This window comes from Catharus ustulatus, chromosome 4 (assembly GCF_009819885.2).
Source record: "Catharus ustulatus isolate bCatUst1 chromosome 4, bCatUst1.pri.v2, whole genome shotgun sequence".
NCBI classification, from domain to species: domain Eukaryota; kingdom Metazoa; phylum Chordata; class Aves; order Passeriformes; family Turdidae; genus Catharus; species Catharus ustulatus.
The window spans coordinates 61,669,295-61,739,907 of NC_046224.1; the positions used below are offsets into that span (position 1 = coordinate 61,669,295).

General features: G+C 46.0%; 2 protein-coding genes and 1 long non-coding RNA gene across 3 annotated transcripts in view; all 3 read left to right on the plus strand.

The window, feature by feature from the left end:
• The window catches only part of LOC116995370 (NADH dehydrogenase [ubiquinone] 1 alpha subcomplex subunit 9, mitochondrial-like), an 11,897-nt gene extending 7,996 nt beyond the window's left edge, over positions 1 to 3,901 (plus strand). Inside the window, exons 9-11 of the mRNA XM_033058050.2 lie at positions 404 to 499; positions 2,264 to 2,330; positions 3,630 to 3,901. Coding sequence (XP_032913941.1) covers positions 404 to 499; positions 2,264 to 2,330; positions 3,630 to 3,797 — 331 coding nt within the window. The 3' untranslated portion in view covers positions 3,798 to 3,901. The remainder of the gene's footprint in view (positions 1 to 403; positions 500 to 2,263; positions 2,331 to 3,629) is intronic.
• A 32,505-nt stretch (positions 3,902 to 36,406) lies between these two features.
• Positions 36,407 to 41,974, plus strand: LOC116995368 (potassium voltage-gated channel subfamily A member 6-like). Its single transcript, XM_033058048.1, has one exon. It carries the CDS (start codon positions 36,407 to 36,409, stop codon positions 37,961 to 37,963), a length of 1,557 nt encoding a protein of 518 aa, XP_032913939.1. The 3' UTR covers positions 37,964 to 41,974.
• Positions 41,975 to 42,060: 86 nt separating this feature from the next.
• LOC116995374 lies at positions 42,061 to 60,100 on the plus strand. Its single transcript, XR_004417708.1, has 3 exons — positions 42,061 to 42,467; positions 42,773 to 42,859; positions 57,703 to 60,100. It is a non-coding gene; the product is annotated as an uncharacterized LOC116995374 (long non-coding RNA).
• The last annotated feature ends 10,513 nt before the right edge of the window (positions 60,101 to 70,613 follow it).

Consider the following 70,613-nt stretch of genomic DNA (forward strand, 5'->3'; position numbering starts at 1 on the left):
GCTTCCAAGTGGGCTTGAACAAACTCCTGTCACAGTGCAGAAAGTCTTGAGTTCAGAATTGGAGTCAGCATGGAAGGAGGCACACTCAGGTGTGTTTTCAAAGCACACAGAATACACTTCTTTGGCCAGCAGCCAAATGCTCCCTGTTCCTTTCTGCCGTTTCTTTTCCGTGCTTTTCCCTAGTTCCAGGATGGGCCCTTCCGCAGGCTGCAGTCCTCCAGGATAAACCTCCTCCCTGTGAGCCACAGGGGAATCTTTGCTGACAAATTAGTTGGGTTGAAGAAACAGGCTTTTTGTAGCCTTGGGGGTGAAGGGTTTAAAATTGTTGGGTTTTTTTTTTCTCTTGATGCAAATATTGAAGTGTAGCTGTCTGAGGTGTGATGTTTGGTGCTTTCCCTTCCAGCCCTCACCGGTACCTCCTGTATGACATGGTCGAGTACATCTACGCCGTTTCCCACCGCCCCTTCCTTCCCTACCTGCTGCCCCGGCCTCTCTACCAGTAAGTGGGACCCTAATTCAGTGAGTTCTTGGCAGCACAGAAAGATAAGTACCGGTTGCATGGGTTATTTACTCTGCCCAGTTGTTATTTAATGTGGTGGGGTTGCAGAAGTTGCCTTTCCTGAGGTACTTGTTAGGCAGTTTTGAGCCTTCAGCTCAGGGACAGGCTGGCATCTGCTGAGCTGGTACATGAAATGGATGCTTGTAGTGAGCTTCACATAGCTGCTCATTCCAGAGTCATTTCTCCCTGACATTTGGGGGCAGGGTGAGAGGACATAGTCTCAAGCTGCACCAGGGGATGCTCAGGTTAGACATTAGGAAGAATTTCTTCACAGAAGGGGTGGTTGAACCACCCTTTAGAATGGGCTGCCTAGGGAGGTGTTGAGAAACTACTGGACATGGCACTCAGTGCTTTGGTCTGATTGGCAAGATTGTGATCAGCAAAGGTTGGACTTGATCATTCTGGAGGTCTTCTCCAGCCTAAGTGATTCCATGATTGAATGGCTGAGCCAAGAAGTAGCAAAAGGTCCTAATTCAATAACATTAGTAGCAAACCAAATGATTTTTAATAATAGCACAGGGAAGATCCGTGTGTATGTTGCTGAGTGCAGGCCCTGACAGATTTTTGTGCACGATCTCAAGGATGTGCTACTGAGCCTGGGCCTGATCTTTAGGGAATAATCACATGTTTTTGAAGTGCTACCCCAAACAGTAAATGCCATTTCAGAAGTTGGCCTCTGCATGATGGGGCTGTGTTAATTTTTGGTCCTCCTCATTTTTAGTACAATGAAAATTGAGTTTAATCACTCATCAGAGTTAGAACCCTCCTGCCAGTAGGACTCAGCACTGGATCCATGGAAGTGCTGATGGATAACATTTAGAACATCCTAAACTGCTGTGGCTGTTCTGTATTGGCTGCAAGAGGCACCAGGATATAGCATGGCCCAGGTGACACAGCAGCTTGTTAAAAAGGTGCTATGTGAGTGCTTCTTGGCTTTATTCACATTTGCTGCAGTCTATGTTATGCTTGTTTGTTTATGGGCCAAACTAAATGATAGTTCATATTTTTGAGGAAGAATGTACCTAAAAGGCAGATGAGTTATGTTTATGTGCAGTAACTCAGTAACACCCTAATCTGCCAGGTGAGCACTTCAGCAGGAGGTCCTACCTGTTCACTAAGAGATTCTGTTCTTGGTCCTGAGACACTGAGCAAGAGCTGTAGCATTATTTTCTTTTCTCTGTCAGATTTCCTTCTTTCAAGGGAGTCTTCATTTCTGAAAACTGCAGATACCCCAATCCTCACCCTTTTTATAGATTGCTGCAGATTCCACCAGCTTGTTTGTGTTGCTGATAACTCATTTAGTTGTCAGCAAGTGTGTTTTCTCCTGGGGGCATTGAATCCAGCTTCGTGACTAATTGGATTGCTGCCTACATTGGCAGAGAACAGAGTTTGGATGAAAGGCAGGGATAAGACTGAGCCCTCTGGTGTGTGGGGAATTGGATGTGGGGTTTACTTTCCCCTCCCACTAATTCTGGAGATCTGCTTGTCCATCGCATCCAAAGCAAAATAATACAAGATCCAGTAATTCAGGAGCAGTTAATTAAATACAGCTAAGAACTTGGTGCTTTAATGAACTCAGAGCTTGCAAGATCAGCTTCAGAACAAGCTCTTGCTCACCATCTAATGAGTCTGAAATAATTTTTACCAGATTTCTGTGTATCTGGATAAATGAACTGCACTTTTGCAATATTTCTTCTGTTGCAGTTTGGTTGCAAGATTCTTTGAGATGAATCCATTTGAGCCGTGGTTGACGCGGGACAAGGTGGATCGGGTAAGTGTGGAGCAGCCCAAAATGCCTCTTGGGAAATGGTTCATTGTGCATCTGTAACTCCCACTTGTAGTTTTGCATTCCTCAAAACCACATGGAACTGAAAACAGCCAAAAGTGGAGGCTGGATGAGCAAAGTGAGGGGGGCAGTGCTCCTCACTCTTCGTTTATGTACCTCTAGGTGCACTAAAATCATTTCCATCATCCAGGGAAAGGGGTTTTTAACAACTGAAGTTGAACTGACACTCTGCACACATTGCAAAATCTCACTTAACATTCAAGCGCGTTTCCTGGGAGAATGTTGCCACTTCATGTTTATTCCTGACTTCTCAGAGTGTTTCACTGGGGGTGGAGAAATAAGTTGCAAAAAACCAGCTGCAAGCAAGGAAAAAGTAGCAATTGGCAAGTGTTAGTGTCAAAATTTGGCATATGTGTAGGCTAGCAAAGATAGTCACGTACGTTCCCTAAACTTTCTGCTTTCTGAATTATGGAGTGACTCTCCCAACTGTTTTGCAGCAGTAGAATTTCAATATGTTTTCTTATCACACAGTATCAATTATGTCCCCCAGGATATAATTGTAACATCTCCACAAACCTTTATTCCAGTTGCCTTTGTAGTTTCTTGAGTTGCATTTCATAAAATAAACCTGCACCAAATAATTTAAAACTGCTGCAAGTCAGCTGTAGCATAGGTAGTGTAAGAGGGAATTTCTCCATGCTGCTTCTGGGTCTGGTTGTTCTCTTTTCTTCCTTAAATAATCTGTGCAATATTAGATGTGTTTGACTTAGAACATCTTTCAAGGAATACCAGTGTAAGAGAAATCTGTTTTCTAGGATAGAAGTTGTATGGGTTGCATATATGCTAATAGAATTAACTATTTGTCCTGTACAGAACCATGTTCTAAACCACAAACAGAGTAAAACAAGCTATCAGAGGTGATAATTCAACACAACATTTTCTTGGCAAGTCAAAATATCTGTCATTGGAGTTCATGTATAGCCTTGGAGTTCTGCTTAATTTTGTGGTTGCGATGCAGTAACCTCCCTGATAATGTATGGAGAGGAAAGGAAGGCACTTCCTGCATGGTATTTATTCCTAAATTAAAGCCTAAAAGACTTTTTGCTGGATGCAGAATACCTGTACCTCTTGTTGAAGGTCTTAGTACTCAGGACCTCGTGTGATTATGCCACAGTTCTGTTTGAGTCTTTCCTCTTCTTCTTTCGGTAGAATGATTGCATTGGGTGTAAAGCTGTTCAAGTAAATTATCTTTTTGTTTCCTTACCCTCCCTATTCTTGCTGAAGTTTCACACAACAGACATGACATTTCCTGACCTTCCTGGTTTTGAAGAGCTGGGGATTGAACCAACCCCCCTGGAGCAAAAGGCCATCGAAGTCCTGCGTCGTCACCGCAGGTTCCGCTGGTTGGATGCTGAGCTGGAGGAAGTAAAGCCAAAAACACAGCCCCTGTAACAGCTGACAAGGGGAATACTTAAAACTTCTTAAACTGCCTTTGGATGACCCAACTTCTTTGGAGGACTGTGTACATACTGAGTAAAATGTATGAATCATGTAAACTCATGTATTTCACCAGTGTTGTCTTTTCAGTTAAGGGGGGAATGTTACTGCAACGCAGATTTTCTCTCTGCCACAAAAGCAAATACCATTGGTTGCTCAGCTGGTGAGCATTGTAATGTTTTGAAGGTTGGGACTAGAGGGAATGTGCCATAGTACTTGTCCCTTTTTCCTTTGGCTCTCAAAGCAAATGTATCACTGAGCTTTAGCTGCTCAAATGGTTTCAAGAATGTTGCAGTTTGGGACTGGGTTGCCTTGAACGTGCCCTTTCCAGTGGGGACTGCTGGAAATGCCACCTATTCAGACTATGAGATCTCGGACAAAGCCCTGGTTTTAACTTTTTGACTCTTCTGAACTTGGCCTTCTGTGCTGAACACATCCCCTAAAGAAAGTGCCAACCTCCTTTCAGTGATTTGCAGGGAGCCACAAGGTCACTGAGCCTCTTTTCTCCAGGTTAAACACCCCCAGCTTCCTGAGCTGGTTGCTGTAGCCAGAGAACCATCTCTCACTCTGTCTGTATTGCCAAACTACTGTTAAACTCCTGGGCAAAGTGTTTCTCAAATTTCAAGAGCTTCACATTTTGTTGTTCCACATCAAAACTGCTGCTGCTAATGTTTACTCTTTGAGAAGGAGGGCTCTTGTGATAGTGTGAGTTTTTTGATCCTGCTGTCGAAGGAAGTATTAAATTTGGCTCTCATGGATTGCGTATTTTTCTTTTGATAACATAAGTTCAGTGCTTTTAAAATAAATCTGTCAGTTTAAAAGCTAGGGCACACTGGAAGTGCATATTGTTAGTAATTTCAGCCTCAACTTTTTATTATTTTTGACTGCCAGCTTTTCTCTATCAGACCCTCTGTAGTCTCATTAACACTCATTTGCTAAGTGTGGACCTGATCTTCATGTATTGCATGTGAAATCACTCTTGTTCCTGAGCTGCTTCACAAGAGTACAGAGAGATGCAATTATCACATAGCCCTGCATGGCTAACGAGCAGTTTCCATTTTCAGATGGCAAAGTGCTGCAGGAAGAGCTGGCAAAGGCAGTGTTGGAATGTGAGGTGCCAGTTCTGGAAATGCTTACCATGGTTCAGTGATTTGTTTCTCCCCACCCCCCCCCCATTCAAAGCACAGCTTTTCCAGTTGCACCCCTGAGCTCTCCTACATGCTTAATTCAGACAGCCGTTAGAGAGGGGTGAATATCCATGAGACATTTACTTGAAGCAGCTGTTCCACATCAGGAATATGGGTAAAGGGGAGCATCACACCACACTACTTTGCCTTACACAGCACTTCCCCTTTCCCACCCTGCAGAACCTATGCTGTGATTTATCCTTTGTTACCTTTCTGAAGCAGTTCCTTTATTTTATAATACAGCCCTGAGTACAAAATTGCTGTAATCCATAGAATTACTAAGGTTGGAAAAGACCTCCAAGATTGTTGAGTCCAATCTTTGGTTCCCACCTTGACAATTAAACCAGAGCACGAGTGCCACATCCAGTGGTTTCTTAAACACCTCCAGGCATGGGGGTTCCACAGTGTCCTGGGGCAGTCCCTTCCAGTGCCTGACCACTCATTCCATGAAGAAATTCTTCCTGATGTCCAACCTGAACCTCCTTTGGCACAGCTTGAAGCTGTTTCCTATTGTCCTGTCTCTTCTTACCTGGGAGCAGAGCCCAACATCCCCCCAGCTGTCCCTTCCCGTCAGGGAGTTGTGCAGAGCCAGAAGGCTCCCCCTGAGCCTCCTTTTCTCCAGGCTGAGAAAAGCTTAAAGGTTTCTCTAGTTGCTTAGAGGGTAGATTTTACTGACTGAGGAGCATTTGTGCTGGCAGTAATTATTCTGTCGTTGCCTCTCTCTCTCTCCCTGCTGTTATTTCTTCTTTTCCCTCTGCCCTAAGAAATGCACATGGATACGATTCTATGAAATGAGATCAGGGGACTGTTACATTTAAAGTAATCCCAATTCTGAGTAATTAACGAGAATATTATTGCAACTTCTTTGAGGTAGGTGAGCAGAAGGTGAAGGGCGCTGACAAAAGAGCAAAGGGAAGCTGGTGGCAGAACTGAGAGCAGTGATGGTGTGCTGCTGTGGGGCTTCTTTCCTGGAATTTACTCCCCAAACACCATTCCTTCTTGGAAAAGCTTAACATCAGTTGGGCATGTTGCAAGCTACAGAATGGAAATTGCTTTTCTCATTGTCACTGGGGAATGTCAGGGATTTTGTTGTCGAGATTCTGGTTTGGAGCAGGATATGGAATCCACAGCTGGAGAAACATCTATAGCAACGTGTATGTTGCTTCACCCTTATCGCCACGGACCTGGCTTGCACTGAATCGCCAGTAGTCGGAGCTGCTGCTTAGCAAATCCTGATCCCGGTTTTCCCTCCACCTCTTCCGGAACCTCCTTGCCCATCATTCATCACCTGGGCTGATGCAACTAATTAAAAAGCCATTTAATCCCTCCCGTCAAAGTTTTTTGTATATACACACGCAAAGGATAGAGGACAACAGCTCACTGTCCTGGTGGACATCGGGGACGTGGTGTCCCTCAGGAGTTCATATGGGACCTGTGTTATTTACTAACTTTTAAAATGATGCAGTCAAAGGGATTGAGTGCGCCCTCAGGAAGTTTACAGACCACGCTAAAGCAGAGTTGTCACACCTGAAGGACAGGATGCCATCCAGAGGGACCTGGCACAGGTTATCCAAAGAAGTGTGGCTGGTCCTGGCAGTGTCCAAGGCCAGGCTGGATGGGGCTCTGAGCAACCTGGAAGGTTGCTCCCCTCCATGGCAGGGGGATGGAACTGGATGATCTTTACTCTTCCTGCCCCAACCACTCTGTAATTCTGTGATTTTGGCAACAGAGGTGCCTGTTCCTTGCTTTAAAACCATTGAGGTCACATGTCTCAGGATTATTCCTGAACCTTACTATTGCAAATCTGGAGGAGATGCCTCTCAGCTTGTGGTCCCTGGTTGAAGCAGTCTGTACCAAGAAACAGAAACCTGGTTCTGCCAGGGGAGCGCCCCAGGTGCTGTAAGGGATTTGTCCAACTGCCTGCACCTGAGGAGCCTTTCAAGTGTGCTCAGGTGTGGCTGGAGGGAAGACTGGGGGCAAAGGTGACAACAAACTGGTTAAAGCAGCCTTAGGTGGGGGTGAGGGAGGTAGGGGTATGGCAAGGAGTTAGTTTGGCTCTGGTAATTGTGACTCTGGGAGTTCTGTGTGAGCTGCTCCTGCCCTTCAGCCAGCAGTGCCTCTGGTAAGTCACTCTTTTGCCTTTCTGCTGTCTGAAATATTTGTTGTGGGCTTTACAGATTCAAGAATGGATGGTTTTGCAAGCTGGGGCTTCAGTGGGCAGCTGAAAAATGCTCACCTGGAGACATCTGATTTCTTCTGGGTTTGTGTCTTGTGGTTGATTTCTCAGGGCTGTATCAGTGCCTCATTTTGTCCCTGCCAAGGTGTTGGTGTTGTCTCTCTGATATGGCACTAACTAGTGTGGAAGGTTTAAATTTATGTTCTAGTCTTTCTACAAGTAGGTGAAGTGCAGGTTTTGTTCTCTGTGAATTTGTCCCCTGTCTTTGGCCAACAGGACTTACTGAGGGAAGGGTGGAAAACAGGAGCAGGTGCACATTCTGTAGGTACAGCTTCCTTAGGAAGTTCACCTCTAGCTAGTGTTGCTATCAATTAAAATAAAGCTGGTGCTGCCACTGCATTTTTTTGAGCTTCTGAGGGCAGCCTGGGAAAAGCAGAGGTTGTATCCCAAGAATGTGTCAGAGCAGTAATTTAGCAACATAAGTGAGTGAAAATGAAAACAAAATATGTTCACCTGTTTCCAGTTTTGCCAGCATTTTTTCTTATCTATTTCTCCCACATACACCCTGTGCTTTATACCCTTAACTTGGGCTTGGGTAGGAAAGAAAGAGCTGCTCATTTTTCCATGTCTGTTGCTCCCCAGGTCACCTTATTCCTTTCTTTTTGCTGCCTTTAGCATTTTCCCAGCCTGCAGTTCAGTGCATTTATGAAACAATAGAAGAATAGCTTCTCATATCCTTGTGTTTTCTTGAAACGAGAAATCTAGTGATACAGTATAAAGAACCATCCCTTTCCCCATTAATTAATTTTTACTGTAAATATTTAAAATTTTTCATGCTACTTTTCAAAAACTGGCTTAAGTCTATTTCTAATGTGCTTTACCTATGCAACTGACTTCATTTTAGAATCATGGACTCATAATCCCTGGGCAGCTTATCCCAATGCTTGATAACCCTTTCTGTGAAGAAATTCTTGCTGAAAAGGAGAAAATATTCAGAAGTGCAGAGGAAATGCTTCCCTCCTTAGCTATGTGCTCAAGCCTGCTTAGCTTTACTGCATGTGCAGCAAGAACCCACCTTGGGAGGAAGAATTTGAAAAGGAATAAAAGGTTTTATTCTTTAGTGTCTGGTGGAATGGAAAGAACACTGTCTGAAGACATGAGCTATTTAAGGGACAATTAACTGGCAGTTTCTTTCAGGAGAAACTAAATCAGAGAACAGACAGAATCATTTAATCTGTTGCTGGGGGATTAGATTAGCTCTGATCAAACCTTGTGTGGTAAAATTGTGATAATCAATAATATAATTTTAAAAAAACCCAAACTGCTTTTATTCCCATCTTTTTTTTTTTGCTTCACTCCTCTAGACTCAGGAGATAAATTTAGATTTATCTTTTCATTTCCCTCTCTCTTGGTGAAACTGCAGCCCTGTTGAAACATCAAGTGTGCTCATTATCAACAGGGTATAGAGCCCTGCTTGCCTCAAGTGTGCTCCAGTCAGGATCAGTGGGCAACATTGAGCCAAATTATTATTTGAATTTCATCTGTCTCATGTCAAAAGCAAGAGAAGAAAAATGGGAGTTTTCAGAAAGTTAGATGATTTACTATTGGTTTCACCTGTTTGTCACTGTTCCTATCCATATCACAGCACAAGTTTTCCATTCCCATACAAAGTACAGGTAGATCCCTTTCTTGTTTTGTTTTTTTGTTTTTTCTTATGTTTTGTTTGTCTTGTTTTTGATGTTCTGGGCTTTGTTGATGCTATTTAGCTGTATATCTCTCTTCCTGTACCCATTTTCCAGTGCAGTGCATTCTGCATTAATTTTCTGGCACATAACCTGAGGGTTTTTTTTAAATATTCAGCAGAGTTGGGAGCCTTTTTCCCTTGTGCTGAGATCCAGGTGAGGTGAGGACATCCACCAGCTTGGCAATTAATTACCAGCTCTGAGAGGGCTAAAGGGCAGAGCTGCTCATGGTCAGCCACCCAAAAGCCCTCAGTAAACTGTGCAAGACCAAAGGCTGCCAGTGGCAGGGGTCAGTCCCACAGATCAGGGTCATATCCCATCCTCTGTGCCTGCAGTGCATGGAGCTCCCTGCTGGAAACCAAGCACTGACAGTACCTGGCTGTTCAGCTCAACTTTGTGTAGCAAATGTGATTTTAGCAGTTGTTTTATACTTCCCTGACAGTAGCAGATTCTGCCTGCAGTTATCAGTCACGGCTGTAATCCCAGATTAGATTTCAAACCACGTTTTTCCTGATTTTCGGGATGCTCGGCGTTACTTCGGAGTGTGTTGTGTCCATCTGTTCCCTGTGAATCTGCTTGGAGTCCCTAGTTCTCCCAGACAAGGCAAAATGGTACCTGGCAGTGTGTTTGCCTGCAGAATTCCCCAGAAATGTGCCATCTGTTTCCAAGTCCCTAAAGCAACAACGGGAATGGCAGCAGCTTTGGAGCCCAAGCCACACCTCACTTGTGCCCTGCTGTGGTGGGCACACAGAGCTCTGAAGTCAGTGCTGGCTTCTAATTCCATTTGTATTCCTGTTGCAGTGGTTCAAAAGAGATTTGCAAATGTAGGTCAGTTCTGTGTGGATTATTTAACAGGAATTCTCGCTGGAAGTGTTATTTATGCAAGTTTCAGGACTCAAATGTGGGAGCTCCATGGTGCAATGGCACACATCTTCCAGCTACTGCTTCTGTGGGAAGGGGAGTTTGATAAAGGGGAAGCTCTTGTTGTACACAGGCAATTTGAGAATGTGTTATTAATTTGCCAAAATTCAAGGAGTAGTGGTGCTATGCTAGAGCTCTATGCTGACAGCCTCATCCAAAAAAAGGCTGAGACAAATATTTGCAAAGCTTTATGAACAGCTCCATAGCATTGCCAAGTTTGTTTTTGCACTCCCTCTAGACTTTGTGTGTCTTCTGGGTTTATTTGTTGTTGTTGAAGGGGTGTGGGTGCTGTTAGTGTGGATGAACTGAGCCTGGCTCCCTCTTCACCCTGCCCTAGAAATGCTCCCTAAAGTGTTCAGCTCAGTCTGCACCGAGGTCCGTGTCTCTGGGACTGCCATGCAAGTCAGTTGGTTTAAGTAACAGCACACTGTGCTGCAATCTGCTGCATAATTATACACTTAATTAGATTCACAGTTTGCTACCTATGTCACACTGTGACAGGGCTTGCTGCTCTTCAGGGAGGGCAAAAAAACCTCGTCTGCTTATAGCTCAGAAAAGCATCACAACAGTTGATTTTCTCCCTAAAGGTTTGAGTTCCTCTTAGAAGAACCTGCAGAACAGATTAAAGCTCAAGTACTTACTGTTTATTAAATGCTGGTGGTGAACACCCCCCAATTAAAACAGGCCTTTGGGCTTGCAGGGGAAAAGCCCTGAGAACAGGATGATGATGGCAAACACAGAGCTATGGGATAAGCAGAGAGGAAATTTCGGTGGGTGAGTTCTGAGGGATCTGTGTTTGTGAGATCGTACATCACCATCACAGAATGGCCTGGGATGGGAGGATCCTTAAAGATCATCTTGTTCCACCCCCTGCCGTGGGCAGGGACACCTTCCACTAGCCCAGGTTGCTCAGAGCCCCATCCAACCTGGCCTTGGACACTGCCAGGGATGGGGCAGCCACAGCTTCTCTGGGCAACCTTGGACACTGCCAGGGCCTCCCCACCCTCACAGGGAACAATTCCTTCCCAATATCCAATCTAACCCTACCCTCTGTCAGTGTGAAGCCATTGCCCCTTGTCCTGTCACTCCAGGTCCTTGTCAAGAGTCTCTCTCCATCTTTCCTGTGGCTCCCTGCAGGCTCTGCAAGGCCACAGTGAGGTCGATATCTCATGAGGTGAATCACCTTCACACAGGGCAAACATACTTGTTATTCTACACAATATCTCTCTTCAAAGAATCTTCCTTACACAAGTTAAATCTGCCTTAAAACTCTCTGTGATGGGCACTGCTTGTGTGAGTCAGCAAGCACAAAATAGCCTTAATTTACCATTATTCATTTGAAGCAATAGAATGTTTTGGAATGGAGGTACCCCTGGGACTCTGAGCAACCTGGTCTAGTGGAAAGTGTCCCTACCCATGGCAGGAGAGTTGGAATTGGATGATCTTTGAGCCCTTCCAACCCAAGAAATCCTATGATTCTGTAATTATGCCATTTGATCCTTCACAGAAAAATCCTTCCGTCTTCCTCTGTGAAATGAGATGAAAACATGGGCATAAAATTTTTTCTCATCCTGTTCATCCTCTTCCTTTCAAGACAGAAGCCTTAGAATTGTCTGACGGCTTGTAGCCTCCACAGATGGGCTGTTTCCCTAAGCAAGCCGCTGCAACAGTGCAGCATTTCAGGGGCTGTGTCAAACTGTCCACTTTTAAATGTTCACAAATATAAGCCAGCCTCTCCCTCCGGAAGGGAGGAGTCCTTCACAGCATCTTGCTGGTGCAATTATGGCAGATTGTGCTTGTAGAGACCCTGCTAAGCTACTGTGAAGTTGATTATTGTGGTTTTCCCTGAGAAATGCCAGGGTTTGGGAGCCATGTTGTTAATTTGGGAATTGGTTGTCCCTCTGTGTCCTTCAGTACTGGTGAGGCCACACCTCACTTCAAGTAAGGTCCCTTCTGTTCACACCATCCCAGCCTCCTTGTTTGATAATCCCATCCATCATTTCTTCACCAAGCTGCAGATCACTCTCTCCTTTCTTCACCATTCTTAGTTTAAAACTCTCCTCATCAGGTTGGACTGTTATCTGTCCCAGGTTTTTTAACTCTGGTGATTTCATCACCCCAAAAAGATTACTAGGAACAGAAATTCAGCCAACTTTGACCAGAAAATAGAATACAAATAATAATAATAAGGCCTGTGCAAGTGTTTCATGCCTTTGATCTGTAGCAGCTTCCCATAATGCTGTTTAGGGTAATTTCACAGTGCACACAGCCCATCAATCCTGAAGGGAAGAACCACTCAAGCTCTGTGTCAAAAAAAGTCCCTGCTCATGGAAGGCTGTTCCAGAACTTCATAGTTCTGATCCTTAGAAATTTCTCCCCAGTTTTCAACCCACATCTTTCCTTGGGGAGTGTAGATAAACAAGTCTATATGGTTTTTCTTAAGCCAGGATTTTCTTTTAGCTTAGAAATTTCTCTCCTTTGTTATTTTTCCCTCCTGGGAAACAAAAGAAGCAGTCATGTTCTTATGCAATTTAATTTTCAGCTTCATTTTCTTAGGCAAGAAAAAGTAAGTGGTTTTTTTTCTTAGTTTTTTTTCATTCAAAGGATTTTCTTAACTGCCTTCATAGTCTTGTCCTATTGATCTCTTGTAATCATCCTGTAATCAAGCAGCAAATGGAGCCTTTGTTCTTGTTCAGTCTGAACACATAACAGAGGAGAAATGCTGATCGATTTCTGAATAGACACTGTTTATTTGGTTTATTTCATGGGATTTCTACAATTATAACCCTTTAGTTCACCCAAATATTTTATTGATTTCCCAGCCTTCCTGAAAAAGCCTGATTTAACAAACTAATGATATGGCTCTTCATTGTCATGGCTATATAAGCAGCATTTTAGAAGTGATATCTGAAGTAGAAACTATCAACTATTTTTGGTAATGAGAATGGAAAACCAAGCAAACCACAAAGCAACAGATCTCTGTGTCCTCTCCACTTAAATAATAGATGTTTCATGCAAAACACTGCCTGTGGGGGAAGAAAAAACAAACAAAAAAAACCCCCCTGAAACCATGTAACTGCCTAAAAATAAAAAGAGTAGGAAAAAATTTGTCTCCATTTGAGATGGGAATATTGGATGGTCCTCAGATTTGAAAATAAGGTTATGGGGGCAGGGAGGCTGAGGGAATGTACAAATTTATATCTACCTCAACCAGTTTTGGTGTTAGGGAGAGTGTGTTTCAAGGTTGAATGAAGTCCCTCTGGAGTCCACAGGCAAGGACATTTCATTTTATTGTCAATAGGACTGAGAATTTTTAGAAGGAATTATTGATTTTTGCAAAATTTGCTTCCACCCAGTCCTAAGGCTTGAATCCTCAGGCTCCTGCATGGCTCTAGAGCAAACTTTGTGGCTTATGTATAGAGGGAAGGCAGGGGTTTTCCTGATTCCTTTCTCCACAGCAGGAGCCCTGGGAGGTTTAGGATGAGGAAAACCTGTGGTGCTCTTGGACATGAGGCACTCCAGAGCTGGGTAAGGCTCAGCAGTGTGTGAGAAGCTGCTGCTCTCAGCTGGATGCTGCAGAGCTGAATGAGCAGCCTCCAGCCAGCACTCAGGGGTGGAACATGGGGAAAGATGATAAATGCATTCCTTACTATGGAGCTACCAGAACAGGGACTTTACCAGCCAAGTGGGGGCCTCCCCCAGTTGCCAGAAGGGACACAGGAGTTTGGAGGTCAGAGCAAGTTTAGGAGAATGCAAGGCAGTGGTTCAGCCAGGTTAGTCCAGGGTAAGTGCAGTAAACACAGAGCCAAACACTGAAATATTTGCCAGACTTTGCTTTGTGTCTCTGGCGGTTTTGCATTACCTAAATTCCTTCCTGACCTAGAGATTTGTCTTTTTTCTTCCTTGAATGGTTCTCTGACACCTTTGAAATTGATTTTATCATCCCTATGAAACAATAGAAATGAAACTCCCTTCAAAAGGCTGTAGTCAGGTTGCACATTTTCCAATGGCCCACACTATCTTTAGCTGAAGATTTGCTAGCAGAACGATTCTTATTGCCTTTTACAGCAGCCAGATCAAGTTCTTGCTGGGCTTTGACCCATCTAATTTTCTCCCTGCAGATCCCCAGCACATCCCTGTAGTCCTCTGGCACAGCAGTCCCTTCTTCCAAAGGTGATGAACAACCTTTTTTTTCCTGAGTTCTAGCTAAATTTCCCTGTTCATCCAGGCTGGTCTCCTTCCCCAGCAGCTCATCTTTTGGACCATGGGGATGTTCCTGCACCTGTAGGATTTTGTTAATGGAGAATTTTTATCCTTCCTGTTCTCCTTTGCCCTTCAGCACTGCCTCCCCAGGGACTCTGTCATCCCAAAGAGGCTGGAGTTTGACCTCAGGAAATCCAGGGTGGACGTTCTGCTGGCACTCCTCCTTATTCTCAGAGAATCAAAACTTCATCACTCTGTCCAAGACATCCTCCAGCCCTCACACCTCCCACCAGTCCTTCTCTGGGTGCCTTCCCTTGTCAGCTCCCTCCCAGCTGTGCCAGGAAATTCTCTTCCAGGACCCTCCTGTCCCATTTTCCTTCTGCAGTGTTGTATTTCCAGCAGGAACCTGGTGAATTAAAGACCCCCACCAGAAGATGATGTTAAGGGGTAGTCAGAAAATGAAATTACATGTGGATATTCACTTTTTCTCTTATGGATTGTGATCAGAGAGTTTTGATTACTTTGGGATCTAAAACGTTTTTAATGTGCAAACCCCTGCTGTCTTCAGGCAGAAACTCATTTTGGACACCTGGAGCAGGAGAGGGTCTCAAGGTAGGTTTGACATTAGAGAAGATATTACTCATTTCAGGCTTCTGCCCAGGCTTGCAGCTGTGCAGAGCTCTAGACTAAATATAATTGTGTGGGAAGTAAGAAGTTCTGAGCCTGCAATTTCAGGTCTGTGATGAGGAGTCCTGTATCTTCTCTGATGTCGTGCAAGGAAAAAGGTTTTCATTGTGAGACTTGTTCACTGTTGGTAAAGCTCCAAGAGACAGTGAAATCTTCATCCCTGGAGAGCCTCAGAAGTAGGTAATTTCTCATGGAATCATCTCAAGAATGGCATGGCGTGACAGGGACCTTGCAGATCATCTGGCCCAAGCTGTGGTTACTGTGCTGGATCACTGGGAACCACAGTGGCCTCTCCATCTCTGTGTGTGGGGTGCACCCAATGCTGTTACCAGTCCAAACAGAATCTGGAGATGTCTCTGGATCACAATTTGGACAGATTTGGGATACAGGGAGCTGGATTTCCCCCAGGAGATGGAGTTCCTGTGCCTGCTGTGCCATCCCAAACTTAGGACAAGCGCTGCACTTTGAAAGGGTTCTCCAGCACTCTCCAAGGAAAAACAGGTTTGATGGAGAGGAGGAGCTGATCAGCCATCCTCTTGAATTTAAGAAATTTTCTTTTCTCTGTGGCTGTTTGTGTTTCTTTTTAATCACTTTAAACCACCCTGGGACTGCCTTGCCTCAGCTGCTGCTTGAGATTTGTGAGGGCTGAGCTGTGAATTAGGAGTGCTCAGTGTTGAAGTGCTTTTCCATCCAGGAGGTTTGGGGCACCTGGCTGAAATTCCAGACAAATCTCCTTAGTTCCAGCATGATGGCTTACTGTAGATCCTGAAGAGAGATGCTTAATCAGGAAATTTGACATGAGCTTCAGAATTCATTGATGGCAGGGCTGATTTCTTTGTTTTCTTTTTCCATGCAATAGTGCCCTTTTCTCTCCAATTTTCTGTTATGTTTTGTAGTTAGTTTTTTCCCTTGTTAAACTTTTCCTCATCTCATTTGAACCATTTTAAAATAAAGTGGGGTTCCCCCTCTCTCCCCTCCTAAGCAGCTCTGCAGATGAGATCTAAGCCTGTTACTACAGAAAAATTAAATTTCAAAGTGATATCTTGCATTTTAGGAGTAATTCCCACAGCTTTTGAAATCAATATGTGGGGGGGATTTCACCTTGTCTTTCCTCTGTGGGACAAGGTCTTCCCAAAGCCTTAAGTCTTTGCAGTTGGAGAAATGCAACTCCACTTATTCCTTGTAAATACTCTCTGAAAATGATGGTGGAAAGCTGCATAACTCATCAGAGAAGAGTTCTGTTTTCTAAATAGTTGAGCTGCATCTCTTCCCACTTCCTACTTCTGTCTATATTCACCCCCTGATTAAAGCCAGGAACATGCAGTGAGATAGGCAGGCAGGGATTTAGCCCCAAATGTGTCTCCCTCGCTTTCCAAAATGTTGACAGAGCACTTAACACGAGTCTTAGCAGGTTTAAAGTGTGGCCACCCTGTAGGAAGAGCCTTTGCTGAGGCCATGGATCAAGATGCAGGCTCTGTGCTGCTCCCCCTCTCAGCAGCCCTTGTGTAACCACTGCAAACCTGACATTATCCTGAGGAATGAGTGTGCAAACACCCAGGGCAGGCACCAGAACACACCTGAGCACTGGAGCTGATCACATCATTCAAGGATGGATGGCATAAGGATTCTTCTCTGTTAACAACTGTTGAGGCTTTTATTTTTTCCTCTGGAAGCAGAATTTCTAAGCTTTCTCTCCTCTGTGGCAATATGTTATAGCAGAGATTTATGTCTTTCTGTTGCATTTAGTTGAAATCAGGCAGTGGTGGCACTGCTGGAGAGACAAGGGCAGCTGCTTGGGCAGAGAGAAATCAGGTGGCACTTGAGTAAAGAGCATTTCTTGGACACTTTTAGTGCAGGTCCTGCTCTGAGGCAATGTTTCATGGTTTAGAAGATGTGCTGGCATGTGAGCTGCCAGGGAATGAGCTAGTGAGGCTTTCTACGGCTGATTTGTTCAGGTGCTGCTGATGGTGGCTTAGAGGACCCTTGTGTCCTCTGGGGGAGCATCAGTGCTCCTGGGGAGTCATTTTCATCTCTCAGACAGGAAAAGTTGTGGGAGCTGTCTGTGGTGGGTGCCTCAAGATTCTTTGACAAGGGGTAACTTCACACACACTCCTATTGAGTTTGGGAAATGGGTATAAAATTGTTACTATAAACAGTCTCAATTATTGTAAAATACAACTTATACTGAAATAAGCCAAGCCTGCCATGGGCAGGGACACCTTCCACTGTCCCAGGTTGCTCAGATCCCCATCCAGCCTGGCCTTGGACACTGCCAGGGATGGGGCAGCCACAGCTTCTCTGGGAAACCTGTGCCAGGGCCTCCACAATTTCTTCCTGATGTCCCATCTAAATTTCCTTTCAGTGTGAAGCCACACCCTTTTATCCTGTCACTGCATGCTCTTGTAAATAGTCTCTCCTCATCAGATTATTATCAAAATAGTGGAAAGTTGAGGAATAGGTACTTGGATAAGAGATAATATATCTGAAGTGAATTATTATTCCCCCACTCCCAGTAATAAATCCATCTCCCTGGATTTAGCTCTTGATGAGGGTATGAGGCTACAACATTCACTTGTATAGATTTTCCAGATGAGAAGAGCTGCAGGTCTTGGTGGACAGTAACATTTCATAATGAAGCTCTTATTATAGAATTTTGGTCTTAAAGTTCATTTAAGGTTGGCAACTGGTACAAAAATGCTGGCCTGGCCTCAGGATCAATTTTTTTTTTTTTTTTTTTATACAAATGATGGGAGCAAAACTGGTTGTGCACTTCTCATCAGCAAACAAGTTTCAAAGTAAGTGTATGACAGAGCTCAGCTGCATAGGATTTGAATGTGAATGGCTGGGGCAGGAAAAGTCTCTGGCAGAGTTTGTACAGCATAACACAGCTTGGATGCTGCCTTTGGGAAATGTTGTAATGGGGACTTGAGGTATATCTACTCATTTTATTTTTGTATAGAATACTCCATCTAATATGTCCAATGATGATGGGTGACAGACTTTATCTGATTTTTCCTGTATTGAACTCAGCAAATAATTCATGTGCTCTCTCTAGTTAGATATAATCATCATATTTAAGAAAAAATACTGAGGAAAAGTAAAGTCCTCCATATGAAGATCAGGGCATAAATGCAGATTTTTCTTTTGCAGTAAAGCTACTAAATCATGTCTTCCCAGCCTAAAAACTTGGTATTTGCACATGAAATTGCAGAGGAGAGGATATTTACTTTACCTGATCCCTTTGGTTCCCTACTTAAAGAGTGAAGGGCTTTGATCTGAAGTTAATAAAAGCGAAGCATAATCTGTATAAAACAGATGCACCCAAGAGACTTTTCAAATAGCTTTTCAAAAAGTTTTTTGGTTTTCATTGAAGTTGGGCCCAAAAGCTGAGATGCACAGCCATTTTTCTGACTCTGACAGAGACTACATGAGGAGGTATCAGTCCTTTGACTCCTGAGCTGATCCTTGGCCATGCAGATTTTATTCTCCACCTTCCTGCTGGAAAATTCACGTGGTAGAGAATAAGGTTTTTATTAGGAGGATCAGTGGAGTGGCTGCAGAGTTTTAAGAGGTCTATTCAGTATTGCTTTTGTATGCACTTCTGTATAACCAGTGAGTTGCTAGAGTTCTGCTGAGGAGCTCCTGAAAAATCATGGAGGTGTTGGTTGGAGGGCACCTCTGGGAATCCTGCAAGGACAAATTGCCACCAGGTCACATCAGCCATGGCTTTGTCTGTCTGGGTCTTGAAGGCTTTTAGCTGTAGAGTCTGTGACACAGGAGCCCTTGAAAATGATACCTTGTCTTTTGTGTTAACTCATCCCCTCCACAAAAGATTTACAGGAATCTGTGGCTAAAGGGGAAAAAAATGTGCCTACAGCTGCAGAAATAAAGATTAATTGGTTTGTTGCTTTTCAATTGCATTGAATTGCAATTTGAATTGGCGTATTATATTTAATAGCTTAAGCTGGTTCTATATTTAGCACCTATACTTCTAGAAAAGATTACAGTAATTTCACGAATACAAGCCGCACCAATTTGACCAAAATTTTGGTGGAAACCCGGAAGTGCGGCTAATATTCCGGGGCGGCTAATACATTAACAAAATTCTAAAAGCTGCCAACACGGAAGTGAGAGCCCGCGGCAGCCCCAAGCCAAGCTGGAGCCCGGCCGGCCCCGGCAGAGGTGGGAAAGCCTGGCAGAGGCGGGGCCAGCAGTGTGGGGGGCGGGCGGCAGAGCCTGAGCCAGCAGGGCGGGGCAGGGGGGCGGCAGAGCCCGGGCCAGCAGGGCGGGGGAGCCCGGGAGAACTGGGGCTAGCAGTGCAGGGGAGCATGGCAGAAGCAGGAAGGCCGGCGGGTGGGGCTGCCTGGCAGCGGGGGAAGCCCAGCATAATCGGGGCCAGCAGCGTGGGGGAGCCCGGCGGTGCGGGGGCCTGCAGTGCCGGCCAGGGCGAGGAAACGCGGCGGCGGTGCAGACGGGAGGGGGCGGCCGGCGAGCGTGGTGGCGGCGGCGGCAGCCCTGCCGGCGGGGCGAGCGAAAGCGGCGCTCGCGAAAGCGCCGCTCGGCGAGCGAAAGCGCCGCCGCTCGCGAAAGCGCCGCCGCGAACCGCGAGCCGCGAGCCGCGAACCGCGAGCCGCGAGCCGCGAACCGCGAGCCGCGAAAGCGCCACCGCGAGCCGCGAGCCGCGAACCGCGAGCCGCGAACCGCGAGCCGCGAAAGCGCCGCCGCGAGCCGCGAGCCGCGAAAGCGCCGCCGCGAGCCGCGAACCGCGAGCCGCGAAAGCGCCGCGGGGCGGGCGCGGCGCTCGCGAGGCGCGCGCGGCGCTCGCGAGGCGCGGCGCGGGGCGAGCGAAAGCGGCAGCGGGGCGGACGGCGAGCCCGGCGGCGGCAGCCCTGCCAGCCGGGCGAGCGAACGCGGCAGCGGGGCGGTGCTGACGGGAGAGGGGGGCCAGCGAGCCCGGCGGCGGCGGCAGCAGCACCACCCGGCCAGCCCCGCCGAGCCGTGGCGCTGAGCTGGGCCACCCGGCCCCGTCGGCAACCATGAGCGGGCCGAGCCTGCCTGGCCCCGCCCCGAGCCAGTAAAGCCCGCTATGCCGCGATCCTCTTACTAATTGGCCAATTTGTGAAAGCTGCGCACGGATTCTCGCGACGAACGAAAGTGCGGCTAATATTCGGGGTGCGGCTTATCTATTGACAAAGACAGCAACATTGTCGAGGCACCGGGGGTGCGGCTTATAATCCGTGCGGCTTGTATTCGTGAAACTACTGTAAAAGGCTTTTGTTCCACTGATCCTTAGGACAATCAGGCTTCAAGTTGGAGATCAGGACATGCAGAATGGGTATGGGGAGTTAATTATTCAGAAACTGAGTGGCTCTGATTTTTTCCCTGGTTTTCAAAAGCTCTAAAGCATAACTTTTTCCCAAAATAGGGGATTTTCATAGAATCAGAGAGTCATGGAATACTTTGGGAAGTGGCCCTGAGGATCATGGCAGGGACACCTTCCACTATCCCAGGTTGCTCAGAGCCCCATCCAACCTGGCCTTGGACACTGCCAGGGGATGGGGCAGCCACAGCTTCTCTGGGAAACCTGTGCCAGGGCCTCAGCACCCTCACAGGGAACAATTCCTTCCCAATATCCAATCTAACCCCGCTCTCTGTCAGTGTGAAGCCATTGCCCCTTGTCCTGTCACTTCAGGCCCTTGTCAAGAGCCTTTCTTCCACTGTGGATGCATAGCTTCAAGGAACACCCTCATGGCTTTGGTCTCCATCTTCTGTCTTTCCAGGGGATGGTTTGGGGAAGCCTTGGAACACAGGGAGTCACATCCTGTTCTTTATCACTTTCCATGTGTTTGCACAAAACATAAAACAAGCCAGAGCTGCACAGACCTCTGCTACCATTTCATGGCACAACTCAGGGCAGAATGACAGAATTGCTCTAATTAATCAAATACTTCTGGATGTCCATGGTCCAGCCTGCTGCTCAAAGCAGCATTCCAGCTGAAGTGAGGTTAGGTTGTGCAGAAATGTGTCAGCTTGGGTCTTGAAAACCTTTAATGCCATAGACTGCCCATCACCCCAACATCTCTAGGCAATCTGATCCTGTGCTTTGATATTCTGCTGTGCCTTTTTTCCCCACCCTTATGTCCAGTAAGAACCCCTCTTCCTTCAATTCAGGACCATTTTCTATTGTTCTGTAGCTGGGCACATGAGATCCCAGCTCTTTGGCCATGGCAAAAGCCTGTACAGGGATTGGAAAGTGGCTTTAACATGTCCCCAAAGTTTTATTCTCAGTCTAATCAAGCTCCACTGCCTCAGCTTCTCCTTACAGGAGCAACTCTCCAGGCTGGACAACTTTGGTGCCACTCCACTGAAGTCCTTCCAGTTTACTTTTAAAAGATTCCCTGAAATAGCTGTTCATGCTTTGGGGGAGTGTTTCATGATTCATCCAAAAGGAGGGATAATTCTGACTAAAACATTTTGTCTGGCTTTCCTATAGGCCTGTGCTCAAATATATGAGCACAGCATCTGTTTTGTGCTCCCTTAACTTCCTGACTGGGTCATCTCTCTAATTTTGTGTCTCCCCCATGATACCCAGGAAGTCCTATACGCTTACCACAGAGAAAATACAGGCATTTTGCCTTGGAGTTGGATGAAGCAAAAGAAAACAAAAGGGTTCTTTAAGCTTTTGTCTTACTCCTACTGCTTGTGTCATTAATTAGGCAAAACAGCAAGGAAACGCTTCTTAGAAATGTGCATCAGTGGTTTTTCAGTAGTAAAAACCCTGGATATCACTGCATGTGTCTTATTATCATGGTAAATGTTTGAAAGTGCAAGCAATATATGTTAACATTGAGTTTTCCTGGCAATTCAGATGAGCACACTATGGATAAAGCCCAGATTCCCAACCCATCATGCCACTACAAAAGAATGTTCCTTCCCTCCTCAGATTTGGTCAAGAAAATGATTTCAGGAATAGAAATGAATTATATAAGGCTGCACCCTGGCTATCTGACAAGCTCACATCTCCCCAGTAGGCACAGTCCTAACTTTATCCCAGCACGGCGCTCGGGATCGTATGAGTCATCTGATAACCTCCTCATTGTGCACTGACCTCAACCTTGGACCAAAATAAACAGAAATTCAATTACCACCCTCTCCTTGGTGCTCTCACCCTCCCTCCAGTGTGTCTGAGGAGTGTGGCAGCCTCGGAGGCTTCGCTTTCCTTCCCATCCGGCCGTGCTGAAACGGGACCCGAGCGTGGGGATGGGTTTGCTTGTCCTCTGCAGAGCTCTCACCCTGTGCTCAGTGGGTCCAGCCCCTGCTCTGCTCACTGCAGGTGAGCTGCTCCTGCCTGGTGCTCAACAGGAATGCTCTGTGATGTGGTAAAAGCCTTGCATCTTCCCCCAAAGGGAGCACCTCGTGTCTAACATCTCGTTTCTTCACTTTCCCTGCTTGCGTTAACAGATGGGAAAGATTTTTGGGTAGGTTTATAATTTTATACTCTTCTCCCTTCTTGACAGCTGTTGATGTTCAGGAAGAGAATAGGGCACTTGGGGTGGAGAAAGGCATTTTTAGGATAAATTTTCCTCTGAAACAAGCCCACTTTGAAGACACAAATCTCTGTGTCCAGGAATGACCAGCTGAGATGAGGTGTGTGACAAGAGAGGGATGGCACATTGCCACACAGGGATATGGTCCTGTTAAAGTACTGGACTGAGCAGAGAAAACTCCAAGATCATCTCAGCCCTGCCACTGGGGGGTTTTGTGTCCTTGGGCACCCAGCTTGTGCCTTTTCCCCATCTACAAAACAGGTTCCATCAGTAAGGTTGGCCTGTTCCAAAGCCACACCCTTTTTAGGGAAAGATTTAAGGTTTGTAGTTTGTCTGGAGAAGATTCCATGGGGCTAATTAATGGACGGTGCTGAGCATCCCTGCACCAAAAATAAAGCTGCTCATTTTCTAAAGCCCTGATTTAAATCTGAGCTGTTCTCAGCTGTGAGTAAATTATAGAACAAGTTTACCTTGGTCTCTGGAGTGATCCAGTCCTGATTTCTCTTGAAATAAATATTTGAAACTTCACAGTGAAAAGCAGCTGTTAAATTCGCGTTACTCTGTGGTGCCTCTGAGCTGTTTGCTTGAAGGCAATCCCCCTTTCCTGTCCTTGCTGTGCAATGGTCGTCTTTTCTCTAATATCTGAAACCAGTAAAGCAGGAAAGTTATCCACAGGGAAAAAAAAATTAAAAAGGTAATGCAACAGTTTTTAAGGTGCATTTTCAGATGCATCATGCAAAAACTCCCAAAAAGATTGAATAACATTGTTATGTATGAATTTACAAGGGCACATGTATTTCTACAGCCAGGGGATAGTTCTCTAATTAAGCATAACCCTGCAACCAAACATGCATGCAAACATTCCCAAATATACCTAAAGATTTGTACAAATTATTTGGCCTTAATAACTACCCATGTATCTGAGCAGAGTAAAGGTGAATCTGGCAAAAATTCTAAAGGTGAGTCAAGAAGTTTGGGTGGAAGGTGCTACTGAAACATGGGATCATTCTGTTTAAGAAGATCCTTAAAAAGTTGGAAATGCAGACACCAAACTTTTCAGCACTGGATGTGACAGGGAAAGAAAGGTGGTTCTGTTCTGAGAAAGAACCTACTCACTTAATTTGTACCCAAACTACCCTGGAATGAAAGGATTCTTTCATCTGAACCGTTCAGGCTCAATGCACCTTTTGTTTTACATGAAGCCTGAGGCATTCACCTCCTGTCACTTTGCTGGTGAAGTGTTTTACCTCCTTCATGATGCAATCAGAAAATCTTTGTATTCCGCAGAATGTTTCCTTTCCGTGTCAGTTAATCGGGGAAGATCTGTGCACCTCGTTCCTTTGAAAAATGGATTAATGATTCAGAAGTGCATTAACTCTGAATGTCCACACTCAGGCACCTGAGAGAGTGTGGTCTTGACTACTTTGGAAAATTAACTTCCTCTTTCCAACGTGTACCAAACCACAAAATGTAGCAATTTCTCATGGAAATGGAATAACGAGCTCACCCATAAGCTGAAGTTTCTCTGGAAGGGTTATTCTTTGAGTCTGGGGTAAGATTGTTGAACTTAAGATCGAGTGTAGTGCCTCTGTAATAAGCACAGAAGGAATAAAAGGAGATGGAGATACTGGCTTGCTTCCTAAGAAATCGATAGGAGATGATTTGGCATCGTGTAATGCTTGGCACTCATGATGGAATTCCTTGGTGCAAGTAATGGCAATCACTTGGGAAATGCAGAGAGAAATCCATTTTGTGATGATCCCTAATTTTTTGTTCCTCACCCAATTATTGGAATTGCAATGTCAGTCTGTGCCTCTGACTTCATGTGCAGTCCACCCACTGAGAAGATTCTGGAGCACACAAATTCTGTCCCTCAGAAGTATTTAGGTTTTTTTTTTTTTCCTTATCACAAATTCTACCTGTTTTAATGCCTTTCAAAGGAGCAGCTCTGTAGCTTAGATAGCAGTCAAGTTTATATTTTAAATTTAAACCTGTGTCTGTTAGAAACATCCTAGTCCTTTCATTTTCTCTTCTGATCCAGGACATGCAAAGTTCTGCATGCATTTGCCATCCTGGAAGTGAGGAGCCATCCCCAGTGTCCTGTGGGTCCCTTGGACCTCAGTTAGCCTGATTGAATCCCGATGGCTGCCAGCAAAGCCTGCATGTTTACCCAGGGATAATCAATAACACTTTGGGCTCAGAAGCAGTGATTGTTTACTAGAAGCTCTTTCAATTGTCTTCCTGTGAATTAAAAATTGGGGATCAGACAAAAACCTCCTTTCCCACAATGAGGGTGGTATTCCTTTTTCACTTGCAAAGATTTGGGAATTACATTTTAACCAAGGCTGTCTGAGAATCTTCTGTGAGGACAGTTCTCTGATGGAAAATGCATATTATTAGGCAGCAGCAGCTGAGATTTAATGCCAAGAAAGCTTTTTATTTCTCCCTCTCTAGGATGAATAGAGGGAGTGATCCTTGTTTCTCTGCTCAGAGGAAACTCAGGAGCAGCTGCCAGGTGGGGATGAACAGCAGCCTGTTCCTGTGCCTGTTCCACTCAGCAGCATCCTTGGAAGCCAGGCTCTGGGAAAGGGCAAAGCAGAAAAACACAGGAGCTGTTGCTCAGCGTTATGGTTCTTATAAACAACCACTGTTGAATCCTTTCTCCTTAGGAGCAGGCAGGGGAAATGGGAAAAGAAAGAAATGCATAGATAAGGCACCAAACCCCTTACTGACAAGCACTTAGAATTGCCACAGGTGTATTTCTGGTGCAGTGAGCCGATTAAAAGTGGAGGGCAAGCACATGGTGTTCCTTTAGGTTATCATTTCCTTGGCTGTCAGAGGTCAGGTGAATTCATCTGACATGAGGCAGGAGTGGACATAGAATCATGGAATGGTTTGGGTTGGAAGGGACCTTAAAGATCATCCAGTTCCCCCCCTGCCATGGGCAGGGACACCTTCTCCACTATCCCAGGCTCCTCAGAACCCCATCCAACCTGGCCTTGGACACTGCCAGGGATGGGGCAGCCACAGCTTCTCTGGACAACATGTGCCAGGGCCTCACACCCTCACAGGGAACAATTCCTCCCCAATATCCCATCTAACCCTGCTCTCTGTTTAAATCCATTCCCCTTTGTCCTGTCACTGCATCTCCTTGTGAAAAGTCTCTGCACACCTTTTTTGTAGGCTCCCTGCAGGTGCTGGAGGGCTGAGCAGTTTGATGTTGCCCTGTTGCTACAGTGCTCTGCTCAGCTGCTGGATCCAGCTGCAATCTCCCATTAAGTCAGAGATAAAGAGCAGATAGACATCTCCTCAGAGCAGGAACAGCACAGCCACAGAAACCTCTGACTCTGTAACTGCAAGCTGGGCAGGATTACATATAATTGAAGGAATGCTGGAAGCAAATCCATTAAGTGGGTTTTCAGTAGCACTGATGTCCTTCTAATATAGGCAGAGGAATGACTCTCAGTCAGTGTTGCCTCTACAAGGAGGCTGGAGTTCCTTTTTCAGAGCATGTTCTTGCATTGCCTTGGCAGAAAGATCTGCCCAAGGGGCCCTCTGGAGTGGAAAGCAGCCTGGTCCTTCCAGAGTTCCTGGGGGATGTGCTTGGGACTGAGCACTTGTTGGCTGCAGAGAAGGAAATCTGTGCAAGAGCCTTCCTCTGGAGGCTTGGCAAATGTTTTTCTTGTGCAACCTCCCTCGTGCATTGTTTGGGAGCACACAGGGAGTGTTTTACTGAGCTGCAATGATCTCCACAGCCTGGGCATCAGGTGCTGCAGAGCGCTCAGCGCTTGCAGAATTATCCCAGCATTTGCAGAATTATTGGTCATTTTGGGCTTACAAAAATAGATGTGATCTTTAAGGCTCCATTCCAATAGCTAGCTCTGATGACAGCTGAAAATGTCTCACAAAATGAAGTGCAGTTAATGCTATTTCTGTCCTGAGCTGATCTATGGGGTTTTTAAATTATTATTCTTAAATATTAATAGCAATGTCTCCACAAATGATCCAAAGCTCAGAATTCCACATTTCCTGATCATGTAGTCAATACATCCTCGAGCTAGGTGCTAGTTTTGCTAAAATGGCTGAAAGAGTACTTCTTAGCAGGGTAAAAAACTGCAGGATTGGGATCACTGTCCTTAGGTGAAATGGTTCCCTGGGGAAAAATCCTAGAGAAGCTGCTCCCGAGAACCTACTGGAAAATAAGAGGGGGTTTGTTTGCTTTTTAAGCATCCAGAATACTTTATTTATTTTTAGATGTCTGGCAGTGAATCTGACTGCTTTAGGGATGCTTAAGCTCTTCTTAAATTCAAGTGAAGTTTCTTGTTTTTCCTCCAACACCCAGATGCCAGCAATAATTTTGATTCCACAGACCTGTCAGTTTGGTTATGATTGCTTAATGGACAGTTTGACAAAGCCTTGTTTGCAAATATTTTAGTTCCAGGGGTTTGACTGGCCCATCCCACACAGGCAGGGATCCATAACAGGAAAAGGTTAGGAGATGACATATGTAATAAAGAAAGCTTTTCCTAAAAATCAGGGGCTGCTGAAAGCAGAGTTCTAGAAAGGGTTAGTGTGTGTGATGATGTGTACAAACAGGAACTGAAATTTCTGGGTTTTCAGGGCTGTGGATCTAAGTCATGCTAGTAGCTTTATGGCTCAAATTCAAAAACAGCTTTCACGATAAATTTAAGGCTCCTTTTCATCTTTTAACAAATAATCTAGGTACTTTGCCACAGAGGATTATTGACTTTCAGTGAGAGAGCGATGTCAGAAAAAAATTCCAGTCTGAACTGAAGCAACTGTAGTTTCAAATCTTGCTATGGGGAAGGCATGATGCATTTTTCATAGAAAGCAATAAAATATTAATTCCTTTTAGTGATTTAGATGAGCACTATAAAAAAAGTGTTAGAACTGGGGAAAAAGATTTGCATTATTCAGCCACATCCTCTTCATTACATGTTATTAAAGAGATGTTCGATATTTTGAGAGGAAAAAACCTTTTATAGTTCTGGTTATTAGAGTAAAAAGTTAAAATTTTGTCCATCTTGGGAGAGAGAACTGAGGCTGAGGGAGATGTTCCCACTCCTTTCTTTCTGAAGAAGTGAGCATCAACATTATAATTAAGGAGTTTTGTTTGACTCTTGTGCCAGAACAGCATTTTACAAAAGTGTTCATCAGGAAATCCCTCAGCAGTGCTGGAGCCTGGCTCCTCTGACATTCCAGGCTCCCTCCCAGTGATCCCAGAAGAGATCAGAGGGATTCCACCAGCTGAGGAAAACTGCTCCCATGCCTGTCCCTCCAACAGTACCTAAATTACTATAAAAGGCCTCTCCTGAGTCCAGGATTGTGTAGTATTTGTTCCTTACAGTCATGGTCCATTGGGTGCTGACATCTTCACAGCAAGCCTTGACTTGGTAATGCTATAAAAAGTTAATTTTATGGATTTCTCATTAAACTCCAAAGAGTGGTTCAGGAAGGTTTGTTTTACAGGCAGCCTGTGCCTGTTCAGGGTGGGTTTAAAAATAAAAATAAAAATGAAAGTGGTGCTGCACTTGTTCCTGCTCCCAAGAGCTGAGGGCTGGCTTGGCAGCCATTGGCAAACTGGTGGATATAAGTGGATAAGACAGAGCTATTAGAAGAAATGTCATGGAAAGAGTGTGATTCACTGCTCTGGGTTGTGCACAGAGCTCAAATCCTTGGTTTAATCTGGTGTTAGGTGCCAGCTACATGTCTATGGTTTGACACCAGCACTAGGACAGAGTGCTTTTTTCCTTGGCTCTTGGTGATCCTGAAACTCTTCTTCCCCTTCTGAGGAGCCTTTCCACGTGCCTCAGGCTGGTCACATCCCAGTGGGATAATCTTATATTGGTGCTGTAGGTATGCTCTGCAAGCAGCAGCTGGAGCTTGGAGAAAGCCTTTCCTTGGAAACCCTTGCTCTCAAAGAGGTTTTACAGCAGAGTTCTCCCAGATCTGCTTTCAAGACTAACACAAGGCTTTAAACTGCATCCAGTGCTTAAAACTGTGACTGCCAAACCCCAAATCTTGAAAAAAACCTAAAATTGGAGGTCTCATATCAGACAAATGTGCAGTATAGCTCTCTTCCATTGCAGTTTAACACATTGTTCGGATTCCATTAAGTTGCAGCACAGGGCATAGCCAGGGAAGTCCAATGGCTTTTGTTTCCTAGATAATGGACATTTAAGGATGAGGCAACACTGTATTCCTCATAAAACAAGGGAGGCAGCATTACTGGGAAAACTAGAAGAAAAAAAGAAAAAAAACCCCACAGTAGTGAGCACCTTGTCCTTTTTCTCTACCTTCCCTACCTCACTGAGCAATGGGGTCATTTATGTATTAGCCTTCCTTTTTTTTTTTTTTTTTGCCTGTTCACTTTATGGAGCTAGTTCTTCTTTCTCTGAAATCTGATTCAGACTGAAAGAATCAGAACTTGTGGCTCTCCAGTGGTTTCCAGAAAGTCCAGGAGCAGACACAAATGATCTTTGCATGGGCAATTTCTGTCAGATATTTTTCATCCTCACCTTGTCTGTGACTCTTACATTTTTTTTTATTCAGCTTCTCTGCAATGCTCTGATGCTTTCCAGCAATTTTCATGCAGGGGAGGAGATGGCTTTTGTTACAGGGCTGATCTTACATCTGTTTTTTGTTGCTGTGTATTTGAAGATTGACTTCAGGTTCCAATGGTCAAGAAGAGGGGAAGTTATTTCTGCCCTTTATAGCCAAGAAGGTGGGAATGCTGTGTGAATGGATTTAGTCTGGTCCAGGGTTTTGTTCGTCAGGTTGAGCTTTAATTTGGTGTTTATTTGCTTTATATTCAGTAATAATAATCCCAAAATACTGAGTTCAATGATCATACTACTCTTTTACTTGAGGAGTCTGGTAAAACCCTCTCTGCCCCAGCTGGAAGATTTCTTGTTGGTCTTAAGACTGCTCAAGTAAGATTTTTTTTTTCATGTTGCCTGTCCTACATCTGAGCTAATTTGCTTGTTTGTTTTTATTTGGAAAGCTTCTGCTAAAACAAACCAGGGGGGAAAAAATATTTGGCTGTCTCTGAAACAAAGTTGGTGGAAAGTGTTTTGCTCTGCCTGTCAGAAGTCATTATACTCATTTTGCTACAAAGCTCTCCTACTTTTTGAGCAGAGCCAGAAAATTTGGCAGGGAGGCTATTCTGACGTACTGGTGCTTTCTGCCATCCTTGAAGAAAATTTGCTCAATGCATTTCTGTTTTGGTTTGTTTTTTTTTTTTAACATGCATTTCTTTAGAGGCTTGTCAAAGCTTTACTATGGAGATCCCTGAGGATTTCTTTGCTCTGGAAAGAGCTAAGATGGGATGGAAGGAGAGGCAGCTTGAGGTGAGAGATGGAACACAGGTGGGGACATGGCCCTTTTTAGCCAGCTGACCTCTGGAAGTCTCATCACTTGCAAGGGTGAACAGAAATCCCTGTGAAGGGCCATTTGGGGTTACAGGAAGGCCAAATCCTCTTTGTGGCTGAGACTGTGGGCAGGCAGAGGGGGCAGGATGGATGCATGACACACAAGGGCTGGGGGCTTCCCTTGCAACAGAGAGTTCACATCAGAGCAGTACAAATCTCATAGGATCTTTCTTTATTGTTTCCTCTCAATAATATACAGGGTAGCATAAAATAAAGTGAGTTTTGTTGCAATACAGGCAACATCTAACAGCCTGTTAGAACTTGTGATGACTAACAAATTTAATGTAACAAATTTTCACAGCTGAGGTGTTCTTTTGCTGCTGTTGCTTGGTTTTCCCCTGGGTTTTGTCAGTTTTGGTTTTGTTTATCTTTTTAATGAAGTTTAAACAGGCTGCAAGTGCATGTGCCTGTAGAGATGCCCTCAGTGGAAGTTTCCTGGGTGACCCTAAGCTCTCAGGGGTGGTTGTTAAGGGATGCTCTAAGTGGCCAGCAGCTCCTAAACTCTCCCCAGGTCTTCCACAGTTTCACAGACCCCCCCACTCAATTGTCACAACTCCTCCTGTTCGTCATTGCCCTCATCTTACCCGCTGAAATTAGTGACTGAAAAATTTTTATGTTTGTCATTTCTGTCTCTGTGTGCTTTTCTATTTTTCCCTTTATTATCACATTTCATAGAACCACAGATTCACAGAATGGGTTGGGTTGGAAGGGACCTTTAAAGATGATTCAGTGTCAACCCCTGCCATGGGCAGGACACCTTCCACTATCCCAGGTTGCTCAGAGCCCCATCCAGCCTGGCCTTGGACACTGCCAGGGATGGGGCAGCCACAGCTTCTCTGGGAAACCTGTGCCAGGGCCTCAGCACCCTCACAGGGAACAATTCCTTCCCAATATCCAATCTAACCATCTCTGTCAGTGTGAAGCCATTGCCCCTTGTCCTGTCACTCCAGGCCCTTGTCAAGAATCTCTCTTTGCATTTGGTTGCTTGAAAGAAGCAGAAGCTTTCCCCTTCCACATCCCCTCACACAGAGTAGAAGGCACTGATCATTTCCTGGGCCACTTAGCCAACATTGCACCATCAGCTAAAAACATCAGAGGTGCCACTGGCACCACGTACAACCTGCTCTTAACCAGGACTCCTTGCAAGGGCATTCTGGACTTGGGCTAAAATAATTTTCCTCACTGTGCATTTGGAAGCACTGGATGGGCACCCAGATGTAGAGGGACCAAATGGTACAGCAGAATTCTCAAGCATCTCTTGTCATTTTGGAAATCATGCCTTTGTCTTACGTGGAAGTAGGGCTTCATTGAAATAGGGGGGTTTTGGTGTGAGTCAAAGTTAAATTAAAGGATTAGGAGCAGAAGGAACTGGGAAAGAGAAAGGATAGATCCGCAAACTGAAAGGCTGGGAGAAGATAGAAGATGGGAAGGAGGATGGGACATGGACAGGAGCTGAGGCACAGGTTGGAGGGATAAACACTTGGGACCACCTCAGAGCCTCTAGGATGGAAATAAATTAATGGAAATTGAATGTTGGAGTGAAGGAGCAAAAGGGGTTGAATAGACCCACAAGAGGACAAAGTCCAGCTTAATAATGAACAGAGCTGTCAAAGCAGTTGCATCTGATGCTGCAAAACCTGACACAGTGTTTGTACACCTCATTCCTTTTAAGCTGCCTGGCAAAGAGTTGTGAAACCCTCCATGCTTCCCTGGTGAGGGGTCTGCACAATGCTGTCACTGTCTGTCACACTCATTCATTTGCTCACACACCACAGGGCAGTGTTGTGAACCTAAAAACTCTGACAGGCCAGAATATTTTTCTTCCTGTGATAAACAGAAGCATGAAGCCCCTGAAGTACATCCACAGCATCTCTCTGGGAAAGGCATCTGAAAAAATCCAACATCTTACATGGGAAATACTTAAGGGATTTAAAAAGGAATGTTTAAAAGTTACTCATCTGTAGATAGAATTTTGGGGAAAAACTCAAGACAAAACAGTATTGAAAGGTATTTTAGGTTAGTAGAAGTACTTGAAAGCTAGGAAATATTTGTGTGAAAGTTTTTGGTACAACCTGTTCCGTCTTCCCCTCCTCCATTTATTTCAGTATTGTAGACAAAATCTTTAGTTATACCTTTTTATATTTTTGCCAGTAGGAGAACCTGTCCTCATTCAACACACAGAAAGGACAGCGGTTCCAGGGATAGTTCGGGTTGATCCAGGAAATGTGACTGTCACCTTCCCTTCATGGAAGTGCAATTATTCCTCCATCAGTCAGCAGTGGCACCAGCACTCTTTTCAAAGGGCAGGATAGAAACTGCTCAAGGCCTGGCTGCATGGGGCTCTGAGCAGCCTGGGCTAGGGGAGGATGTCCCCCCTGCCCATGGCAGGGGTTTGGAATAGGATTGTCTTCAAGATCCCTTCCAACCCCCTGGCCATTCTATGATTCTAGGACTGGGATGGATGGTTTCCCATCAGAGAATAAACAGGGTTATTTCTATTTTGAGAATACTGAGATTTTTATCCCTGCTCATTGTGATGATGCATGAAATTATGATGGATACGTGAATATTGTTAGATGCCCCAACCCTCCTTGTTGCTGTCTGGTGCTTTGAGATCTGCACGTTACACAAATTGAGAATTCTTTGTGTATTTTCTTCCCTCTTGGAGTGTAAAACACATAGGAAAGCCAAGGTTTCCTTGCCCTATATGCAGTGAAATCACTGCTTTTTCCTATCCTAAGTGAGTCTGGCATTCTGTGAGATGCAGAGCAATGTTTCAAACCCAGGCCTTCACTTGGACTCGAATAAAGAGGCTGAAAGCACTCAGGGATCTGACCATGAACATTTGATGCCGCAGCAGCTGATTCTCTAATGCCTGGAAAGATGTTTATAAACATCCTTCAGGTTTCTCCTGCTTTCTGGTGAGAGAACAAACAAGGAGAACTCCTGTTTCCGAGTGGTATGCCTAAAAGCTCCAGGGCTCAAGCTAATTCTGCTTCCCTCCCCTGTTCAGCACTCTCATTTATAGATTTATGGCTCTGAGTAAGAAGGGAAGTATGAAGCTGGCTGTAATTGGTACTGTGCATAAGTGTAAATTACCATTTCAAATAGGGATGCTCTGCCAGCTATTGCATTTTTAAATTTTTTTTCCCCTGTCTATTGCTCTTTTTAGACTGTGGGGATTTTTTTGATGTGTGGAATATTTTGGCTCCTGGGAAATGAATCCTACCCCAGGGTCTCCAGCCTGTGGGAGGTTCTGTTGTGCCTCCCAGGCTGTGCATTAAGGTGTTGATGGATGATTTTAGAGGCGCATTGATCACCAAAATATACTGCATGTGTGGAAGGTCGGTGTTCTTGTTTCTTCATTGGATGGGGGTCAGTGTTACAAGATGTCACATGAGCAAAGCATGTCAAGCTGAAGGCCCAGTGGTCAGCCAGCATCTCCAGCACTGACTGGGCAGCCTTTCAGCCCCAAAAGGAGTTTGGGAAAAGGGATATGAAAAGTATTTTGCTACTGGGCTGCAGTAGCAAGTGAAGAAACTGTAGTAGGGTTATAGGGATGAGAAGCTCCATAACTGGGAAAAGTACCTGAATGTGGGGAGCAGAAGATGGGGTAGCACAGGAGCATTGGAAAGTTCCAGGAGATGGGAAATTCAGGAAGACAAGGAAGTGGCTAAGAAGTTTTGCATGCCCTAGCCTCAAACCTGGATTCCACTTGGGATACCTTAGTTTTGGAGTGAGGGTCTCTGGTTTTGGCTTTCCTAAGAAAATGCTACACAGACACAACTTCTTGGCAGCTGCAGTGCTGATCAGATCAAATCCTGCGAAAGGGAGCTAAAGGAAATCCAAAGGGTGGCAGTGTTACCCAAAATGCTGAGCCATGTTTGGGGGTGCATCCAAGGGAATGGTTGAAACTGAACTCTGTAGTGCAGACTGACAGTGCCTGTAGAGACCAGGCCTGCAAGGACAACGTCCCTCCAGTTTTTGGAGTAGGATGAGAGCCCAGAATTGGGTGTCCTGTGCTAGTCAGAACGATTTTCCCCATGAGTCTTGAAGGGATTTTTGTGCACCTTGGCATTAATGACCAGCACAGCCTGTGGGAGGATGCGGTCATCATAAACTCTTGAACCACAGCAAGGTGCCAGACCTGAGCTTGGAGATGTGAGCACAGCCACTCAAAGAGGAGCTTAGAGGCACCTTGAGGTGGCTTCAGAGCCAGCACCCAAACCTCTCCAGGGAGCGTTATGGTGCAGCAGTGTGGCTTTTGGGAATGCTGTTCTTATCCCTCCCGACATCTCCAGCTCTTCCTTGCCTCCAGCTCTGCAAACTGCGTGCCATGGGAGCTGCTGGCCCAGCAGGATCCGCACGGAGGCTGAATTGTGGCAGCTGGCATCGCCTCTTAATATAGAAGTGAGGGGTGTGGCTGCACAGGCACGGCGGTGAGAGCGGCTCGGGAGCAGCCAGGAGCTGTGCTGCACCACCAGGGCTCCTGGCTTTAGTAATACCGAGCTTAGGGGCACTGTGAGCGCTCCCAAAGCAGGGACAGCAGCTCCTGGAGGGCTGGCAGGAGCAAGGCCAGGTGGTGCAGAGCAGCCCGGATGCCTGCTTGGGGATGGGGATGGATGGATGGGATGGGGAGGGATGCGAGGAGTGCTTCAGCTGCCTGGAGCTGTGGCAGCTTGGAATGTCAGTGTGGGCTGGAAAATGGTCCTGCAAAACGTGCTGGAGCTCCACGCTGCCTCTGCTCTGCTGACTGAAGCTCGCTCCTTCAGAGCCAGCACAGGGTGAGCTCGGTCATGTAGACATGCCCTGTGTGTCCTCTCAGAAACCTCGGGAGCTTTCCCATCCCTCCCGAAAGCTGTTTTGAAAAGACTTCTCAATAGTTATCCCTGCGAATGAATAAATCATAATTATGATTCAAATAATCCCAGGAATGAATAATTCATTGTAATAATTGAAAAGAAATTTCAGCAAGAAGCATTTTACTATTACAAAGGACAAACATAGATTTTTTCTTATTTTTTTTAAGAATAGGTATATTCTCCAGGAAAGTCTTTTTCGTCTGGCTGTCATACCCCAATTATGTATAATCCAAAACAAAAATATGCTTCCTCTTGTGACAGCCATCTCCCCATAAATGAAAATATATGCTTTCTTTTGCAACAGCTGTCTTCAGTGCTAATGAGTAAGAAGGGAAAGGGGATTAAGTGACATTGAAATCATGCTCACCTTCTTCCTGAGAACAGAGCCAGAGAGAGCAGCCACAGTCAGCTGGTCAAAACGTTCAGAGCCTGAACCAGGAATTGCCAGCTAGTTAGGAGGAGGGAGGGGTAAAAAGGGGAATGTTTTCCTCTAGATCCGCGCTGCTAAGAGATGGTGTAGGCTAAGCACATGGCTTGCAGCCAGCAAAGGCATCAGATGCTGCGATGATAAAAGCCTGGTTAATAACATTTAGCACCGACAAAGGGCTTTCAAGGGAAAGGCAGACTTTTGTCCTGGGAAGGATGGATGCAGAGTCACCTGTTAGCCCCATTTTCGCGTGGTTTCAGGAGAAAGTACACGGTCGTGAGCTTTCTCTCCGCTTTCAAATGCCGAGCGTGACAGGAACGGGGCAAGCCACAGGTTTCTAAAGCCAAAAGAGCTGGTGGTCTGATTGCTTGTAAAATGGAGATACTGATTTTGGGGAGACTTAGTGCTGACTGTGTGGTGGTGGACTAAAAGAAAAGGAAAAAAGGAGCAAGCTCACGAGTTTGATATGTGGGAGAAGAGGCAAATTTGATCCACCCCAATTGAGAGAGAAACTGCATTTACCTGTGTCTTTCCCCGATTGCACTGTTTACCGTGACAGGTTGTCTCCATCTGTGCATGGTCCGGTGCCACCGCCGCGCTTGCATCACGGCAATGACATTTATAAATGGAGGTCCGCGAGCCACAGGCACGGAGTGACTGCCTCAAGGTCAACTCCAGCCTGCGGCGGGGACGGGAACAGCACCGAGGTCAGCCCGGTCCCACGGCTGGGCTCCGAGCCCTGCCCGGAGCCGGCGGGGTGGGACAGCCCCGGCAGGGCTGTGCCTGAAGGGACAAGGGCAGCATTCCAGGGGGAGGAGAGGTGGGCGAAAGAAGGGCGGCGGCGGTGCCGCCCTTTGGACCAGCTGTTGCGAATCTCCTGCCGGAGAGCCGCTCGGGGGTCTCACCCCAAACCCAGGCGGGCTGGGGCTGCTGCGTGCTGCGGGCGGGGGGAGAGGTGGGGCGAGCATCCCCCGTCGGCGGGTGCGCGCATCCGTCTGTAGCCGAGCGTGTCGGCGCTGGCGCGGCGTGCGTGTCTGTGTGTCTGTGTCTCCGTGCGGGTGCCTGCGCGTGTCCGTGTGTGACACCGAGCGTGTGTGCTCCCGCACCTCCCTCCCGCCTGTCTGTGTGTGTGTGTGTGAGCGCAGCGCGGAGCCGGGCGCGGCAGCAGCAGCAGGAGCAGCGCGGTGCCCCGAGCCCCGCGGCCGGAGGAGGAGCCGCGCCGGGAGCCCCGCGGAGCCGCCGGGCGAGCGCGGCCGCAGCGAGGCGCAACAGGCGGATGGCGGCGGGCGAAGGGCGCTGAAGGCGAGCGGGGCGAGGCGGTGGGGCAGGAGGGGCAGCAGGGCACGGGCACAGCGGGCAGGATGCGGGCGGAGGAGCCGCTGGCGCTGGCGGCCCCGCGGGCGGGCGGCGAGGCGGAGGCGGAGGCGCCGGGCGAGGAGCGGAGCGGCGGCAGCTGCTGCAGCAGCGAGCGCCTGGTGATCAACATCTCGGGGCTGCGCTTCGAGACGCAGCTGCGGACCCTCTCCATCTTCCCCGACACGCTGCTGGGCGACCCCAGCCGCCGGGTGCGCTACTTCGACCCGCTCCGCAACGAGTACTTCTTCGACCGCAACCGGCCCAGCTTCGACGCCATCCTCTACTACTACCAGTCCGGGGGGCGGCTGCGCCGGCCCGTCCATGTGCCCCTCGACATCTTCCTGGAGGAGATCCGCTTCTATCAGCTGGGCCAGGAGGCTATCGAGACCTTCCGGGAGGACGAGGGCTTCATCCCAGAGGAGGAGAAGCCCCTGCCCCAGCATCACTTCCAGCGCCAGGTCTGGCTGCTCTTTGAGTACCCCGAGAGCTCCGGGCCGGCCCGGGCCATCGCCATCGTCTCCGTGCTGGTCATCCTCATCTCCATCGTTATCTTCTGCCTGGAGACCCTGCCCGAGTTCCGGCAGGAACCCAAGGGCCCCCAGCCCGGCTTCGGGGAGGCTGCGCCGCTCGGGGACGAGGCGCTGCTGCTGCCGCCGCTGCCGCCGCCGAGCGGGACCCCCCCGCCCCTGCGTCCCGCCGCCGGCTCCGGCCCCTTCTTCACAGACCCCTTCTTCCTCATCGAGACCCTGTGCATCATCTGGTTCTCCTTCGAGCTCCTCGTGCGCTTCTTCGCCTGCCCCAGCAAGCCCGAGTTCTCCCGCAACATCATGAACATCATCGACATCGTGGCCATCATCCCCTACTTCATCACCCTGGGCACCGAGCTGGCCCAGCAGCAGCAGCAGAAGCAGCAGCCCGGGAGCAGCAGCAACAATGGGGGCCAGCAACAAGCCATGTCCCTGGCCATCCTCAGAGTCATCCGCCTGGTCAGAGTCTTCAGGATCTTCAAGCTCTCCAGGCACTCCAAGGGGCTGCAGATCTTAGGGAAGACTCTCCAGGCCAGCATGAGGGAGCTGGGCCTCCTCATCTTCTTCCTCTTCATCGGGGTGATCCTCTTCTCCAGCGCTGTCTACTTTGCAGAGACTGATGACCCTGACTCGCTGTTCACCAGCATCCCCGATGCTTTCTGGTGGGCAGTGGTGTCCATGACCACCGTGGGCTATGGGGACATGTATCCCATGACCATTGGTGGCAAGATTGTGGGCTCCTTGTGTGCCATCGCTGGTGTGCTCACCATTGCCCTGCCTGTCCCTGTCATCGTGTCCAACTTCAACTACTTCTACCACCGAGAGACTGACCACGAAGAGCAGTGCCAGTACACCCACGTCACCTGTGGCCAGCAACAGTCACCCTTCTCTGAGCCCAAGAAGGGGGACAGCAATCAGTCCCTCAGCAAATCTGAATTCCTGGAAGCAGAAGACCTGGAGTCCATGAAATATTCCAACTTCATTCCTCCCAATAACCAGGGATATAAAGAGAAGAAAATGCTGACAGAGGTGTGATGGGTGTTGTTGTCCTGGGTCCAGACACGGAGCTGCAAGCTGCTGTTACAGTTGTCTTCCTATGAGCAGCTGGATCTATTCAGCATTTACATGCCAGACTGTGAATTGTGATACCGTAAACAGAATGATTGTGATAATGGGCTCTTCTGGCCTGATTTGCTGTTTCTCATTACTGTGTGCAGCCAGAAATGTTCTTGCTTTATTCCGTGGAGTGCTAGCTGTCATCCCCACTCTCTTGTGCATTTCTTTCTCTGCTTTTGGTGACTGCTTTAATCCAACATTTGCTCCAAAACCAAGTCTTGTTACTCCACCAGCAGAGAAGTCCTTGCCACTACTTCAGCAGAAGCGTTCAGCAGAGTAAACAGTTAAAGGGGCTACAAACATCTGGCTGGAGCCGTGCTCTCAGTCCCCGTGCCAGCGCAGTGCCCTTGGCTGGGATCAGTCACGCCTGCCATGCCATTGCCTTTGAATAATGGAAACGCTGCAGCCAGGATCACAGGGAGCTCTGCAGCTGTAGGGGAAAGCCAGCAAGCAGATGCCTGCCTTCTTTGCAACCCTTGGCATGCCAAAAGATCCTCCTGGTTTGTGTTTCAAAAAATAAAAGGTGCATAGATCTACTAAAAGCTCTTTGCTACTTGTGACCATACATCATGTATCAAAAACAGGCTTTAAGCAGTCAACAGGCTTGGTGAAGATTCTCTGTGTTTTGAGCTTGTCTCAGCCTTATTTATGCCAGTGCCCTGATGTTAATTGGCTTTTATAGTACCAACTTAATCTCCATAGTGGTAAGTGCCTTCTGATGCAAGGCGTGTTTGAGTAAATACATTTGTTATCAGCAGAGTTCATCTTCACACAATAGCGTTTAATGAGATGTACTTTGTGCTTCAGATACCCAGCTCTGTATTGGGGCATGTGAGAGCAGTTGACTCCGCTGCTTTTTTTAATTGGGCTGTGATTGTGTAGCTGAGGGAAGTTTGCATGTTGGCTTTTTCTTGACGTGGCAGAAGAATCCTGACCACAGACAGCTTTGCACCTGTGCTGTGCGAGGATCGTGCTGGTTTAGCAAGTCACAGGCATAAAGTGCCCCAGGGCAAGCGTGTCAACGTTTGAAACTGAGACTGGCACAGATACAAACTTCCCAAAGCTGTCTGCACAAAGCCAGCAGCATCCTCCAGACCCTTTGAATGAGGGGAGAAACAGCGAGCCCTGAAGAGATGCTTTTGTTCTTCCTGGTATTTCACGGATAGGAGGGACAGCAGTGTTTTTGCACTTGGTTTTATGGGAGCAATTTGTGCCAACCATGCAAAATATGCATAGCTTGGCCTGCAGCATCGGGTTTGCCAAGGGACCAGAGATTTCTATCTTCAAATGCACGTTTTGCTTCCCAGATCATTTCATTAGTTTCAGTCAGCTCTGCCTTACACCTAACTTTAAAAATGTTTCTGCCAGCAGGAGAGAAAGGGAAATGGATGCTTCAGATTTCCACTGGCAGATTTTCCTGCAAGGAAAAGTCCTTCTTGTTTTAATTCTAAGTGTTTATTCTGCATTCACACGTCTGCATGTGTATGAAAGCAAAGGCAGCCATTAATGCCTTGCACCATACTGTATGAGATGCATATTGGAATGTACTACATATTGCATGGGACATGTGTAATACATAAACCAGACACAATGCCAAGGTGCAAAAATACAGAGAATAGATTTTGTATATATATATATATAGTGCTTTTCAGCCATAAGACTCGGAATGCTAGAGGCATGTCATAGAATCATAGAATGACCTGGGTTGGAAGGGACCTTAAAGATCATCTCTTTCCTCCACTGGACCAGGTTGCTCAGAGCCCCATCTGTTAATATAGTCAAAATTGGCTGTAGAAATGATTGTGAGGTGGGATCTGTTTGTGTCTTCATTACCCTGCCTGCTTTCAATTGTCTTGAGATACGGTTCCGTACCTAGAGTGCTTTTATTGTGGCCTCTCTCCATCCTGGCCCTGCTCATGTGGTAGAATTTGTTTGTGCAAATCCTGACTACTCCATTTCTCTGGAGTCCTGTTGCCTTCTCAGATGTTTTCAGTGTGCAGGGATCTCCCTTGGGGTCAGCACACAATCATTATATTCAAACCTCTGCTCTCTTTCTCTTGCTGAAATCAGTAGGAAAATGCCACTTGTCTCAGACTGGGAGACACAAGTTTGATGTGGTGAGGGCTCATTACTCAGAGGGGTTTGCCTGAATAAAGCCCTAATTTCTCTTTGCTTCATGGGACTGAGGCAAAGGTTTGTGAAGGTCTGAGCCTTGGGAGCCATTCTGAATCCCTTGACGTATGTAATCAGCTGTAAATTGTCCTGGTGAATAAGTGGGACTGAGGGGCATGGTGGCATCTCTGTTGATTTTGTGTAAAAGCTGTCCAGTTCTTGGTGTGTCTTAGTTTTGGTGGCGTTCTTAGTTGTGTTTTGGAGTCACCTTAATGAAATCTTTACTGTGAGGCCAAGAGAAGGACTGTTCTTCAAATTTTGTGTTGCTAGAAACTAGCAAAAGAAGCTGCTATTTAAGAGGGATGTTTTGAGGCTGCTGCCCTCTCCCAGCAGAATGCCCATGTTTGGGGATATTTTATGCCTGAGTCTATCAGCTGATAAAAGCTCCCCCAAAGTAAGATATAAAAAACTCAGGTTGAACACGAGTTCAGGAGGAGTCACGAGACACGCTGAGCCTACGTCAGAAAATTCCTGTGCTTGTGTCTCCCCCTGGGCCTGGCCCCCTTGGCCCTGCCCTCCCTGCCCAGAACAGGTTGTTCTCCTGACCAGCACGACAGACAGCTGGGCAGGGAGACTCCAGCAAGAGAAAGAGATGTGAGGCACATCACTGGTAGCACAACCCCAGCGTGTCTTACACAGATCCTCTTGGGTGGGATCCAGCAGTGCAAGTTCTCAGGTGGGATCCAGCAGTGAGTTTCTAGTGGGTTTTGGAATCTCCTGCCTGCAGATCATACCCAAGGTGCAAAAGAATTCTGTGGTGAGCAAGGCAGCTCTGTGCAGTTCTTGTGAGCCACGTTTGTCAGCTCTGAAAAGTGCACATGAAAATAGCAGGAATGGTGTTTGCTCCCAGGGTTTTCTGTGTTGGGTCTAAGAGAAATACAGAACGCCAACAGAAGCGTGGAAATTGTAGCCTTGGGACTCATTTGGGGCATGTAAATCCTTCTCTAAGCATCTCCTGAAAAGCAGTGAAGTCCCAGAGTCATCACAAATTGTGGAATGTGTCATTTTTCAAGGTTGCTTTCAGATTTTTTTTTCACGTGGCTGAGATGACACGGTGGCACCCGGGCCATTGACTTTACCCGAGGTCTCGTGCCACCGAATCACAGAGATGCTTTCAAAAACCTTACCTCGAGTTCTCAGCCCTTAGCGCTCCCCTGGCTGCTGGAAATGCAAACCTGCTTCCTTTGGAAGGTAGAGCACATCCCTGTGAAGCCACGGAGGCACCTCCAGGGACTGGTTTCCATAACAACCTCCCGGACTGTTTCTCTCCGTGCTCTGACTGTGGCTACAAGTGAAAGCACTCGGATATTCTGTGTTCAGACAGCAGCACCTTATCTCTACAGATGTTTGCTCGCTGGAGCTAACCCCATCACCTTATATTGTGCACAGCTGCCCTGTCCAACTGCAGGTGGGCAGCCTCCAGCCTTTGGAAGCGGGGAGTGCACACCTGGGGATGGGAAGAGGTTTTATTTCTCCATCCTCGCACACAGAGAGCTGGAGAGCGTGTGAAGGACAATCTGAGCACTCAGCCAGAGAGCTGAGGGGCAACCAGCCTGGGAATGTGGAGTCATCTAGGTGCCTGGTGACAAGGAATACGAGCTAAAGCATTGCATTAAAGACCCAGAAATTCCCCTTGCAGCAATCTCACTAGGAAATTGTTTTGCAGTGGAAGACACTATTGATCCTTCCAGATCCTATGGCTGGTTTGTGATGGTTTGTCCCCCTGATAATTTTCCCACAGGATGTTTTGCACCAAAGCAGGACAGGGCAGAAATCATCTCCTTGGAGGTGGGGAAGGAAGGAAGGAAGGAAAGGAAGAATTTCACCGAGAACACCAACACAGAAAGAACTGGAAGCATGAAAGATGTGAAGACCTGTTCTGTGGTGTTTTACTGGTGGACTCCTGCTCTTCCCTCCAAGATTAAATTCCTGTTCTGCTCCTTCTTGGAAAATGTTGGAATTTGGGATTTTTGAGTAATTTTCTGTTTGGGCCTTTTGATCCAGCTTTCATGGATAAAAATTCTCTGCCACAGCAGCTGTAGGGGTGAAGGTGACTGGACTTGGTTTCTCTCCTGGGTCTTGTCATTCAGAGGTCCCTATGGGATAAAGAAGAGTGAGTGTAAAGAAAATTCAGGGCAGCAAGAGACAGGGTAAGGACTGAAGTGTCTTCCACATGGTGATGGAAAGAACAGCATCAACCTAAAAGCAAAGGGACAAACAGCTCCAGCATCTGCTGCTGTTGCAGAAATAGGTAAGGTTTCTTTTTGTTCTGGGAAATTAACGACCAAGAGTTTCTTGAAATTAATAAGGAAGGATTTCCTAATTAAGTTTTGCAGCCTGAAGGGAGAATCTGGTTCTAGGTGAAGAAAGAAAGATAATTATAAACTACAGAAATGTAGTATGAGCCAGATCCTCACCATCTGCTGATTCAAGCTGGCAGAATTCCTTTTAGTACAACTACCTTGGATTGTACTGGGCTCCAGCTTCAATCTTCTGCCTCAAATCCAAGCATGTGTACTTGTTAAACTGCTTCTTTTTGTTTGTTCTTTTCTTGAGGTCCTGTTTACATCAGGGAAAGATCTGCAGACTGCAGCAGGAGTCAACCACAGCTTTCCCAAAAGCTCTCATCTGACTCAAGTCCAAGTAAGTCCTATCAAACTCGGCAGAGCTAAGCTTAACTTTAAGTTTGTATCAACAGAAATTAAGAGCAGCAGCATTTTATTTCTTAGTGGTGGGAAAGATGTGGACAGATTCACGGGGAATTGGAAGATAGTGCCCTCCATGGCAGCCCTGTGAACACAAGATAGCTCTGTTTGTCAAAAGCACAGCCCTGAGCCCTTCATCCCTGCTCTTTGAAGCTTGCCCTAGAGACAGGTCCCCTTCTGAAGACATTTGCAGCCCTGTTATCAGCAGGTTTGCAGGAGAATGCCTGAATTGCAGGCACCTGCTTTAGGCATAAGGAGGGGAGCAGGTGTTGGCAGGATGGAAAGACTTAATCCCCTGATGAAAGGAACCCGGGGATGCTGCGTGTCCTTAGCTGCCACCAAAGACAGTGGCTGAGGAAATTCCTGCCAGGTTCAAGGAGCTCTTCTTGTTCAGGCTGGGGTCCTACATAACACAAGACCCTACCCAGGGAGACAAATCTGGAAAAATGTTTTTGGGGAAAGCACAGGGACTGTGCTGGTTAACAGTTATATGTAATATAATATAATAATGTAATATGCTGTTAGTAGGTGTTAATTCCATGTGCTTTCCCCTCTTTGGGTGGGTTTTCCCTTGCTCCAGAGAAGTCTGTCTGGGGCTTGTTGGCTGGCACAAAGAGTTTGAATATCATCACATACTCATAGCTGGGGTCAGTGTGGGTTTTACAGTTCTACAACATTCACTGATGAACCCTCACCACTGGAAATATCCCGGTTGTCTGTAGTCCCAATCAATAAGAGGGGGCCCAAGAAATAATTGAGCTTTGCTGTGTAAAACTTCTTAGTCAAAGGAAAGAAAGGATTTGTAGGAGGGAAAGTGCTCATCAATTTCTGTGGTCACTATAAATACTGAAGCTGTGTTGGCTATTCACTGGAGATAAGAATTAGGAGAAACTTTTGTCTTCATAAAAATAAATCATTGAAAATTCAGCAAGTACAGCTTTGGCTTAATTTTCACTAAATTAATATAAAGATATTTATTCAGTGGTATAAAATTTTGGAACACCCTTAGTCCAAAAGTGGCATAAGTCACAAACTTATCGATTTAATTACCAAATCTAGCCATTGTTTGTTTAACAAAATGAGGGGCCTTGATTCTGCTCTCTACCCAAGGTTAGGTAAAAGTTTCTTTAGGATGGTGGATGGTATGACTCCTGATTTAAATGAGTGTGAGAGAAGAATCAGGCCCAGAGAAGAGGGCTGTAAGTGCACACAACCAGGCTGGATCTCTTTAGGGTTTTGTAGGTGCACGTTGGTCCATTCACCTAAAAGGTTGTATACAATTTTACAGCAACAAAAGGTTTAGCTTTTAGAGTACATATTGGTTTATTCTCTTACATTCTCTGGAGGAAAATTACATGGTATTTTACAAGAAAACTGGAACATTACCATCGCTTCTTCCTGCTCCTTGATGCATCTGTTGTTTTCAATTAGCTTGATGGCATCCATTTTCAGAAAGCAGATGCTGCCCTCTTTTACACTGGTGCAATTCTGGAATAACTCCACTGACGTCAGTGAAGTGACTCCAAATTTATCCCCGGTGAAAGCAGAATTGGACCACAGTCTCTTTGTCTGCCTCTCTGCTCCGGAGCTCTGGGGAAGGTGTGCCACTGCCACACCATAAGGTGAGGGTGAGTGCCTGTCTGCTGTGCTGTGCTCAGCATTTTTGTGTCCTTGACACCCCCACTCACGTGCCTGGCTGGAGCAGGAGCCAGGCTGGCCTGGGGCGTGCGTGGCCACCAAATTCCTCGTGCTGGATGCAGCACTTGCTGGCTCTGGATTCCTGACCACTCTTCACCTTAGCTTCCCCTTGCCTGGATATGTTTCCCAAGGAGACAAGGGTTTTTCAAGCTGAAGAAATGTAGTTCTTGCAGAACAGAACAACAGAAGGGTGGCAGAGGTAGATGTGGAGACAAGCTCTGTGCCTCCTACATTTTTTTGCTGATAGGGCTATGTGAAAATCATTGCAGTCCTGGTAGGTTGGTTCTACATCTGCTGGTTTCAAAGCCTCCATTTACAGGGAGTGCTATGTTGGAAAAAATGGGGCTTTCCTGCTCTAAGTCTTCTGATCTCTGTCCTGCCTCCCATGAAACTGGGCAGAAAGCTTTGTGTAAAATCATCAGTTTGCTGTAAGGGAAAATACCACTGGAGATGGGATAGATGAGGGTAAATAGGAGGAAGAGTTGTGGAATCACGGAATGGCCAGAGTTAGAAGGGACCTTAAGGACCATCTCATTCCAACCCCCTGCCATGGGTTTATTGAAGAGACCTTGATTGCTCACAGCCCCATCCAGTCTTGTCTTGAATATCTCCAGGGATGGGGCAGCCGCAGCTTCTCTGGGAAACCTGTGCCAGGGCATCCCCACCCTCACAGGGAACAATTTCCTGCTGATATCCAACCTAAATCTGCTCTGTATCAGTGTGAAGCCATTGCCCCTTGTCCTGTCACTCCAGGCCCTTGTCCAGAGTCTCTCTCCATCTTTCCTGTGGCTCCCTGCAGGCTCTGCAAGGCCACAATGAGGTCACCCCAAAGCCTTCTCCTCTCCAGGCTGAACAATCCCAATTCCCTCAGCCTTTGCTCCCAGCAGAGCTGCTCCATCCCTCTGATCCCTTGGTGTCCCTGCTCACACCAACAGATCCCTGTCCTTTACTCAGCCAGAGTGCCAGTGCCACTGACTGAGCCACCAGAGTGATGCAGCCTAAAAATCAAGGTGGAAGTTTTGGAAAATCTCAAGACAAGCACGTTCATTAACACCTGGGAAATGTTCATTCTGCAAGGCCTCGTCTGGAATGCTGTGTGCATTGTTGGTGACCTCAGATTGGTCAGGCAGGATGCACAGAAGAAGATCAAGAAGAATGATCAAGAATGGTGATGGAAAATGCTTTGCCAGTGAAAGCTGGAAGAACCTGACTTTTCTAGACCAGAAAAAAGACTGACAAGACCTGTAGTTAGGAAAGTATTGGGGGCAAAATAACCAAAAGAGAGGAAAAATATGAGAAACTGTAGGACTTTCCCACATTTCTTGTGTCTCTAGATAGTTTGCCGTACTGCACGTTTGCCTACAAAACACCAAATCCTGGTGATTTTACTCTTAAACACTTGGGGTTTGTGGGTAGGAAGGAGAGCTAGGGGAGGAACTGCAAGTCTTGAGAGGCTTTTTTCTCTGTGGGACTGAGAAGAGAAAAGAAAGTCCTAGGAGTGGAGTAGAATGATTCAGGAGATACTCTATTCCTCCAGGAGCTGGTCAGGAGGCAGAGAGCAAATTCACACCCTTTCAAAAACCCACCAAATTCTGTTCACTGCACTTTCCCTCAACCTGGAATGGCTGCTCATCTTGTCCAGCCCTTTCTCCCTCTCCAGCTCTTTGCTGACCTCCCTCCTCCTTGGAATCTGTGGTGATTCCTCACTGCCAGGAGCTCCCTGGAATTATTGGAAACGTGCTTTGCATCTAGTGTTGGGGAAAGCCTTGAACCAGCTCTGCTGCAGCTCAGTTAGATTATCTGATTTGAGCAACCTGCTCTGGTGGAAGGTGTTCCTGCCCCTCTGGCAGGAGGGTTGCAATGAGGTGATCTTTAAGATCCTTTCCAACCCAAACCAGTCTGTGATTCCGTGGTTTGTTGCAGGAATAGGCAGTGATGTGTGGTCTTCAACAACTGCTGCTCACAGAATCACTAAGGTTGGAAAATACCTCCAAGATAATCAGGTCCAGCCTTCAGTGGAATATCACAATGCCCAGTAACCATATCATGATGTCCACTATGTCCACTCATTCTTTGAATAGTTCCAGGGCTGGTGACTCCAGCACTTCCTTGGGCAGTCTGTTCTAATGCTTAACTGCTCTTGTGGGAGCTTTTTTTTCCCCCCAAATATCCAACCTGAACCTTCCCTGGTGTGACTCCAGGCCCTTTCCTGTTGTCCTGTGCCTTGTTCCCTTGGAGAAGAGGCTGGCCTCACCTGGGCACACCCTCCTGGCAGGGAGCTGTGGGGAGCAGCCCTGCTGGGTACAGGTCAGAGCAGCTGAGCCTGGTGGCCAGTCTGGCCTGAAGAGATGAGCAGAATGGTTTCCTACGGCACACTCTATTCTGACAGACATAACAAAACTTCACATCTCCTCTCCTACCTCTCTCAAATCGTTTCCCCTTGTGGAGGCGAAGATCCCCTTAAGCTCAGGGGGCAGAAGAAATACTGACTGAGGTGGGAGCTTCATCCATTCAGCCAGTGTGTCACAGAAGTGCCAGGAAGGAGCTGTGCTTAGGCTTTGCCCTTGAGCTTTCCTGCTTGTTGGTGCTCTTTGTTCACTTCAGTCAGGAAACCATTGTCTTGCCATTTCCATCTCTATTTTGGCCAACCAGTTCTGCTCTTTAGCTTTTCTCCTGTGAGTAGAAAGATGGTGAAGGGCCTGGAGGTGAGGCCACACGAGGAACAGCTGATGTCACTTGGTGTGTTCAGCTGGAGAAGAGCAGACTGAGGTCAGAGCTCACAGCACTTCTGCAGCTTCCTCACGAAGGGAGGAGGGGCAGCTCTGAGCTCTGCTCTCTGTGACCTGGGAACGGCTGGAGCTGTGTCAGGGGAGGGTCAGGCTGGATATCAGGGAAAGGTTCTTCCCCCAGAGGGTGCTGGGCACTGCCCAGGCTCCCCAGGGAATGGTCACAGCCCCAAGGCTGCCAGAGCTCCAGGAGTGTTTGGAGAACTCTCCCAGGGATGCACAGGGTGGGATGGTTGGGGTGTCTGTGCAGGGCCAGGAGTTGGGATGGATGAGCCTTGTGGGTCCCTTCCAACACAGGATAGTCTGTGATTCAGTGAGAAAAAAAACAAAAGCCAGGCAATGGAAATGTTATGAATATCCATGCACATCACAAAAGCCTGTGAATGTGGACACCACTTGTGCTCTATCAGTGGCATTGGCACAAATCTGGTGGCCCCTAAGATGTCTTAAGGACCATGTCCCAAGCACCATGGCAACAAGCTACATGGGAAAGGAGGAAATAAGAAATAGAGTAAGCCAAGGAGTTTGATTTGAACCGTGAACACAGTAGTGAAGCATTTATTTCTGATCTCAGTTTACTCACAGAATTAGGGAGCAGCCCAAGCTGGAAGGGACCCTTAGCAGTGTGTGGTTCTCAGGCTCTGAATTATTCTCATATTTTAGCGTGTCAGAAATAGCACTGTCTGGCACATTCCTCTGAGAACTGTAGACTATGGCCTTTCATGCTTATGACAAAGCAATTGATCTTTGTAGTCTGTCCTTGGAAGTGACTTTCCAAAATATTTGGGAGAGTATTCGCTGCCACATTAGTCTAGTATTTGGTGATCTGCTCCAGTTTTCAGCAGTGGACTGCAAATATTTCTCTAGGACATGTTTCCCTCAAAAGGTGCCCCTTCCTCAAAATCAGCAATATTTGTGAGAAAAGTTTCATTTCTATTCATTTTGGTACTCTTTACGAAAGGTATGTTTGGAAAATTTTGTAATGTACACGATCCCTTTCTTAATTTTTTGCCTTTTTTTTTTTTTAAGAAAATGCATGTAAACAAGGTAAAATACAAATTTTTTCCCTTTTGTTTTTTTTGTTTGTTTTTTGTTTGGTTGGCTTTTTTTTGTTTGTTTGTTTGGGGTTTTTTTCTAACTTTGATCTGGAGTGAGATATATAACATGGATTTAGGGTTTGTGTTTTCTTTTCTTTTGGAAGGGAGGGATTATCCTGAGTTTAGAGGAGTTTATTTTTTATATATATATATATTTTTTTTTTTTTTTTTAAAGCAGTGTAGTGGTAGGCATTGGTTGTTCCTGTTCATTACCAGTGTGGCTCCAGTGTCAGCTCCAATACTTCCTTGAATTCAGTTAGGTGACACTCAGATGCTGCAGAAGAGATGGAATGACAGCCCAAACCTCATGGATACTACAGCATGTATTCCCAGTGACAGAAGGGATGTTCCAGTGCTTTGGCTATGGCTGAGCCAAGCCAGTTGTTCTTTCCTGCAGCTGCAACACCTGCCCAGGTGAGAAAGGTTTTTTTTGATGAGACCAAGCTGCTTTTCTAGTGCTGTCTGACTTGTCAGAACATGTCATTCTGAGTTGTGAGCTCCTCCTGCTCCCACTCAGCTGGTCAGCTTCTTTTTACTCTGAGATGATATAATAAGAAAAAAATTAAAAACTACAAAAAACTTGTTATTAAAATTTTCTGGATGAGTTGAGAATGGAAGGAAAAGGTGCTATCTGCAGAGGACTGTAGCTCCTCCCTTACTTACTCTTTTCCTGGCTCTTCAAAAACCAAACCTGTGCAGATCTGTGAGCTGCCACTAACGCTTGGCTAAGGGGATTTCAGAGGAGATGAGCTGGGAGTTCCTTGCACAGTTACCACTCATCAGCATCCCCATAGAAGATGTCTGAATACATATTGATCAAGCCAGCTGCAGCTGGGAGGAGTTCTGGAGGCTGATGCAGCTTTCCTCTCCATCCCCAATCACGTAAGCTGTGTAGAAAAGCCACCCCCTGGTACTTCTGGCCCTGGTATTTCCGCTTGTTGTAATTGCATCAAAAGGTTGTGTTGGTTTTTGGGGGTTTTTTTGATAGTTAAGAGACTACTTAGGAAGGAAGGTGATTAAATGCTGGGCTTGGAGTCAAGGGGACACTCGCTGTGGTCTTTGGATGTTCCTCATATCTCAGTGCTTCAGCAATCAGATGGGACAGTATAAAGCCATTGGTTTCCTTCTTTTCCCTAAACCTTTTAGACAGGGAGATCTTTCAGAGTATTCCTCACCTCCTTCTGACACCTGGGTAATGTCAGGCATAGCTGGGGACCTCTCCTCCCTTGGGACATGGTAACAAACAGATGGGCAATGAGGATGGAAAAATACACAGGAGGATGTTTGTCCCTGTGCACAGGGCTCATGGAATACCCAAATGCTGACAGGTCCTGCTGTTACCTGGCTCTGTGTTGGCCTTGGCTGATCTGATCCTTATTTTCCAGGATCAGACACAAAACACTCAGAGCAGGCTCCTTGTTTGTGACTCTCCTTTCCTTGCAGACTGACTGATAATTAAAAATGTGCAAAAATATTTCTGTCTGACAAAGACCAGAGCTGACTTTAATGCAAGGTGAATTGAAAATTCCTGGAATGCTCACTCCATGGAGATAAGAGGGTGACATCACTTTTCACAGCTAGTTCAGAAGAAGGGAATTGAAGCAAGTTCTCTTCTACCCCCTGAGTTCCCCTCAGGCACCAAGGTGTTAAAACAGCAGAAGAAAAATGTGCTGGAGGTGGAAGGAGTTCACCATCTCTTTCAGAGGTTTGTGTCAACTCCCCAAGCATGAAGGACTGGTACTGAGCAGTCAAACCTGCACTTTGAATCTGGCAAGATTGGGGGGGGTTTTGTGCAGATTTTCACTGGCATTGTTAGGAGCTAATCCTCCTAAATGATTTGGTAGTTTTTCTTCCTTTATGGTATTTCAGAGGGATATGAGGATACATAGAATAGCAATTACAGCTCTTCATGGTTTATATTTAGTCATATATTGGTGATTCAGAAGCAAGCATATGTAAAAAGGCCCAGATGAATCCTCTTGCAAATTCCTTCCTGCCCTACAGAACATTTAGGTGCTGAAGTCTTGCAAGCAATGCATGAGTCTTACAAAAACCTCATGTTTTTGGAGAGGGAAACTTGCCAGGTCTTTATCCATCATGATGCATGAAGCACTTTATTTTTTTTTTATGGCTGAAATGTTTCAACAGCCCTGCTGATACAGAGACTTGGTTTCAGGCAAAAGGAGCCAAATTCTCAGCTGGTGTTCATACATCAGCACATTTTTCTTCTGATGCCAACTAGGCAGCATGATACAGGGTGCTTTAGAAGCCTTTTTTATAATTTAGGGGTTTTTTGGGTCTATTTACCATATCATTGGGAAGCAAGACCTGTTTGTCTTGAAAATTCAACGTTTTGAAGTGTAGCTAGAATTCCCATTTGAATGTTTTTTGGGTTCTGACTGTTGGATGTGCCACAGCACCATGCTGGTCTGTGGGCAGACTGATGCTCACAAGCACAGCCTGGGCTGGGATCTGGGATGGATCAAACATTTCGTTTTTCCTGTACCTCAATTCCCCTGACTGTGGAAGCAAAATAACATTTTTCTCTCCTCAACATGCAGTTGGTTTATCAGTGGTAAAGTTCTAGGTGCACTCATTTATCTTCAGATAATGCAAATGGCCATTTTTTCCTGCAGGGAATCCCAAGCAGATGGTGTGAGGCTAGCCTGGGAAAATAGAATCATAGAGTTACAGAATGGTTTGGGTTGGAAGGGACCTCAAGGATCATCTCATTCCAGTGCCCCTGCCATGGGCAGGGATACCTTTCACTAGACCTGGATATTCAGAGCCCCATCCAGCCTGGCCTTGGACACTTCCAGGAATGGGGATTGAACCTAAATGTACAGCTGGGGCAGCTGCTCACTCTGATATCCTCAAGGAGCTTCTCCGATCTGCTTCTGGTTTCACACGATTGTAACTCCTGTAAAGGGAGTAATTATTTTCATAACTGGAAACAGGATAAATGGTATGTTGTCCCTCTTTACTTGCTGCAGTAATGTTGCTGCCATTAATTTTTTTTTTTTTTTTTTTAAGAAATTGTTTCCTGTGGGGGTGGTGATGCCCTGGCACAGGTTTCCCAGAGAAGCTGTGGCTGCCCCATCCCTGGCAGTGTCCAAGGCCAGGCTGGATGGGGCTCTGAGCAACCTGGGCTAGTGGAAGGTGTCCCTGCCCATGGCAGGGTTTGGAACCAAGGGATCTTTAGGATGTCTTCCAACCCAAGTGATTCTCTGAATATTTCCCTGTGCCCCTACATCCCTTTCCATGCTTTCCGTCAATAATTGGAAACCTCGCTACTGTGTCTTCAGATGATTATAGTGGGAGTATAAATAACTAAGCAGGCAGGCACTCAGGAGACACCATAAATTCCCACTTACAGAACTTTGATAGAAGGTGGCGTTTAAGAAAATGCCTAAACACGCCATGACCATTGGGAATATTTTCTAGTGACTTCAGTGAAACAGAGTTGGAGCAATAGCAAGTGCATTTGAAAATCCTGCCTCTTGATCCCAGAGGAACCCCAGAGACCCTTGGGACGAGGGGAGAGGTAAGGAGTGGAGATGGCTGTGGCCACTGCCATAATCATGGCAGGAATCTCCTTGTCCCTTCCCCACATTTCTCAGCAGCAGCTGCCATCCTGGCTTCCCAGGGCTGGCTGGAGGCAGAGCAGGCAGCAGGACCGTGCCTCTTGTGCTGTTGTCCTTAGCAACTGCTGTCCTTGCCTCTGCTGCAGGGAGATGTTCCAGACACTGTGGCTCAGTATACAAAGTGGGGAAAGAAGAAGGAAGAGAAAGGCATGTTCAGGGTTTGTTTTGATGGGATTTTGTGCTCTGGTTCCCTTGGGATATTTCAAAAAAGCACTTAAAACAGCAGTGAAGAGATGATGATTTAATGAGGTTAAAGTTGATAAGGAAGGTTGGATTCAAGCTGAGTAGAACTCTGGTTGCTTCATCTTCTCAGCCACTCTAAGCTGAAAACATTGACCTTTGTGGTCCTTTCTAAAAAAATTTTAATAAGGACAAACATACCTTGTTGAATTTTAATGTAAAGTCATCAACTCTGCAGCTCTCCCAAAATATTGCTCTTGAAGGGATACTTTGTGAGTCAAGGGTGTGTAGCTTCCAATGGACCCTTTTCTGGCGGGGGGAGATCACTGATGTTTATTCCAGCAAAATAAGAAAGAGAAGTGATCTTTCTGGGCAAAGACATGCACCGGCATGGGAGGGTCTGTGGAATTCTACTGAATTCTGCAAAGCCTGAAAACTCAAAGGAAATTTGAATTGCAGTGGGGAAAAATTCTGACTTTGGGAGAAATCCTGGCTGTTGCTGTCAGGAAACATCCCCGAAAGCCCAGGAGGAGTTTGTGGGATGTCACAGTGCCATCCTGTGGGCCAGCAAGGAATGAGACAAGGGTAAAACCTGGAAAACCCCTGGGTTGGGATAAAGGCAGTTTTCTAGGGAAAGGAAGAGCAGTGCACACTAGCAAAGCAAAACAGGGAATTAATTCCCTGCTTGCCAGGGCTTGGCTATCCCCAGGACAGCAGGATTCCATCACACTTAAGGGTGATGTGGGAAGACAGACACCATCCCCCTGAACATCCATCCCTTTCCATCTTCCTTCCCCCATCTATACAGTGAAGGTGATGCTGTAAGGTCTGCAATGTCCCTTTGGTCACTTGGGGTCACTTTGGTCACAGCTGTCCCAGCTGTGTCTCCTGCCAGCGTGGCAGTAGGAAAACCAGTTGTGTCTGTGTCAGCACAACCAAAACCATCCCTGAATTATCAGCCCTCTGTTCAGCACAAACCCCAAACACAGCCCCTGTGAAGGAATTTAACTCTGCCCCAGCCAAACCCAGCCCAGCTTTGAACCTCCTCCACTCTCATGAGCAGCGCAGCACTGTCTGCCTCAGCATTTATTAATCCATTTCCTTTCAAGATTTTCTGTGGCTTTTGTCTGCAGAGTTAGCTTTGAAGGAGCTGCTTTGGTGGCTGCTGAGGACAAGCACTTGGCCTTGGGCTGGATTTAGGGGATGGATGTGGGACTTGCCACATGGTGCGTTTTCTGGAGCAGGTCAGCGCAGTCTTTGCGCGATGTCATGAAATCCAACAATGCCCTTTTCATGTCAGAATGAAACACAGCATGTGCTGGAAAGTCAGGATTCCTCGAGGGAGTCCCAGATGGCTCCCAGGGAGGGAAGTGTGAGCTGCATATGACCAGCACTGTGTGGGGTTAAACTGGGGTTCAGTTTCCGGAAGGATGCTGCAGTGTTGGGAATTTCCTTCAATATTTTGATTTGCTCAGTCAAACTAAAACAATCAATCTTACATGAGGCTGTGCTGGATCTTTTCACTTAGTTTTGCCAGCTGATTTGATGTGTCCTCTGCTACAGAGAATCACTGGAAGGAGTTCATCCTCCCATTAGGACCAGAGCTGCTCACTTCATGATCCTGCTGCTCTTTTCTGCTTCTCTGCTCTGAGATGGGCACTGTAAATACCTTGGAGCTGATCTGTTTGATCACCTCTCCCTTTCCTCTGCACGGTGGGATAGCCTGGCTGCCACAGGGGTCTGTCCTAATGAAAGCAAGTAAAATTTGCTTCAGTGGAGTTACATCCACTTGAAGTAACTTTCCCTACATTTTTGCCATACCCAGGGACATTCAAAGCCTGAAATTATTCTCAGTTAACTTGCTAGGAGTTGGTTCTCTGTAGATCCTCTTACTTGCATGCATAGTCTGAATGGGATTGCATCTCTCACACTGAGGGGGATTCCAAAACGCTGCATGGGAGCAGGAGGCAGCAGTTTGGTTTTAAACAAGAACGTTATTCCGTGTTTTCAATTCATAAATGTAGAAGGTGTCTGAAATGGGGATGAAAAACAGGTGAGTTTAGATCCCATTCTAGAGCATACTCAAATTTTTCATGTCTCTGGTCCCAGAAAACTTTTGAGCTATTTATTATGAATTGAGGCTTCAGTATCAGGCTCTCAAAATTAAGGACAATAAAGGATATGGAAGTGGGTGCCCAAAATTAACCCCCTGCAACCCTCTACACATAAAGGAGGTCCACCTTGTAGAAAATGACAGCAGTGTAGCAGGTTTTGTTTCTGTACAAGACCTGCATGCTGCTTTCTGGAACTCAGCCCCTTCAGACTTCAAGCTGAGCATCCAGTGTCATTCACCACGTGGGAAATGCTTGGTTTAGTTTTGTACTTTAAATAGTATTTAAAATAACTAAGCAATAACTGAGTAATGAGTAAGGCATAGGCAATGAGTACTTTGGTATTTTGTTTCTATTATACTTCACATTTGCCTTCATGCCCATTCCTTTTAGGTGCTTTATTGCTTTTTGTGTTTATAGAGTTATAGAGATAGAAAAATCCTCTTTGGTCCACCTGCCACTCTTCTGAGCCAGTCCAAACCTTTCCTGTTGCTTTCTCTGTGTGAGTGGAAGTAATCATTATTTTGATGGTGCCTTCCAGCACTGTCATAAATTTGGATATAGGATGGTTTCATGCCAGTGTCTCTCTGCTGTGCTGGCTCAACCTTGGCTTAGTGGACAGATTTAGAATGTGAGGTTTGCTGGCCACCACTGGTTGGGTTTTTCCCAATATTTGCAGTGTTGAATGATTGTTTGTTCTGCTGTAACTGAATAAAACAGCTCAGTTAGACTTTCTAAGCTGTTTGCAGAGATCTGTTTAAGGCTGCAGTGTTTGATCCCTGCAGACGCTTTGTTTCTAGAACACCTGATGAAAGGCTGTCCAGAGAAATTTGGATTTGGGGTTCTTGATTTGCAGGTAATTCAAGAAAATTTTTCATGCTAAACTCAAAACCCTGTTTATAGAATTCATTACCTTTTTATTTACTAGGACCATTTCTTTTGCACATCCCTTGCTTTGAACAGGGAAGTAACATTACAACCTTAAACATGCAGCACTTCAAGAGGAGTCACCTATGCTGCCAGAGAGTTTCCCTAAATGAATTTACAAACCATAAAGGATCAGGAATCTTCCCACTGGTGGTCAGAAACAAGCTCTAAGAGTATATTTTACAATTTCTTAGAATTTTTTTTTATTTTTAATATGCACTATGGATAAAAGGAGATCCTAGACATCAAAATTTCCCAGTGGAACATCTCTACTACCTTTGGGGAAGATCCATGTCTTATTCCTAAATGTAAAACTAAAACTAGAATCAGACCAAACCACCACTGTGATTGCTCACTCTGCTGGGAAATTGAGGGATTTGGACAGGTTCAATTCATGCAGCTGCTGCAGATATGTTTTTCTGCCTCTGAATTGTCTGATGGGGTCTCTGCCTTGCCAAGTTACAAACAATCTCTGGGATTCAGTTATTGCTGCTCTGAATCTCTTGAAAACTGTGAGCTGGCCTCAGCATCTCAGTTTGTTCATCCTCTGTAATCCCTGAAATGGAAACTCTCTTCTCCAACATATAAATCCACAGGAAAAAGCTTGACATGAAAGAAAATTCACTGAGGGAATTTTGCTTTGAAGATCAGCACATATTTAGCCTGGAGAGCAGAGATTGCTCGCTCTTGTGGTGAACTCCAAGCTACCAAGTTGTGCATTTTGTTGGTAGACCTGGCTTTTATTTGTCTTAGAAAACTTTTTGAAGAGCAGATGCAAATGTCCTGGTGCATATTATTTTATATTTATATTTATATTTATATTTATATTTATATTTATATTTATATTTATATTTATATTTATATTTATATTTATATTTATATTTATATTTATACTTATGTAAGGATTCGTATTCATATTTTCCTTTCGGAACCTAGGCAGAGCACTTGACAAATCTTGTTCACTTTGTAGGCTTCTCCCATCTCTGATGTTTCTCCCACTTCTTTCTCCTCCTTTGGGCTTTGGCATTGTGACAACCAACCTTCTGGCCCAGGGCTCTCTCACTGCCACACTTTTTACAGCCTGTTCTTTTTCTTTTTCTGGCTACTTGAGTCATTGCCAAGCAGTAGCAGGAGCTGTGGGAGCTCAGGGAACGTGAAGTGTATGGTTTTCATGGTGGAAAAGGGAACTGTGGCAGGAAATGCTGTGTAAAAACATAAACGGTGCAAACTCCTTGCAGTGCAAGGCTTGAGCTGCTCAGCATTTTGGCAGGCACAAGCTGAACTTCCCTGCTCCCACAATTAAGTCTGGAGTAGGGAGTTTTGTTTAGCACTCAGGAGTCCTGAAATGATGGGTTTAAGATCCTATGCTACCCATGTACCTGTGGTGGGTTAACCCTGGCTGGATGCTGGGTGCCACTCAGTCACTCTCCACCCTCAGCTCCACAGGGGACAGAAAATATCTTTAAAGACTCCTCACACTCTTCCTCTGGTCCAGTGTGGGGTTCCTCCCATGGGAGTCAGTCCTCCAGGAACTTCTCCAGTGCGAGCCCTTCCCATGGGCTGCAGTTCTTCATTTGTTCCAGCCATTTTTTCTTTCTCCTTCTTTTGTTGTGGAAGACTGTTGATACTTTGAATAACTTATTAATAGCCCTTTAGTTTTTATGAGTCACCAGCACAGATGCAGCTGGAATGGACTGCACAAAAGTGTGACAATGGAGAAGTCCCTAAAGGAAAAAAAGTTCTTGCGGACACAACTTTTTTTTTTTTGTTCTGCTGTCTCATAAATTGTTTCAGATCTAATTTAAAAATAAAATTAAATTAAAATTTTCAATTCCCTTATTTGGTTTGACAGACTTTGCTGCCCCTGGCACAGAGGGAGGGGCTATAAGCCAAATTGTCTTTGCAGATCTGTCTTTAAAGGACCTAAAATTAGATGCCATGAAAATGGCTCTGGGAATTCCCAAAGTCCCAGTTACACTAAGAATCAGACCTTGTGTCTCTGTCCTTGAAGAGCAATGCATCCTAACAAAGTTTGCAGCTTTCTAATAAACATATTTCATCTCATGCAAGAAGACAGGTGTGTAATTCCCAGGAGCTGCAAAGAAAAATTGGCCCCAAAGCCCCAACCCAGTAGGCATCAAGGTAAGCAAAGAAATGCAGCACTTTCCATTTTAGCCAGCTGCAGTTGACAACAGATTTCAAATTCAGCCCCTTCAGATATTCTCATGAAGTAATGAACCCTTAGGTTTTTGTGGCTTTACTGTGATCTGTGTAGAATAACACCTTTTTCTTGTGCATTTTTTTTTAAGACAACACTTTCTTTTTTTTCCCTTGGTAGGCTGGATTGTGGATGCTGCAAGGCTGCTGTGTCAGGATGCTGCAAAAGAGGTTTTTGAATCTTCTTCCTGTAAACTTGGTGGAGTTTCTCTCTATGCAGAGGGTACAACCTTTTTGGTCAGGAAACTTTTCCTTGCTCTGTGGTTCTCATGTTGCTGTTGCTTTTGAAGGGGTCAACACTCTTAGTTTGAGGAAACTGAAACTAGACGTGAACAGGGACTGGAGGAAGGAAGCAAGGAGAATCCCCTACAAGATTCCAATGCCTTTTATTCTGGGAAAACTAAATAAAGCAAGATTCCACTGCCAGTGGCTAAATAGCAGCGATTTATGAGCTGTTCCTCAAAAGCCCCAGACAAGCCCTGAGTCCTGTGGGAAGCTGGAGATTGACACAGGACACCTCCAGAAGAGCCTGCTGTTGAAACTTCCTTTTAAGCCTTTTTTTCAAGTGGAGAATCCAGACCTGGCAAATGCATAAGGTCAGCCCTTAAAAGAGCAAAGAGTTCTCTCGAAGAAAATCAAAGAAGCGGCTGAAGTCTGTCCATTTGTCTGCCTGTCTTCTTGGCCTTGGATTACTGTGCTTTTCAAAGCTGTGCTTTCATAGCTGGGATTAAAAGGTAGATATTTCATATAGCTCTACAAGCAGCAATCATCCTGTTCATGCAAAATATCTGCTACCTGAGGGATGGGCACAAACCAGAGGTGTTTCTCATTTGCCTACCAAGCATCTGGCTTTAGAATCTGTACAGTCCGTTGTGAACACGTGAGTCCATTGCCTGCTCTAACGGAGTTAGTGACTTATTTTCAGTGGTTGTAGAGAATTTCACTGCAATAGCACAGTTTGTAGTCTATTGTGGGACTCAGGAGACACAATAGCCAGACAATTCTGCAATTGTAATATAATTGTACGTGTTACTCCCAGAAAATGCTCTGAAGTCTTCTCCCGTTGCACCGGTGTGATAAAAACCTCTGCTGCTTTTCAAGCTCCACAAGTCCATGCTGTGCCGTGCTGAAAGTGATAGAAAACCCAATTAGCTCTGAAAAGTGAAGGGCAGAGAGGGGTGCTCTGGCCTGGAATTCCCTCCCTTTGGCAGCAGCAAAGGTTAGCCATGGAGCCTAATTTCCATGACCACGTGTGGATCCACCTAGTGTGTGTTTCCAGCTCTCTGCACAGGACTGTGGGAGGGAGGGTAGGAAGAATTGATTCTGGAAGGGGAAAGCCTGAGAGGAAGAGTGGAGTTAAATGTGACAGCTGGGATTTTCAGAAGGTAGTTTGATGGATGCTGGGCATCCAACTTCCCCAGAACTCTTTATCAGTAACACCCTCTAGATCTTCCTGAGAGACTTTTAGCCTGTCTGGCAGTTTTCAGTGTGTGTGAGGGAAAATAGGTTGATTTGGCAGCTCTGGGACTGCAATACCTCCTTGTGGCTGCTGGCTGAGGGTCTGGCTCTCTGAGGAGCTTCCTGACTCCCTGTGGCTCCCAGGCTTGTAGGACTGGGCTTAGAGAACCCCTGAGCTGCCAGAGGGAGGCTGCTCCTGGTGCAGCTCTTCGGAGTAGTCCTGGGCATAGATGTGAGCCTGCAGTCTTTGGGAGGCAAAATCCACTCCACAGTCCCCAGGGACCTGCTCTGTCTCTCAGTGCAGGCCAGCTGTGGGAGTCCTCTGAGACCCTTTATCCTGATCTGTGTGTCAAGGCCATGTGGCTGACCATGAGTGACCAGAGCTGCCTTCTTGCAAGGGCAATTATCCTCAGAGTCAGCGTAGGTGCAGGCTACCTTTGGAAAAGTGTGAATATCCTGGGGACATCCATGGGGCAGAAACCTTGGACCATGCTGTGTGCCCATACCATCAGCAGGGAAGATATTGGCAGGGGTGCTTTGCTTTTGGTGTGAAACCTTGCTCTGATGCATCATTCCAAGGAAAACAGCTGGAATTTGCTGGCCAGGTCATGTGGTGACATCAGTAATTCCAGCTCTCTTACTGGAGCTGATTTATACAGGTCAGGTCCAGCATTTCTGAGAAATTGTTGATGGTGGGGGCTTCTTTTGTTGGTTTCACTGAAAACATGAAACCTTTCAAACAAAGAAAGTGAGGTGTCGGGAATTTTTAGCTGGAGTATGTGCTCCAGGATGTTTGCTGCCCTCAACGCAAACTCTTTGCAGACACAGTGGGAGAGGAGGTTATTTGGCTTGGGGGTGTACCAGGGAGATGGGACTCGAGTGAGCTTCAAACAGCAATCATTGTCATTAGTGCTGGTGCCACAATATGTGCTTGACTCAAATCCAGCGTTGCACAGATGAGAACCTGGTGAAACCTTGTAACTCAATATTTGTGGTTGTTCCTACCAGTGTGATTCGCTGTTGAATAGGCTAGAACATGAATAAAATCAGTATTTTTTAAAGTGTTGTGTGGGGGTTCTTTATGCCAAAAAGGCTGGTTGCCCTCTTGGACTTTTCTTTATGTCATCTTTATGTGAAGATAATTTGGCATGTCCCCCTGCTGGTCCTGCAGGGATGCTCCCTCTGTGCTGTGACAGCTCTGCCTGCCACCAGGCTGAAGTGATGTCCTGGCTGGAAATCAGTGTAGTGCTGCTGAGGGATGTGTCTAACTCCATTCCAGCCCTTGCTGAAGGAAAGGTGTTTGTGAAGGTGTTTTTCCATCTCCCAGATTCCGTGTCTGGTTGGATACCAGGACAAAATGGAGCCAACCTGGGCACTCCCCAGAGTGTTACCACCTCCAGGAGACCTGTCCTGCCCCATCGTGGGCACTGCATGTGGGAATGCTCACTGGCAATCTCCAAGTTACTCCTCACTTAGCTTTTACCTGCTTCTGCACTCAGGAGGAACAAAGTTAAGCCCATGCACATGGCATTTATCCATGTCTGCTTCATAGCCATGCTGGAAGAGGGCAAGGAGACAACAGTCAAGGAAAAAGCCTTGTTTTCCCACTGGCTGCAGGAATCTGTGTCTTGCTGAAGGACAATGGTTCCCACACAGATTTGTTTTCTTTTTTCTTCTCCCCTGCCACTGTGGCAGGGTTGTTACTGGTGAGTACATGTGCTTGTCTGCTCCTGCCACTCACCCAAAGCCCTCACTATCTCAGTCCTTGAGCCCTGGACACATTTGCACGTTTGAGTTAATCCACATCTTTTGTTTGTTTTACAAAGTATTTTGTTCTCTCAGCTGCCACGTTTCAAACCACACTTACTTACTTTACTTCACCAGCCCAGATGACTCTTGGCTCTCCTGGAGGGAAGTTGCTGTCCCAAACCATGTTGCATTAAGGTGAGTGGCACAAATGCCACCGAGGAGCTCTGTTTTGGATCCCATCATTACAGACCCCATCACTGCAAGCCTGCAGCAATGTGTGTAGAATTGAGATTGCTCACAGCTGCCAAAACATTTGACAGGTGGATGTATAATGTCCAGGCAATACCACATAAATAATCTTTTCACCCCCAAAAATTAATCAGGTTTGGGTTACAATGATGTAAACTCATTTATCTCCCTATCACCACCACCTCTCTCCCCTTTGTATTTAGTAAGTAAAACTCAAAATGCTTCTATTAAAAAAAAATTCTTATGAAAATGTCTTTTTTATCAGGTAGCAAAGATCTGAAGGGAGGAGTGGTCATCTCACCTGCCTCAGGCTGTTGCAGGTGGTCACTCATCAGAACTGTAAATGGGTGATGGAGATAAAGGCATTTCTGGTCAGGCTGCAAGCACAGCCCTGACCTCCACCCTTGTAAATACTCATTCCATGCCTTCCTTCTGAAATCTGGCATTTAGGGAGCCCCAGCAAAAGGTGAGACCACTCCAGGGCTGTGTCTGTGAGCCCCAGGAATCTGAGTCCTTTGCATGCTGTTAAATTCTGCGACACCCTGTTCAGTCTGACTTACTGCAGATAAGATAAAGGGATTTTTTAACCAATCAGGCTTAGGGTAAGTTTGGGAAGAAAGTCTTTAGAGGGTGAATGATGAAGGCATAAGCTGTGCAAGGCTGACCAGTTGAGCTGCATCTGCCATAAGGGCCACAGAGTATTAAACTGCATTCATGGCAATACAGGTATAAAAGAGATGTCAGGAAGAAGGAGCAGCAGGGAGGAATATAAATGTATTAATTTTGAGTACAGCATTTGTATTTGCTGTCGTAATTGGTCTGTTAAAATGATTTTCCTAGAAGCGAATTAACAATCCCAGTAGAGAATACAATTTGGAGAGTCATTGAATTAGAAGAAATTAAATCAAAGACAGACTAGCATCTCTTCTATTAAATAGCTGTGGCAGAAACTGCGTTGCAGACAGATTGAATGCTGACAGATCATCAGAACTGAGTGATGTTCACTCATGACTTTCAAGGGAAATAGTGGAATTACTTAAGGCACTTCATTCACTTAATCCTCCACTGTTGCCTGAAGTCTGCAGAGTAACAAAGGTGGTGACTTCCTTTAAAACAGTTTAACAGTTTCCACAGGTGTATCTAAGGTGCTGCAGTCTGGTAAATTTAACTTCTGTAGGATAGCAATTAATTGTATAACAAAGAATTGAGTCAATGAATGCCTGATAAATACAAAAAATGTCCTTCATAAAAGTCACCATAATTTCTGTTATGGAAGGTTTTGCTTTAGGACACTGATTTCTTTGGAGGGATAAACAAGCACAGTGGTAAGAGTGAGTCTCTTTGGTTAGGTCAGAAGGTTTTAGAGGGAAATGTCCAGTCATGGGATCAAAAGAGAAGATCCTGAATGGGAAACAGTAAGCTTCAGCTTGTGGTCATTCTTCAGACTTTAATATTCATTGAGAAGATTGGCAGAAACAGGAAACTTATGTCTAGACCCAAAGCAGTTCAGCTTCTACAGTAAATGGTATAAACTGCTGTTAAATAGCTTTGACCCTTTGGAGAGATCTATATCTGACCTTTCCCAAGCTCTGATGGAGTAAAATAACTGCTTCCCCGTCTTTTATTTGCAGATACTCTAAATATTGTTGCTAGGGATGAGAATAGCAATACAGTAAATACCAGCTTGCTGACAACCAATTATTTTTTTCTTAGTGACCTTTATGGGCCCCTTAAAACTTGTCCACAGACCTTAAAGAGTCTCGAGCCATAGCTTGATGGACATTGGCTGCTCTGTGTAGAGTTTATCCCTAATTTTCAAATTTATTGCAGGCAGCAGACATCTGCTCCTGGAAAAGGAGCAAGTAATTACAAGAGTGAGAGTCTGAAGCTCATGAATTAAGAAGAGGTGAAGTTCTCACCAGAGATATGTGACAACCCTGTGTCTATTTCTCTTTGTGACCTGGCCAAATCTGTGTGAAGTGTTGAGGTTCTTGGTGACACCATCACTGCGCAGCACACTCTCTTTACCAAAGGGGAAATTATATTCCATACCCCAGACCAATCCAAGCCAGTGTGGCTGCTGTGTTTGCCTTTGAGTGGAGCAGACAAACTGCCTGGGTATCGATTTTGTGCTCATTAACAGTTCCCCATAGCCCAGGCCATTTCCTGAGCAGTGATTTGCATAGCCATAGGGAAATAATTTCCTTATTGTTGGAAAAATTCACCCTTTCCAGTATGTTTTGATACTGTGTTTCAGGAAGCCACTTCCTATCCTAAACTTGTTATATAGGGATGTGTAGCTGTAGCTTCTTCCAAATCAACCAGGTGCTGTTGGCCTCGTGCAGCTGCTCACTTTGTGTCTTCTGGTGGCTCTGCACACCCAATACAGTCCTGACTTTGCTCTATATGTCCACACAGGAATCAAATCTGGCATCACAGAAAGAGGGAAGAGAGGTTTCTGATGAAGTTTTTAGTCAACCAGACATTTCAAATTCCCCTCTGCTGTACTGTCCAAATTTTGGGGTCTGGCCTTTGCTGTGAAGTGAGCTGAGACAGCCCCAAATCCCTCTGTCCATCCATCCCACTCTGGCACCCTTTAGGGAGCAAGATCCCCCCATCCCCTATTGTGTAGTGCTTCCTTTTCCCCTCGTGAACGGCCTTGACATTGATTACATCCCTTGAGCTTTCTCCCTCCTAACTGGCCCCTGCTGTTCCCAGCTCTGAGCTTCCCATGCACCTGTATCCCTGGCAGGGCTGGGATGAGCACGGAGCTCCAGCAGAGGGCGCGGGATCCATTCAGGAATCAATTGGAACAGGCTCTTCCAATCCCTGATTATCTATTTGTTTTTTCCTTTCCCTCTGCAGTGCTGTTTCAGGTGTGTGAATACTTGTCCCTACAGATTCTGCCTCTAGGACAGTCTCTAGATTTTCGAGTAGTGGGGTGTTTGCCTGCTGAGGTTATTCCATTAGGGTACCTTAAAATCATAGAATCATTGAATAAAAGGATCATTCAGGTTGGAAAAAACCTTTAGGATCATAAAGTCCAACCTGTGGCCAAATACCACCGTGTCACCCAGTCCAGAGCACCGAGTGCCACATCCAGTCATTTCTGGGACACCTCCAGAGATGGGATCCCACCCCTCCCTGAGCAGCCCTTTCCAGTGCCTGAGCCCCCTTTCCATGACAAAATTCCTCCTGATGTCCAACCTGACCCTCCCCTGGCACAGCTTGAGGCTGTTTGCTCTCATCCTGTCCCTGTTCCCTGGGAGCAGGACCTTGGGTGTGCCCTCAACCCCCTTGTCCAGGTTAGCATTTAAGGAGAAATAGCCCCAACACTGAGCCCTGGGGAGCACCTCTGGGTGTACTGACCGTGACCTGGATGTAACTCCATCCACCACCACTTCCTGGGCCTGGCCATCCAGCCAGTTTGAACAGAGAGAAGAGTGGATTTTAACTTGTGGATTTTAATCTGTGGATTTTAACCTGCACGTTTAGAGGACAGGGAAGGGGCGAGGCTGACTGTGGAAGAAGTGCTACCTGTGTTACAGAGCTGCTCTTCCAGCAGGCTGAGATTCCACTGTTCCCTTTTCTAGGTACAATACATGATCATAGCAATCTTTCCTGGCTTTAAAATTGATGGCAGATATACTCCCCAGATAATGAGGCTCATAAAAAACCGCTATGAAATCTCCTGTTGAATTTGATAGCAGAGGTGCTGTTCCAATTTAAAGGTTACAGGATGACGCAAAAAAAAAGAGCTAAAGAAAGGTTATCCTTTTCCACTCATCCTCTGCAGCTGGGTTATTACAGAGCTGGCTTTGCCAACACTAAAGCAGATGCTTTTGGGTGACTGAAAGCTCTCTGTGGACAAGGAAATGCAGGAATGTTCCCTATGTGTGAAGTGCACAGAACTGCAGAGGGCCAAGAGCTGTGCCACCGTGATTTGTCACCAAGCTTCTCATGGCAGAGCAATGCCACTTAAAGTTTCTCTGAAAGAAAACTAAAAAATCCTCTCTTTTTTTTTTTTTTTCAAACTGAAAGTATTCTATCACATGGCATCACAGAATTTTTAAATTACTGTTAATCTTAGTGGTACGTATGAAAATAAAATAATGACAGTACTGTTATACTGTCAGTTCTTTTTCATGATTACATATGATGCCATCCTATAGACAAGCCTGTAGCTTAGAGATTTGGCAGCAAGTGCTCTTCTGCTTCTTCTACACCAAAGTCTTTACTCCTTTTATCAGTGAAGGATGGGATGGCTCCATGGACCAGGTATTTTAAAAAAAGGCTGGATGTGGCACTTGCTTTAGTTGTTTAGGTGGTGTTAGGTCATAGGTTGGAGCTGATGTTCTCCAAGGTGTTTTCCACCTTACCTGATTCTGTGATTCTCTCAGTCTGTGACCGAAGCCCTGCTCTGATATTGGTGCCGTGGGGGAGCTGCCTCTTTTCCCTGGTGCAGTGGCAGCAGCAGCAGATGCCTTTGTTATGGTGTGTGACAAGTGGTCCCATGATCACACAGCTGTTTGAGCACAAACACTCTTGTTCAAAGTCTCAAACACGAGTGTGGCTGAGGCTTGTATACAGCAAAAGAGCACAGAGCCTTCGTGTCTTAACATACCTGCTGCCAAAAGGCTATTTTTTCTTTTTTTTGTGGCTACCACAGCTGAAATTATCCCGAATTTGGGATTGTGGGGGATGCTAAGGAGAACAGCAAAGCAGATTCAGGGGAGGGAGGATATTTGCTGGCATGGGAAGGGTGGGAGATGTTACAGACATCCAGGTTTTAGTGACTGAAATCCCATTTCCTACCACTAGAGGATACTCAAACCGTTGCCAGCTTGTAAGAAACAGCTCCTTAATCTCTGCTCTTCTGGAAATCAATTGCTGGGAGATGTCTTTGAGAGGAATAAAGGGAATAGATGTTTAGGCACATCTAAAATCTTTCTTTTAGGTTTCAGTGGGAGTTCAGTGAATAGAATCACGTGCCCAAAAATTGAAGCAGTGAGTGACAGCAAATGGAGCTGATGAGCTGCCTGTATGTAAAAGCTGCAGCTTTCTCTGCTTCAGAAAGTGCCTGGTTCCTGGGAGGTGGAACTATGGAGCAGCCACATCCTGTTGTGAGAGAGGCTGGAAAAGCTGGTATGGGAGAGAGAAGGACATTTAGAGAGGTTAGAGAAGGTGCTGGTGGGACATGTCTCAATTTTGTTCTGGTGCAAGCCATAGATGTGGTGTTGACTGCAGTTAACATTGCAGAGTCAGAGGGAGCAGAGCAAAGGCACAGCACTCACTGCAGGACTCACTTCTGAGGTGAATTGCAATGGAGGCTTAGGTGGGGATCCAGGTGTGGTTTAATTCCTCCAGAAAAATCACACCATTTCAGACAGGGCAGAGACCAATGCTGTCATGAGCTTCTCAAGGAACTAACAAGAAACCACTACTATCTGACTCCAAAAGTCAAGCCAAGCAGGGCTTAAAGCATTTTATTATCTTGGCCAAGCTTGGCTGCATCAAACATACCAGCAGTGCTGCTGCTGAGTCTGACAGTGTCTCCTGTTGGGGTGGATGCAGGGAAAAAATTCCTCTCTGACCTCTAGTAACATTCCCTGCTCAGCAGGGTCTCAGTTCTAGAGGACTGTGATGGGGATGGTTATCCTGTTACAGTCTGATTTGCATCTTTTGGGGATGGTTAAGCTGACAAAGGTGCTTAATTTGGCAATTAGAGCAACACAGAGCTCCTTGCTGCTAATCAAAGAATTTGCACTCCTCTTAAGAACCATGGCAGAGCTCTGTCTTAGTAAAGTCACCCTCCAGCATTCCCATCCAACACATACAGGACTAATGTCCAGGATTCATTCTGGGCTGGTCCTTCCAGTCTGTGTCTTCCCTTTAAAGATTGCAGTAGTGAGAATGGAATACATGCCAGGAAAAAATGTCTCCAAACAATTCCCTCCAGGGACTGGAGATAACTTTTTTCATGTGGGGTGGTCAGGAATGCAGCAGAAGGATGCCAAGCCAAAAGGCTATGCTCTGGGATGGAGCTGCTGGAGCCAGAGCAGGGACACCAAGGGATCAGAGGGATGGAGCAGCTCTGCTGGGAGCAAAGGCTGAGGGAATTGGGATTGTGCAGCCTGGAGAGGAGAAGGCTTTGGGGTGACCTCACTGTGGCCTTGCAGTGCCTGAAGGGAGCCACAGGAAAGATGGAGAGAGACTCTTGACAAGGGCCTGGAGTGACAGGACAAGGGGCAATGGCTTCACACTGACAGAGGGCAGGGTTAGATTGGATATTGGGAAGGAATTGTTCCCTGTGAGGGTGGTGAGGCCCTGGCACAGGTTTCCCTGAGAAGCTGTGGCTGCCCCATCCCTGGAAGTGTCCAAGGCCAGGCTGGATGGAACTCTGAGCAAGCTAGGATAGTGGAAGGTGTCTCTGCCCATGGCAGGGGATTGGAACTGGATGATCTTTAATGTCCCTTCCAACCCAAACCATTCCAAGATACTGTGATTATGAATTAATGTGCCCTTCCTTGCTAACCAGTGTCAGACAGACACTCTTTTTCCCTAGGTCCTGGTGACAAGGATTTCCTGACTGTCTGTGTCTCAGTATTGTTGTACCTGCCTGTGGACAAGTGTCAAAGGCCTAGGAAAAATCCAGCCTGGATTTTTTCCCCAGGCTGCTATCAGTTCTGACTCTTTTCCCCGGAGAAAGTTTCTTCAGAGAAACTTTAGCTCTCTTTCCCAGGAGAAAGGTTTCAGAGAATTCAGTAACATAGATAAACACCTGCTAGAGGACGTGTTGTTTTTCACAGAGTGTGTTTCTAAAGGGGTGTTCCTCGTCTGCCCAATGAATTGTCTCTGATTTTGTTTTGCACGATGTATATTATTTAAACCCATGACTTCCTTGAATAAAATTGCTCTTTCCTGCTCCTGCAAGAAAGTTCCTCTGTTCCTGCCTTTATCACTGCTCGGGAACCACGCACAGCAACACCTGCCCACCTGGATATCATCTGTATGCTGCTGGCATGAGGACCTGGTTCTGCTCTTCTGAGGGCTGTATATCAGTGTTGAATAATGCAGCCAGGAGTCTCTAGAGCTCGTGTCCTGCAAGTCATTAAGCTGGATTGACTGGCTCCATGCATGGTGAGCAAGCTGTTCTTTTTAAAATACTGATTTATTGTCTCAGATTGCAGTAAATTCTGCCATATAAAATCAGAGTATCTCCAGTTTGCATGGAGACAGTTTGTTTTAAGGTATCTAAAGACACTTTAATTGCTCTCTTGGTAAATTGTGGTCATTTCTTCTCCCTGTCCTCTTGATCTCAAAGCAGTATATAACACACCTGAACATTTTTTTTCCAGGCCATTGAGGTGCTTTTTCCCCAATAGGAAGTTTCTCCAGCTGCACCTTTGTAATCTTTCAAAATTTATTCCTCTATTCCTTCTTCTTTCTCAACTGTTTGATCTTCTCCTTTTCTCTTATGAACTGTGCCAAATGCTTCCTTGAGTTCTTCCAAATGCAGACACCCCTTTCATTCTGCTGATGGATTTTGGTAGAGTGAAAGATATTTATTTTGCTTTTGTGGTAGCCCTCCCAGAATATAAATGATCATTTTAACGCCATTTGTGGATAGGGCTGTTGTGGGAAAAAAATCCTTACTTTTGCTCACTAATGTCTGAAGATTGAGATATCTGTGGTGGGAAAGAAGAAAAAACATGGAAATGGAGAAGTGAATTTTCTTACTAACCTTCCTCTGCCTCTTGGGTTTTCATCTGCAGAAAGCCATGCCAGGTTCATAACTCTGCAAAACTGCATTTCTAGAAGTTTTCCCATTATTCTCCAATTTTTTTCCCACATTTTAAATACACTGGGGCTTCTGGGGGAATAATTCATCTCATGCTTCTTATGTTCTGGGCTGTTGTTGGTTGTTGTTTTTCGGGGGTTTTTGGGTGGTTTTTTGGGTTTTTTGGTTTTGGTTTGTGGGGTTTTTTTGAGGCGGGGGTTGTGTGTGTGGTTTTGTTGGTTTTTTTGCATTCAGCTTGATTTTGAAGGTCCATGAGTGAATATCTAACATGGGCTGAAAAGTTAATGTCCTCTCTGACATCAAAAAGTGCCAGCCTGGAATACCACCCTGGTGTCTGGAAGCTCTGTGAAATGGAGCACTCCTTCACTGTCAGCACCTGTGAGTGGGCAGGGACATGGGACTGGAATTTTGTAGGGAAAAACTGCTCCATGCTTGGTGAAGTTTCCTGTTCCTCTGGAGGGTTTCTCCCAGGAGCGGGATCAAGGATTATGCAGCCTGTGAGAGAGAACTCTGCCATGGCATTCCTCAGCTGGAGAAACCCAGAGCAGCCTGGATCTGCTGCTCACAGTGTACCCACCCTGTGAGGAGGGCACTGACAATCAGGAGTCTGCGTGGCACTTCCATGGCTCCAGAGGTAATTCCATTTCCTTGTGGTTTTGGGGGGAAAAAATCAAAACTAGGCTGATCAAAGTTAAAGGAAAACCCTAGATTAGAAAACCTACTTTCTTTTGCAACAGAGAGCACCTGGCAAGGAGGGTCACAGGAATAGGATAATCCCGAAAGGAAAGTGCTGTCACAGCTTCAGGGTCCACCATAAGGAGACCCTGAGATGTGGAATGACACACACACACACAAGGCTCAGCTTCTGCTGAATCCACTCCTTGGTAAATAACACAGAACTGGAGGAAGAAGTGCAGTTAGGCAACTGACCAAGCAAATAAAACATCTCCACCGAGCAGTTCTTTGTAAGGCAGCTGCCTATAGCACAGGCACATCTTCCTTTGGCTGAATTTGGTGCCTGCCTCACAGGAAGAGAATTCCTTGGAGGTTCACAGCTGTCCTCTAAGGTGATGGCAGATGTGCCAATTCTGGGGTGCCTGCCCCATGGCTGTGCCAGTGGTTTGCCTTTCCATTGCACTCCTGTCAAAACCTCAGGCTGGTCACTTCCTCCCCTGCCACTCTCTAAGGGAAATCAGGTTATTCCCAACAGTGACCATGGCCATTTTAACTGGCTCCCTGTTTCCATTGGTGTTCTCCACCAGTGATGCCAGGATTTTAACCCATGGGATCCCACACTCCTGACTGTGTCTGTCCCAGTACATCCCACTGACTGCAGCTCTCCAGCCCTTCCCAAACTGGTTGTTGGCTAGTGCCAAGTTAAAGTAGGGCAGCTAACTTGGAGTCCATCTCTGGTTAGCCTCCAGCAAGGTTACTGGTGTGCTTTTGGCCACTGGAGGGCTCTGGTTTTATTTCATAACTATGAGAGAATGATACTAAAATTTACCAGTGTTGTGGGCCAAAAGGAGGGTCTAAACTCCTACAGAAACCTTATCCTGATACTTGGGTATGAAAATTGAAAATGGGATGTCCAGCTTGCTGCATCAGGGATAACCAAGAATCTGGAAATCTGGGACACCTGGTTGAAATTATTTGGGTTATTACAATGATTTTCTCAGCCTCCTGAGGTCTGTCTCTGTGCCAGTGCAGCAAAGATGTGCTCACAAAATCTGATTTTTTTTTTGTGAGAAGGAACACTGGCACTGGAGAACAGGGGG

What these genes read in the sequence shown, in the direction of transcription:
- LOC116995368 (XM_033058048.1), top strand. Translation starts at nt 36,407, where the DNA reads ATGCGGGCGGAGGAGCCGCTGGCGCTGGCGGCCCCGCGGGCGGGCGGC.